The 72089-nt window shown below is 38.7% G+C and overlaps 2 protein-coding genes and 1 pseudogene across 3 annotated transcripts; 1 reads left to right on the plus strand and 2 right to left on the minus strand.

Annotated features, from left to right (window-relative positions):
- The first annotated feature begins 7378 nt into the window (after positions 1–7378).
- LOC113292136 lies at positions 7379–7478 on the plus strand (annotated as a pseudogene).
- An 11791-nt stretch (positions 7479–19269) lies between these two features.
- LOC113289221 (potassium transporter 6-like) lies at positions 19270–23310 on the minus strand. Of its 2 annotated transcripts, none has more exons than XM_026538421.1 (8): positions 23083–23310; positions 22007–22493; positions 21877–21930; positions 21389–21649; positions 21250–21302; positions 20962–21073; positions 20593–20847; positions 19270–20459 (listed from the first exon to the last, which is right to left on the minus strand). In XM_026538421.1, the coding sequence occupies exons 1-8, from the start codon at positions 23119–23121 to the stop codon at positions 19378–19380; spliced, it is 2343 nt and encodes a 780-aa protein (XP_026394206.1). In that variant the 5' UTR covers positions 23122–23310; the 3' UTR covers positions 19270–19377. The 2 variants fall into 2 exon arrangements, with proteins under 2 accessions (XP_026394206.1, XP_026394205.1); XM_026538420.1 differs by having other exon boundaries at positions 19270–20468; positions 23083–23121.
- A 996-nt stretch (positions 23311–24306) lies between these two features.
- LOC113289222 (protein arginine N-methyltransferase 2-like) lies at positions 24307–26360 on the minus strand. Its single transcript, XM_026538422.1, has 3 exons — positions 26057–26360; positions 25401–25796; positions 24307–25013 (listed from the first exon to the last, which is right to left on the minus strand). The coding sequence occupies exons 1-3, from the start codon at positions 26328–26330 to the stop codon at positions 24700–24702; spliced, it is 984 nt and encodes a 327-aa protein (XP_026394207.1). The 5' UTR covers positions 26331–26360; the 3' UTR covers positions 24307–24699.
- Between the last annotated feature and the right edge of the window lie 45729 nt (positions 26361–72089).

A 72089-nucleotide genomic window follows, 5' to 3' on the forward strand; every position in this document is an offset into this window, starting at 1 on the left:
CATATGTTGTGAGATTGGTAATCACATGGTTGATAAAGCTTTACTTGACTTAGGAGCTAGTGTTAACTTACTCCCTTATCATGTATACACCCAGCTAGGTCTTGGTAAGTTGAAACCGACTAAAATGACACTACAATTAGCTGATAGGTCTGTCAAAGTCCCTCGTGGTGTCATAGAGGATGTTCTGATTGAGGTTGATAAGTTTATTTATCATGTGGATTTCGTTGTTCTAGACACCCAGCCTGTTCAGGACCCAAGTCGTCAAATCACAGTGATTTTACGTCGCCCATTTTTAGCCACAGCTAACGCTGTCATCAACTGTAGGACTGGGCTTATGAACATATCCTTTGGTAATATGACCACTGAACTAAATGTCTTTAATGTTACTAGACAACCTTCTGAGAACGATGATTTAAAAGAAGTGAATATGATTAGCATTTTAGTTCAGGATTTGGTTCAGGATAATTGGCTTGACACTTTACTGGTAGATTCTTTAGATGATTTTGAGGAAACCATTCTCTTAGATTAGATATGTGATCAATCTTTAGAAGAAGCTCTTGAGTATTTTAAAGATTTTATGGACCAAGAAATTCAGGCAATAGTTTTAGGTTTTTCTGAGAATAATGATGACCCGAAGTTTGGGGGTAGAGAACTAGATGAATCCCTTGAGTATTTTAGGGACTCTGAAGATCCGGAAATTCAAGAAATAGTTAGAGGTTTGTCTGTGAACCCTAAGTTCGGGGGTAGTGATGGTTCTTGTGATTGTATCGTATCCCTAATTAGAGTCCCTAACTTGGGACTCGAGCCTTGTACATCTGAGATATTACTTGAGTCTTTTCAGACTCCGCAACCCTATCCTCCTGATACTGTCCAGGAGGTAACCCAGGTATTAGAGACCCTTTTTTCGGATGAATCTATTTATCGAGATACACATATGAAGTTCAATTACGCGCCGCAGATAAACCCAGTTGTCTTGACAGAAACCTTAGATGAGGACGTGCTCCTTCTTTTCATTTTTCTCAATCAGTGCAGTTGTCTCATACTGGTGTCAGCTCTATTTGGTCTTATGGACCCACAATTGTTTCGACTATTGATATATGACTTTGGAAGGTGACAATACTTTTTGAGGTATTTGATGTCTAGCTAAAGACTTTAAATTTAGCATTTCCTGGGAGGTACTCATGCTTACGGTAATATCCTTCCTTATTTCTTTTTCCATCCATCAAGTGGTAACAATTTCTTATTGTTCATGCTTTTAATTTCATCTTTAGAACATTGAGGATAATGTTAATTTCTTTTTCCATCCATCAAGTGGTACTCATGCTTTTAACATTATATAGAATCGAGACTAATTGGACACAAAAATGTGTCTATCAAATACCCCCAAACCTATTATTTGCTAGTCCTCGAGCAAAAATAAAATAAAAATAAAATCCTAACTCACTGACTGTAAGACCGTGAGAGTGGATAGCCTTTAAACCCCTAGGTGTCCCTAGTGGCAGAGTGTTGTCTCCGGAGGGCTTACCAGAGGTATACCCACAAAACCTTTATACTCTAGACCCTAGCTATCTACACAGAACCTCGGAAGGCACTAAAGAATCTCCTTGGTTGGCATACTTATGGACTACAGGAGGAAGTACCCTGATGCGAAATTCCAATTGTTGTACACGAGTTTGCACTCAAGCATACTAAAATTCATATGAAGTGACAGACTCTACTCAGATAGTCGCACTATGGACATCAATATACGGAGTCAAAACTAATCACATGGATAGATCAAGAAGATGGATATAGAAAAACATAGATGGTTTTTATGTTTACTAGGTGAACGGTGTTTCTCATATCTGTCTGAAGGCCTCCGCGAAAATGAACCTATCCTAATGGACTGATATACCGGTCTGACTAATATCAGCACACTGGCATATACAAGGATACCAGTGGTCGATAATCCTAACTCTAGGTGAACACAACTGGCATATACAAGGGTTCCAGTGGTCGACTTTATTGAATTTATTCCAGTTGGTCTGATGGTCTGGTCTCTTTTTCTTCATCTTTTTTTTTTTTGTATCTCAATTACTCTAATTCACCCTATCATTGGTAACAACTTGAATCGTGAGCCCCACCTAATCACTTAGAGAAACATAGTTTAAAAACAAAACAAAATAAAAACAGAAGTGAAAAGGACTCAATGAGATATGGTGAAACTATCATGTTATTTCTAACACCTGAGCTCCGTGCTTTTATGAATAGACTCTTTAGATGTTGCCATATAGTCAGATTGGTTCCTCAACTCCTACAACCAAAATGCTTCCATCCACTTAGATTGGTTAGTGCCATCCTTAATAGGGATAAATTTCTAGGCTCTGGAGTTTATTTATTGCAACGAAAAGGTAACAAAAAGTTCTACCCCACCCCCAAACTTAAATCTAACATTGTCCTCAATGTTTCTAATCAAAGAACAGTACCAAAAATATAAGTAACATGAGGAAATAGTAAAGAGAGAAGTCGGAAAGATAGTACCTGGGTGAAGTGTAACCAAAAACCTACAAAAATATTATACAACATACAAAATCTCCTCGATGGTCAATCAAGGTAAACAGGGTTCTCCAGAGGGACCTCCTCAACATCACCTGTAGGAAAAGGCTCTAAAAAGGGCTTCAATCGCTGACCGTTAACCTTCGAAGAACTACTACCATCTGGTGTCTCAATCTCAACAGCGCCATGAGGGAAAACAATACGGACCACAAAAGGACCGGTCCACCGATAGCGTAACTTCCCGGGGAATAGATGCAAATGAGTGTCATACAGAAGAACTTTTTGACCTGGAGCAAATAACTTTCGTAAAATATTCCTATCATGCACAAGTTTCATTTTGTTCTTATACTCCTTAGCACTATCGTATGCATCTCTACGAATCTCGTCCAACTCATTGAGCTGGAGCTTTCTTTGAGCTCCTGCCTTGTCAAGTGAAAAGTTTAAGATCTTAATAGCCCAATAGGCTTGATGCTCTAACTCAACAGGAAGGTGACATGCCTTTCCAAACACTAAACGATAAGGTGACATTCCAATGGGTGTCTTAAACGCAGTACGGTAATCCCATAAGGCATCAGTAAGCCTCGAAGACCAGTCTTTCCTATTTGGATTAATTGTTTTCTCTAGAATACGTTTAATTTCCCTATTGGAAACCTCTACCTAACCACTAGTCTGAGGGTGATATGGGGTTGCTACTTTATGGGTAATACCGTATTGTTTCATTAAAAGAGCAAACGGTCTATTACAAAAGTGTGAACCTCCATCACTAATTATAGCTCGCGGCGTACCAAAACGTGTAAGTATATTCTCTTTCAAAAACTGGACTACGACCCTGTGGTCATTCGTTTTACACGGAACCGCCTCAATCCACTTAGACACATAGTCTACAATGATAAGTATGTAAAGATAACCAAACTAAATAGGAAATGGACCCATAAAATCAATGCCCCACACATCAAAGACCTCAATCACTAAAATAGAGTTCAAAGGCATCATATTTCTACGGGAAATGGTTCCTAACTTCTGGCAACGCTCACAAGAAACACAATGACTATGGGAATCTTTAAACAACGAAGGCCAGTAAAATCCACACTGCAAAATCTAAGCAACAATATTCTTAGCAAATGACCCCCACATGCATGTTCATGACAAAAGGAGATAATACTAGACTGGTCACTCTCAGATACACATCTCCTAATAATCTGGTCCGGACAATACTTAAATAGATAAGGATCGTCCCAAAAGAAATGCTTAACCTCGGCTAAAAACCTAGAAAGATCTTGCTTACCCCAATGTTGAGGGGTTCGACCAGTAACAAGATAATTCACTATATTTGCATACCAAGGTGATTGGGAAACAGAAAACAATTGTTCATCAGGAAAGCTATCCCTTATATGAAGGGAATCACTAGGGGAACTAACAACTAGCCTAGACAAGTGATCTGCTACTATATTTTCTGCACTCTTTTTGTCTCTAATGTCTGGGGAAAATTCCTGTAACAATAGGATCCATCTAATCAATCTAGGTTTGGTATCCTTCTTAGATAAAAGGTATTTCAAGGCAGCATGATCTGTATAGATTATGATCTTAGAACCTAATAGGTAGGACCTAAACTTATCCAAGGCAGACACGACGGCTGAAAGTTCCTTCTAGGTAGTTGTATAGTTCATTTGGGCATCATTCAGAGTTTTGCTAGCATAATAAATAACATGAAGTAATTTGTTTTCTCGTTGTCCTAAAACGACGCCTATAGCATAATCTGAAGAATCACACATAATCTCAAAAGGTAGTTTCCAGTTAGGTTCCTGGACTATCAGGGCAGTGGTGATTAAAGTTTTAAGCTTCTCAAAAGCCTCTAAACAAGCATCATCAAAGACAAACTTAACATCTTTTGCAAGCAAATTGCAAAGAGGTCTAGAAATCAAGCTAAAATCCTTAATGAATCGACGGTAAAAACCTGCATGCCCTAGGAATGACCTAATATCTTTTACGGTTTTTGGGACCTGTAAAGTTTTAATAAGGTCAAATTTGGCTTTGTCTACCTATATACCCTTTGAAGAGACGATGTGCCCTAATACAATTCCTGATTTAACCATGAAATGGCATTTTTCCCAATTAAGCACTAAATTTTTTTCCTTACACCTAGTCAACACTAATGTCAAATGATGCAAGCACTCATCGAAAGATGAACCAAACACTGAAAAATCATCCATAAATACCTATAAGAACCGTTCTACCATATCAGAAAATATGCTCATCATACAACGCTGAAAAGTTGCAGGGGCATTACATAGCCCGAAAGGCATGCGTCTATACGCAAAGGTACCAAAGGGACAGGTAAAAGTGGTTTTCTCTTGGTCTTCTGGGGCAATAACGATCTGATTATAACCGGAGTAGCCATCTAAGAAGCAATAGTGACTATGTCCAGCTAATCGCTCTAGCATTTGGTCGATAAAAGGAAGGGGAAAGTGATCCTTCCTTGTGACCTTGTTCAATTTCCTATAGTCAATACACACACGCCATCCCGTGGTCACTCGGGTTGGGATTAATTCATTATTATCATTCTGGACTACAGTGATACCTGATTTCTTGGGGACAACCTGAACAGGGCTGACCCACTTACTGTCTGAAATTGGGTAAATAATACCCGCATCTAACAACTTAAGCACCTCTTTTCGAACTACCTCTTTCATGTTAGGGTTCAGTCGACGTTGCATCTCCCTAGAAGGTTTGGAGTCTTCCTCTAAATGAATCTGATGCATACACACAGTAGGACTTATACCCTTAATGTCTGCTATAGTCCACCCTAAAGCTTCCTTATTGTCTTGAAGTACATTTACTAGCCTACTTTCCTGATCACTATCCAAATTGGAAGCTACAATCACAGGTAAAGTCTCAGATGGGCCTAAAAACACATACTTTAGAGTATCGGGTAGTGGTTTAAGGTCCAACTTTGGGGGCTCTTCTAAGAAGGAATTAGGGTAGTCTCAGAAACTGGTAACGGTTCGAACCTAGCTTTCCATCTATCAGTGTCTAACACAGGGGTAGAATCTAATAGAGCATTCACCTGTTCAATAGTGCTATCGTCGTCAAAATCTAAACCAAAATGGGATAGACAACTTTCTAATGGGTCTTCAGACAAGATGTTTGGTAATGACTCCTGAACTAAGGCTTCTATCATGTTCACCTCCTCAACACATGTGTCATCTAGCTCATGAGGTTGCTTACTGACATTAAAAATGTTCATCTCCATAGTCATATTACCAAAAGATAAACTCATCACACCATTTCGACAGTTAATGATCGCATTAGACGTAGCTAAAAATGGGCGACCTAAAATCACAGGTATCTGGTTCTCTGGGTCAGGGACAGGTTGGGTATCTAGGACCACGAAATCCACTGGATAAATAAACTTGTCGACCTCAATAAGAACATCCTCGATAACACCTCGAGGGATTTTAACAGACCTATCAGCTAACTGCAGTGTCATCTGAGTAGGTTTCATTTCACCAAGTCCTAGTGTAAGTATACATGGAATGGCAGTAAGTTCACACTGGCTCCTAAGTCAAGTAAAGTTTTTCTACCCGGAAAGTTACCTATTGTGCAAGCAATGGTAGGAGAACCTGGGTCTTTGTACTTTGGAGTTGTGGTGTTCTGAATGATTGAACTTACGTGACTAGCTAAAAAGGCTTTCTTATGGACGCTAAGTTTTCGCTTTCGCGTACACATATCCTTAAGGAACTTGGCATAAGCAGGAATTTGCCTAATTGCATCTAATAAGGGAAGGTTTATGGTAACTTGCTTAAAAACCTCCACTATGTCATTAAAGTTCGATTCCTTCTTTGTTGGTACTAATAGCTGAGGAAATGGGGCTCTAGGCCTAAAATCAGACCTTTCAGGAACCGAATTCACATCATCAGAAACTTTATCAGTCTCTTCAGCTACTGGTCCTGAGAGGTGAGATCCTGAGGGGTGAACTAAGTATGTTCTATCGGGCATGGTTACCTTATTGTCTACAACTCTACCACTTCTAAGGGTTCTAACAGCATTCAATTGATTCGATGGTTTTGCACCTAATTCATGAACTCCTCTAGGGTTGGGTTGTGTTTGACTAGGAAACTTACCTTTTTCTCTCAAAGAATCACTTATCAGACCAACCTGGGTTTTTAACTCGGAAATAGCCTGACTATTTTCTTGTCCTATCCTGTTACTAGCTTGTAGACTCTGTTCTACGGATAACTGGAATTTTGCAGTTTGCTGAGTTAACAAGGCGAGAGATTCCTCTAAACTTAGGATTTTCTTATCTGACTGATTCTGAAACTGAGCTAGTCCTGAAGGATTCTTAGTATAGCCAAAACCTGGGGGAGCATTAGAATTACTAAACTGACCTTGACTTTGGCCCTTAGACCACGAAAGGTTCGGATGGTTTCTCCAACCAGGATTATAGGTTTCTGAATATGGGTCAATTTTGACGGTTATCAAATCTAGTGTTATTATAAAGAGCATTGGCCTGCTCTTCAATATTTGGCCTTCCCAAAAAGGCTCCACTCTACCACTAGTCTGGCCCACTTCTAAGGCTTCTAACCTTTTTGCTATAGCAGCAATTTTGGCATCTGATTCATAGCCTCCTTCTACCCTATTAACGTTTCCTCTACTTAAAAGAATTGTTTTCTGGGGTGCCCTACTATTTTCCCATTGCTGGGTTTTTTCGGCGATTTCATTAAAAAATTCCATCGCCGCATCAACAGTTTGGTTTTCAAATCCACCAGTGCATAGAGACTCAACCATGGTCGTTGTGGAATAATCTAAACCCTCATAAAGGATCTGAACTAGCCTAACCTTTTCTAAACCATGATGAGGACACTGGGATAATAAATCATTGAACCTTTCCAAATACCTATATAAAGATTCTCCCTCTTGTTGTGAAAATGTGCATATTTGCGTCCTAATAGACGATGTTTTGTGCCTAGGGAAAAACTTATTGAAAAAGGCAGATGTAAGTTGTTCATATGTCTCAATTGACTCGGAGTCCAAACTATACACCACGACTTGGCCTTATCTTTCAGGGAAAATGGGAATAACCTAAGTTTCAAAGCATCATCATCTAAGCCTCTAATTCTTAGAGTACTACAAATTTCCTCAAAATCCCTAACATGGTAATAAGGGTTTTCATTTTCTTTCCCTAAAAAGATTGGGAGCATCTGTAAGGTCCCAGGTTTCAGTTCATAGGGTGCCTCCGTTTCAGCTAACTTAATACACGAAGGACGGGTAGTCCTAGTTGGATTCAACAAAGCTTTCAAAGTTGCCATTTCTGGCGCTATCGGAGCAACAGGGATTCTCTCCTCAGTCAAAGACGTTCAAAAACAGACTCTTCAAAAGCCGGACTTTCTAGATTAAGGTAATCGAGACGCTTCGAACTACTAGGTTTCTCTTTAACAAATCTACCTAGTGCGTCTCTTTTACGTTCAGGCATACAATAGAATTTTCTAAATTGGAAGGGTAAGCAAACACAGATCAAGGCCGACTCAACCAAATCAAACCTATTGATTTCTAGCAAACAAAAAGCATGATGGCTCCACTTAGATTGTTTCTAGACCAGCTTCTAATCCTTCGAACGGGAATTCGTTACAATTTAAGCAAACCCCTCTGGAATCAATCCGAGTTAACGTAAGTTGAATAGAGGCGAGGGAAGCTCGGTGGAGCTTTGATACCCAAGGCCTCACCGGTATTACAAGGCGGCGCAGTCACGCATTCAACTTACAGAAACCGTCAAGAACTTCGAAGTATGCTTAAAAGAGTAACCAATATTTTTCGAATGACTTTCCTGTTAAGCTCGTTACCCTATCGGTCTCGTTCTAGTCAAAATTTTAGGCTTAGGTTCGCGTAGGTTACGTGTTCCTAAAGCGGGCAAGAAGAGAACGGTGATGAAATCCGAACCCTTATCTTGTATGGCCAGGCCTTGCCCTTTACTAGAAAAATAAATGTCCGTATTCAGTCCTCAACATATATGCATACGAAGGAGTCCAGTAACTCGCTGACAGGGGATTCGCGAGTGTTTAGAATCTTACCTCCCGTTCCAGACGGGGGATGAATCGGTTGTAGTCGACTCGGGCCACTGACTCCGATGTCTAGTGTACGAACCCAAGGTGCAGAGACAATATCGTAATTGTCCTCCTTCTCTGCAAACAGTTTATATTTAAAGTACCCTTCCGTAGGGTAATAAAAAAATAATGTCCCAAAGTCCAAAAGTCCAAAAAAAAAATAAAGAAAATTACAAATAATAAACCCTAATACAGTTTTTTTTTTAAATAAAATAAACAAACCCTAAACTAAAATTGTCTAAAATAAAATTGTCTTCTTTTCTGTTCTTTTTGCTTTAATCTTTAGCTCCAAGTCTTTATGAAATCACCAAACTCCTTGGCTCAATTTTCTTTATGATCCAGAACCTGTAGACACAAGATAAATACCCAAAAACATAAAAAAGGACAAAAATAATAAAAAAAAATAAATAAAAATAAATCTAAAACCCTAAAAACAAGTCCGCGTCGGCGGCGCCAAAAATTGATGTGATTTGTAGATAGTGGTAAAAGTGGTTCGATTCTCAGACTTGTGAAGGATATTAATTAGACTTAAATTCTAATATTAAAATAGAAAACTCACTAAAAATTATAGCAAACTCAATCAAAGATGATATCAATACTAAAAGAAACACTGAGGCTAAGATTCCACTATTTTCCAAGTTCAAAGTGATTAAACCAATACTTATATTTATGCAATTTTCTTGTTTAATTTGATTCTAAAATATTGCAACAAGTAGATTTTCAAAAGTAATAATTGTAAATACCAAGTATGAAGCATCAAAAGTCTTAAAACTAAGCATACTCCATCAAAATAGATCACAATCACTCAAATAAAAATCATATTCAATAATAGTTCAAGGCAAATAATCATATAATTATTGCAAATAAAAAGATAAAATAGAATATACCACTTTTTGTTGGAAAAATAGCTTCCTCTATCGCCTCAGCAATGGGGTTTAGCTCCTCATATTAATCATGATCTCAAAATATGTGTTTGTTGCTCAAAAGATGATTAAAAGAGTGAAAAGTAATAACACAGACTGTTTGCAACAGTGTATTGGTGTTGCAAAACAGCTGTTACAATGGAACTGTTACAGAAAAACTGTTGCTTTGTCGCTGATTTTAAGACCCTAGAATAACTGCCCTGACAGCTTAATGTTCTTCAGCTGTTAAACAACGACACTGTTCTGCGACTGTTTCCGAGCGTCAATGTTCTTCGCGTTCTTCTTCTTCAGCAGCAGCAGCAGCAGAAACAGAGTTTGGTAAAACTCTGATTTCTTCTTCTCTGGCTCTCCTTAGGTTCCCAAACTCTCGACACCTCTTCTATATGACCCAAGACATCTATTTATATCAAAAATACCGATTAAATCTCTCCCAAATCTTCCAAAATCTCTTTCCTTCTCTTCACGGCCAAGTTGCGGCAATTTCTTTTTTTAGAATTTCTACGCGTTTCTGAGCTTTTCTTTTTATTCTAAACTCTTCCTTAGATAGATACAAATATTTGGGAAGGTTTACAACGCTTTAATCTCTCTACAATTCCCTAAAACAGGTCACACACGTGACTTTCCATATTTTCTGTTGTGACAAAAATCCGTCGATTGAGCCCAGTCTAATCGATTTAAACACCCATATCAGATTCCTAGACCCATAAGGAGTCTATCCTATGAAAATCAAAGGTTTAATCGACCTCAAACTCCTCCAAATCACGATTGCCAAAACTGTTCTTCACTGCACTATTTTCCCGCCAAAAACCTGGTTTTTGAAATGTTGAAGATGGTTGCCCCTTATCCAGAGTAGGGGTGCGATTAGCAACTGCGTGGAAATGGTATGCCCCTTAGTAATTAGGTTACCCCTTATCCAAAATGAGAGTCCGAATAGCAAATGTCCTCCGGGTGCTTTCCGACAACTTTTCGAGCCAATTTTTTCCAAAAATGTTTACTGGCCAAACATACCTACAAATAAATAAAACACCATAATAAGTACAAAAAATGAGCCCTAACAATATATAGAATCGAGACTAATCGGACACAAAAATGTGTCTATCATCCATCGACGACCATCAAAGACTCATGAGATAACTCCAGAGACGCGGCTGAAACATTTTCTTGAAGAAACAGAGGGAGCCATGATAACCAACATAACTCTCTCATTCCTACATCTTCGCTATCCAGAATATTTCGTCCACGCGATATCCTGAGTATCCCAGCGTCACATCCAGAAGAGTACGATAAGCTTGTATCAAATCACGTGGACGTGGATTCAAGGCGATGCAATGAAAATAGGATACACATGGGGACTACCAGCATGAGACGCTTTCACTCCCCTCAACCAGGTTATTTCTGATTTCAACATCATCACTGTCGAAGTTTCACGAGCCGCAAGAATTTCTCAACACAAAGCCGTACATGTACACCGAAGACTTCAAGAGCACGCCACAAAGATACATTTACATATTCATCTATGCCATCGGATCAAACCGAAGTATAACTGGAGACTTCTTACCACATCTCATTTCATACGATAGTCCAAGATTCAGAAGATGGTTCGAAGGATGTCGCTTGGAACAAAGTCCTGGAAGACTTGATAGCAGCACATCGGAAACGGAACGTCTCCCTATTTCATCAGGGGGCACCAGAAGTTTTCGACCATACAAGCATTCACAACATATCATCATCACGATCAGAAGGTCCAGGCACTGAACAACCTAAAGCCGAGGATGGACCGACACCGCAACCACAATCTCCAAGATTAACCCTGACATGATCGTTGACGAGCATATATTCCATCCATCCGTCCCAAGAATTCAATGGAGTTTGGTAAATTTTGGAATCCACTGGAGAGACACTGCAGACGAAAGCGCGGATACAAACGAGCAACAGAAAACAGAAGAAGGTCAATACCTCTTTTCATATAGACGGAGTTTCTAGAGTTTTGCACAGAATAAAGTTCCCTTATTGCTCCATGAACGGGAACATATGACTCGGCGCGACTATGCTACCCCGGGCCCGCAACATCCCTCCTGAATTCTTCCTGAGTTTCACTGTCGGGCCGTTTTCACCTCCTAAACGAGCTCAAAACCTAAATATTCGCGCGAAAGGAGATAGGAAATTCTTTTCCGTTCAGATGGAGGGACCGACCGTCAAAATCCGAGTTCGTATGAGAATTCTACAACGATTTTAGTAAGAAGCGTTAATTAGGGTTTCGGCATCCCAAACCCTGATTTCGATAAAGCTCCCAGGCGCCATCACTACTATTTGATAACCGAAGTTCCAGCGCCATCACCATCGTTTGGTAACCGAAGTTCTGAAACCAATTTACACCATTCTGCGGATTGAAGACAGTTTTCACCATTCCGCTGACTGAAACCAGTTTCCTCCATTCCAAGCCGACCAACGCCTGCGACTCCCATTCCAAGCCGACCAACTCCCGCGGCTCCCATTCCAAGCCGACTAACGCCTGCGGCTCCCATTCCAAGCCGACCAACTCCTGTGGCTCCCATTCCAAGCCGACCAACGCCTGCGGCTCCCATTCCAAACCGACAATCTACATCTCACCACTTCACGGTCTAGCCAGCAAAACCACAAGTAGAATCTATGCAAGGCCTCCAACACGAGAATCACGAACTCTCCTTACCTCTCGAAAAAGGTTAGTCGGGTCTTCTTGACCATCTTTTCACGACTTGTCATTTCGATTTTTTCCTCGCTTGTCACCATCTTATGCTTACCTCGCAACAATGCTCCTGTTCCGAGCTAAGCATGGGACTTAATGTTGATGGTGGTTTTTAGCTTAGGGTTAAAATCGTAAAACCTTACATCTGACATGACGTCACTAGGACCACTAGCGCATTTATTGAATCATTCAACACGCCTACGTAAGAATTACCAGGGTACCTTTTTTTTTACATATATATGTGTCATGTTCCACGGTAGAACCCTTAGTATTGACCGACATCACCTTCGTACACCAAACCCTAAATTCTTACACCACCGTGCCAATGGAAAACCATGCCAGCCACGTCTCCGCACCAAGGCATGCCAACCATGCCAACCGCACCACCGTGCCAATGGCAAACCATGCCAGCCACGTCTCCGCGCCAAGGCATGGCAACCATGCCATCCGCATGTGCCAATGGCATGCCGTGCCAGCCAAATCTTCGCGCCAAGGCATGTCAACCATGCCAGCCACACCACCGTTCCAATGGAAAACCATGCCAGCCACGTCTCCGCGCCAAGGCATGCTAACCATGCCAGCCACACCACCGTGCCAATATCAAACCATGCCAGCCACGTCTCCACGCCAAAGCATGCCAACCATGCCAGACGCGCCACCGTGCCAATGGAAAACCATGCCAGCCACGTCTCCGCACCAAGGCATGCCAACCATGCCAGCCGCACCACATGTGCTAATGGCATGTCGTGCCATCCACACCTCCGCGCCAAGGCATGCATACCATGACAGCCACGCCACCGTGCCAATGGCAAACCATGCCAGCCACAATTCCATGCCAAAGCCATGCCGGCCCCACTACATGTTGCTGGCTGCCAAAACGAAGGGTTGCAACAATCAACGGCCACCCTTCCATCTGAGATGCAGATCTTAGTCGTCCAAGGTCGCCAGCCAACGCATGGTAACCTTTGGCCCAATGCCAAAATCCTAGTTTTGGACACGCCTAAACCGTGTCATGGCATGCCGACCATTCCCCATGTGCCAATGGCATGCCGTTCCAGCCACCTTGCCGCGCCTAAACCATACCATGCTGGCCTTCCCTTTACGGCTGCCAAAACGAAGGCGTGCGACAATCAACGACCACCCTTCCATCTTAGATGAAAATCTTAGCCGTCCAAGGTCTCCAACCAACGCATGGTAACATTTGGCCCAACGCCTAAACCGCGCCAAGGCATGCCGACCATGCCACATGTGCCAATGGCATGCCGTGCCAGCCACCTTGCCGCACTTAAACCATACCATGCCGTCCTTCCCTTTACGGCTTCCAAAACGAAGGCGTGCGACAATCAACGACCACCCTTCCATCTTAGATGCAAATCTTGGCCGTCCAAGGTCGCCAGCCAACGCATGGTAACCTTTGGCCGAACGCCAAAACCCTAGTTTTGGCCACGCCTAAACCGCGCCAAGGCATGACGACCATGCCACATGTGCCAATGGCATGCCGTGCCAGCCACCGCGCCTAAACCATACCATGCCGGCCTTCCCTTTACGGCTGCCAGAACGAAGGCGTGCGAGAATCAACGGCCACCCTTCCATCTTAAATGCAAATCTTAGCCGTCCAAGGTCGCCAGCCAAAGCATGGTAACCTTTGGCCCAACGCCAAAACCCTAGTTTTGGCCACGCCTAAACCGCGCCAGGGCATGCCGACCATGCCCCATGTGCCAATGGCATGCCGTGCCAGCCACCTTGCCGCGCCTAAACCATACCATGATGGCCTTCCTTTTACGGCTGCCAAAACGAAGGCAAGCGACAATCAACGACCACCCTTCCATCTTAGATGCAAATCTTAGCCGTCCAAGGTCACCAACTAACGCATGGTAACCTTTGGCCCAACGCCAAAACCCTAGTTTTGGCCACGCCTAAACCGCACCAAGGCATGCCGATCATGCCACATGTGCCAATGGCATGCCGTGCCAGCCACCTTGCCGCTCCTAAACCATACCATGCAGGCCTTCCCCTCACGGCTGCCAAAACGAAGGCGTGCGACAATCAACGGCCACCCTTACATCTTAGATGCAAATCTTAGCCGTCCAAGGTCGCCAGCCAAAGCATGGTAACCTTTGGCCCAACGCCAAAACCCTAGTTTTGGCCACGCCTAAACCGCGCCATGGCATGCCGACCATGCCAGCCGCACCACATGTGCTAATGGCATGTCGTTCCAGCCACATCTCCGCGCCAAGGCATGCCAACCATGACAGCCGCGCCACCGTGCCAATGGAAAACCATGCCAAAGCCATGCCGGCCCCACTACATGTTGATGGCTGCCAAAACGAAGGGTTGCAACAATCAACGACCACCCTTCCATCTGAGATGCAGATCTTAGTCGTCCAAGGTCGCCAGCCAACGCATGGTAACCTTTGGCCCAACGCCAAAACCCTAGTTTTGTCCACGCCTAAACCGCGCCAAGGAATACCGACCATGCCACATGTGCCAATGGCATGCCGTGCCAGCCACCTTGCCGCACTTAAACCATACCATGCCGACCTTCCCTTTACGGCTGCCAAAACGAAGGCGTACGACAATCAACAACCACCCTTTCATCTTAGATGCAAATCTTAGCCGTCCAAGGTCGCCAACCAACGCATGATAACCTTTGTCCCAACGCCAAAACCCTAGTTTTGGCCACGCCTAAACCGCGCCAAGGCATGCCGACCATGCCACATGTGCCAATGGCATGTCTTTCCAGTCACCTTGCCGCGCCTAAACCATACCATGCCGGCCTTTCCTTTACGGCTGCCAAAACGAAGGCGTGCGACAATCAACGACCACCCTTCCATCTTAGATGCAAATCTTAGCCGTCCAAGGTCACCAGCCAAAGCATGGTAACCTTTGGCCCAACGCCAAAACCTTAGTTTTGGCCACGCCTAAACCGCGCCATGGCATGCCGACCATTCCCCATGTGCCAATGGCATGCCGTGCCAGCCACCTTGCCGCGCCTAAACCATACCATGTTGGCCTTCCCTTTACGGCTGCCAAAACGAAGGCGTGCGACAATCAACGACCACCCTTCCATCTTAGATGCAAATCTTAGCCGTCCAAGCTCACCAACCAACGCATTGTAACCTTTGGCCCAACGCCAAAACCCTAGTTTTGGCCACGCCTAAACCGCGCCAAGGCATGCCGACCATGCCACATGTGCCAATGGCATGTCGTGCCAGCCACCTTGCCGCGCCTAAATTATACCATGCAGGCCTTCCCCTCATGGCTGCCAAAACGAAGGCGTGCGACAATCAACGGCCACCCTTACATCTTAGATGCAAATCTTAGCCGTCCAAGGTCACTAACCAACACATGGTAACCTTTGGCCTAACGTCAAAACCCTAGTTTTGGCCGCGCTTAAACCGCGCCAAGGCTAGTTGACCATGCCACATGTGCCAATGGCATGCCGTGCCAGCCACCTTACTGCGCCTAAACCATACCATGCCGGCCTTCCCTTCACGGTTTCTAAAACGAAGGCTTGCAATAATCGACTGCCACATTTCCATATAAGACGCAGATATTAGCCGTCCAAGGTTACCATCTAACGCAGGGCAACCTTTTGGATCGACGCCAATCCCTAGTTTTGGTCGCGCCCAAACAATGGCAAAACCCTAGCTTTTGGCCACGCCTAAACTAGGCCATATTAAATCCATAACGACCATGCTTTCATGCCACTGGCTACCAAACGAAGGGTTGCAATAATCAACGGATACCCTTCCTCTCAAGATGCAAAATCTCGACCGTCGAAGGTCACTAACCGAGCCGGAAAATCTCCCAAGCTCAACTTGCCAAACAACAGCAACATGCTACATGTTTTCCACGAAAACACTCGAGACATCAACACATGTCACAAACTGGGGGATGCTCATTGGGTATTGGTTTGGTTTTTTACAGTGTGCAAAGTACACTACGCCCGTTACAAGACAGTGTCATAAAGATGAGGCGGTTAGTAAATACAGGGAGTAATGGTAAAACGCTTTCTTTTATGGAACATCAATTCCAGGCGTTACCGGTTACCACCTCCTCCTATTTACTCATCCGTTTTCCATTTATTACGAGGCCAGAGTACGTTTCACTTCGACTTGTATAAATAGGTCTTACCTATTTCCACCGAACAACAAGTTCTGGTCAGGAGCATACAACACTCAGAAAACGTTTGCTATCTTTCCCATCTGTTAGCTTCCCACTTTCTGATGCAAGTCACAAAAAAACTACTCTTCCAGGATCAACTATTCTGGTCTCAACACTCTCTTCGCTTCCCTCCCCAAAACCAACCCTTCTCCTCCTCTTTGTGGCCGAAGCAAGTCTGGAACGACCATTTCTTGGTTTAGGCCGGATTTGTACAGATTGATCTCTTGAATCTAAAGTACTCCCTTGCAGTACATTGTTTAGGTTTTAGACTCGTTTCTCACCCACACACTGGAAATTACCGCAATCAGCAGAAACCGTTTTCACCCTCAAACAGCAAGTAATCATGGTTTTTTGTGGCTGGGTGTTATAAAGCACTTGAAGATGAGGGTTTGATTATGTTCCAATTAATGTATATAAATCTGTGTGGAATCCAAAAATACCACAGAAGGTTATCATTTTCATATGGACATTGTGTTACAACGCAGCTACAACCTTAGACTCTTACAAGAATTCATTTGTGGTTAATGGGTGTTTGCTTTTTAAAAAGGCAGACGAATCAAATCAACATATTTACCGGCACTGTGAAACTACAAGGTCAGTGCGGCATTATTTTTGAATTATTACAACATGCAATGGGTGTTTCAAGATTTTGTTGGAAATATTATTCAGGTATGGAGGAGGAAGAAATGTGTTGTGAAGACTATTAGGAAAAGAATCTGGGACATTTATCCCTTTGCAATTTGGTGGGCAGTTTGGATTGAAAGGAATGATGGACTATTCAATGGAAGATACAAGCTTTTGGACTCAATCATCAACAATGTCAAGGTTTTCATTTATAACCTTGACATTGTTGTTACTGACATTTTTACTGACATTTTTCAGGTTACTCTTTAAATACAGTTTTGCATCACTGGGATGTTGTTGCAATGAGATAGTTTTTCTTTCTTCTCTTAGAGCTCTACTGAGCTTTGTTTGTTTCTTTTTTTATTTCGTCTTTCCACTCTCTTGGTGGTAGACTGATTTTTCAATATATTTTCCCTTTCTGAGTCAAAAATAAATAAAGTGGATGATCAAACGAGGAACCATCTAGAAAGGATTTTCAACTACTTTAACATTCCTCAACCGATAAGTTTGTCCAAATGAAGCCGCACCATCAGGAACATCGTTCATTACTTCTTCATGGACTTTTGGGTAATATATCCTAGTGCGTGGGTGAGGAATCCAAGATGGCAGATAAAGTTTCTTCTCTTCAACATCTTCATGGTCAATTGGGTCTCTAATAACTTCATTCATTTGATCTGTCAGAATCATGTTCCGAACAAGCACCTTGCTTAGTTTCTCTGCAAAAAACACCCCAGGCCATTATACAAAACTTAGTCCGAAATTTGACACTTAAAGTAAATTTAATTTACAACCCGTTTGGTTGGGAGAATTGAAAGCTAGTTAATTGAATTACAGGGTAATCCAATTTCTAGAATTGAATTCCACGGAAAAAGATTCCTTACACTGAAAACTAATGTTTGGTTGAGCTAATCTAATTACCGGGTAATCTGATCATTGTAAATGACTAAACTACCAATTCGATATAACTAATCCCGAAGGAATCTGATCTTAGGGTTTTGATGAAAACTGCAATCCAATAAAGAGAGCGATTTTTAGATAAATATAACGACCTAGAAGAAGAAAAAATTTTCACGGTAGATGTCCCAATTCGAGTTACGTTTTTTTCTCCACAAAATTCGTAGAATTTTTATTTTTGATGCAAGAATTCGTAGAATATGAAAGTAGAAATTTGTACGCTCATGGTTTTGATGTTAGGGACAATATCGTAATTTCCGGAAGGCATAATCTTTAATTCCCTGGAATTGGATTCTATTCCGCTCCTCCAACAGTGCAATCGGGGAATCGGATTCCTAAACAATCCAATTCTGAGGCCGTTAAACCTGTTTGGTTCGGGGAATTGGATGGATTCCCTTGGAATCAAATTCCGGAGTTCTGGATTACCCCAAACCAAACGGGCTGTTAGTGAATAAAATTTAGATTAAGTTTTAAAATCTGAAGTAACTGCTGAAATACGATGCGATGTTACATGTAATTACCGGAAGAGTGATATATGTAATGTATTAAGAGTAAGTAGCGTCCAATTAGAGCCTTTTATAACCTAGAAAATTTAGCAAGTTCCAATCAGTTTTTTCCGTTTGAAGTGACTCTACATTAAGGAACGTGATTCTCCAGTACTGAACTTGCATGCTGCGGAAAAACTAGGCTTTCCGTTTTCATGTACATTTGGTGTTCTGATCCTGCCACTTTTGCTGCACGGAACCGATAGTTTGATTCTACATATCTAGCAATTGGATAAGATATATACCAAAAAGATTGGGTATTCTGGAAGAATACATGAAGTTTATGAGTCTATTTTGACTGAAGGTACATTATGGCTTTCTTTCAAGGCTATAACTTTTCAAAGTGATGGAAAGAATTCATTTTCTGTCGGAAACCTTAACAAAGCATAACCATTCTTACACGGTTTGGCAGGAAGTACAAAATTGATTCTGCCTAGAGATATGCTTGTCCAGTAATCATTTGTTCTCAAGTTGCAGTCTTTTAATATGGTTTGGAAAAGGCCCCGTATTCTACTTAAGAATGGGGAGTATTGTGCATTTCAGTACAATTTTCATACAGTACTTCGTTCTTATTCTCATGAACTACTGTGACTTATCATTTGTTTAGGAAGTGAAAATAAAGAGGCATAAGTGACAGATAGCAGTTGAGCTCCATGCGTAGTAGAATCGCACAAAATTGTAGGATTGTTCAGAAGAAAAGATCAGTGCACATTCCATTCGGATTCGTAGTTCATCTATGATATACATATATACATATTACATTAAATATACACATGATAGTTATAATACTAGGCTGAATCAAGATTTCAAACATGGCAGACCATTCTTACCTCAAGAGTAGTTGCACTTGGGATGGAAAGTCCATTAGTAGCCCTTCTACTATTCCTACTCAAGAAATCATACCCATGATTAATAAGTAGCTTCTTGATCCAGTTTGAGCCTCGCTTGGCTCTTACATTTGAGTCCCCAAGAATGAACGACATCCCAGCTTCCCTTGCTTCCATCAGCTCAGACAGTTCTTCTTGTGTATCTCTATCCATAATTCTTGGACTTTCAGGCAACAAAAATGTCACTCTTTTTTTACGCTGGACCACTGAAGGTTGCAACTCTCTTTTTTTGATCGAAGATTGTAACTCTCTTATTTCCACTGGACTTGGAACTCTGAGAGGCTCCTCCTCTTCATCCTCCCATATCCGAATCCCTTCAGTATGTGCTGAAGATATCCCGACCAATGTCATTCTGTTGTCATCATGATGCAGTACCCCTACTCCTACAGCCTGTTCTTCTCTCCCCGAATGAATAAACTCCGCTATACTACAAACAAGTTGCTTCTCAAATTCTATATTGTCCTTGTGGATGTCACGGTACCCATACCGCACAATGCATCTATAAATCCTGAATTCTTTTGCGCCAATTCGGCCAACGAGGAATCTTTCCTCGGGCAAAACATAGGGGACATGGACAGATTTGATGCACAGGAAGACTAATGTCTGGTGGAAAGCTGGAACATTGGTCACAAAGTGAGAGAAAACTGCAGGTATTCCAGAGACCAGCTCAGTATGCACAAGGCCAATTCCCTTCACACGGACAAAATCTAGACTGGGCCCATGGCCGAGGAGCCAGTCTAGGGGAACCTTGTTGTGAAAATCAGATTCATATTTCATAAGACTGCCATAATGCCATGTGTACATGATAACAAAGAAGACAGATGCGAGTGCTAATGAGACCCATGCACCATTCAAGAACCTGACGAGGGAGGCCACAAAATAGAGCGCTTCAATGGTGCCGAAGAATAATATGAAGCAAATGGCGAAGAACACACTCTGGTACCAGCAGAGGACCATAACTAGAGACATCAGGATGGTAGTAATGAGCATGACTGTTATAACTGCCAATCCTAACATTGCCAAATGAAAAGAAATGTGTCATCTCATTGGTGATATCAGTGAATGAAAAGTTCATAGCATGGATAAATTTGCTAAAAATGTGAAAGTGATTGCAGAGTTAATCCAAGGCCCTACCTGAAGCATTAACCATGGCTGCGGTGTCCCTAAAACCAATTGTAACTGCCAAGCACAACACCATCAAAGTCCAGTTGACCTCTGGGATGTAAACTTGACCACCTATCTTAGACGATGTATGGACTATTTTCACCCTTGGGAAACAATTTAAGGCATGGCACTGTTTAATAATTGAAAAAGTTCCTGTGATGATGGCTTGGCTTCCAACAATTGCAGCAAGTACAGCTATGACAATAACTGGCCATCTTATGCTATCTGTAACATGTTACAAATAGTCCCTCTTGACTTAGCACAAGTGCACTTGGTATAATAATATATGTCTTCTAGGCAAAGAAGAAGAAGAAGAGAGGCGAACTGAATCCAATATACCTGGTACTGATACATAAAAACCAATTGGCTTGCCATGATGCTTAGATAAATAAGCAGCTTGCCCCATATATGCAAGAACCAAGGATGGATAAAGAAAAGAGGTAAAAGCAATCTGCAAAACAGTAGTATAGTATAGTCTATCAAAAAGAATAAAATTACAGACCAATAGTAATTGTTTTGATTGGAACAAATTTAGGATTAGCTATAACTAGGCTTTTCAGCAGGCTCAATTTTATTTTATTTTAAAAGGGAAAATAAAAAGGCTGGAAAGTATGTTCTGTAGTATACCTTAATGGATAGTCGTGAGAAGTGTCCAAGATCAGCAAACATGGCTTCAGAACCTATGACAACAGAGGATAAAGCAAACATATTTTTATAGGCAAAGGACATGAAGTAGTTCTTGTCATTTAACTAAAAAATCACTTACCTCTAATACATAATAGTATTCCACCTAATGACATCCATCGTCCCCTTTGCGACTTCTTTAAGAATATATACATATAGTGCGGAGATAAGGCCTTGTAAACTTGAGGATTCCAGTAGAAAATATTATAAAGACCAACACCACTGATGCATAAAAGCCATGTTATGACTACCGGTGTAAAAAGAAATCCTACTCGGTGGGTGCCATAATGTTGGAGAGCAAACAAACAGACCAGTATGAAACATGCTAGAGGGTGTTCTATATCTGCAAAGCACAATACATAAAGAGTAATTGAAGCTAAGATATTCATCATTTTACAGATCTTTCACTGCTAACGCCTAATGGTTCTTCATGTGCATGAATTTCTATATGCAGCTATGGTGTTATGGCACTTTAAAAGTATCGAGGCACCAATAAAATAAAATGAAACTTAGCTGCTAGAATAGCAAGCAACAGTGTAACAAGAAAATGGGCAATATTAGAGAACTTACATCTATGATGGTGTTTCGAAATAGCAAGCTCGAGACCTGATATTGCAGAATAAACTGCACAATAAAGCTCAAAATTATTAGTTTAAATTAAAAGTGGAAACAAGAGCATCGCACCCAAAATAAAATTTACCTGAGACCGCAGGTGATAAAACTCCATCACAAATTGCCATGGAAGTTCCTACCAAAGCGAGAATAAGCAGCACAATCTGTAACACCTTATGCTTCTCTAATGTTGCTTTCACCATTGCATTGAAAGAGGGCTGACAAGTAATGCTGTCTTTCTTGTATGTAGAAATTTTCTCATCAGCCACCTGAGAATTGGGTAAGAACCAACCAACTCTAGAATTCCTACACAGCTTAGAATACAAAGCAAAAATCCCGCCTTCGCCATTATCATCTGCTTTGAGTACTATGAACACATATTTGATAAGAGGAATAAGAGTGATTGTCCAGAAAACAAATGATAAAACCCCAAATATCTCCTCGTTTGTAGTTATCTTTTCATTGGCTTCCGCAAATACGCTCTTGTAAACATAAAGTGGTGAGGTACTTAAGTCTCCATAAACTACTCCTAAACTCTGATATGCCAAGGTCAGTACTGTCATCCATGAATCCTTCTGCACCACAACCAACAATAAAAACAACAAAATCTAACTGTTAAATAAGATGGCTTAATCTATTTTATACAATCAAAAAGAATCCAAAACACCATACTTATTGATAATTACATAAGACAAACTATCGACAACACTACCACAGCCAAAAGGAAGTGTTGATCACAAGCCAATCTACAGATCATAATCCTAATTTAGGAATAATACGGTTGTCACAGGTGAACATAATCCCAGCCATTTTATTTTCTAATTCCTGGTGATCACCTCCTAGAACCATATGATCTTCTATGAGGTCATTTATATAGAAAGCCAGTGGTATTGATGTAAAAGTCCACCTTTCTGTAGGCCTTTAAGGCCATGAGGTTCAGAAATAGTTATCAAGGCATTGTTTTCTCGATCTTGAGAAACCAGAATTGAAGTCACGGCCCGTATACGTGCATTCAACACTAGTAGTACTAACAATCCCTTGATGATCTAAAAGCTCAAAATAGCTAAACACATGTGAACAAGTAACATCACAAATTCATGTACCAAGAAAAACAGTCAGTACAGATGAAATATTGCTTGTAATAACAAATACCGATATTCTTACCTTGATAGTATTTCTATGAATCCCACCTTCCAAATCCATGCTTAGATTATCTCAAACTCGCAAGGAAACTGTTTATACTATAAGCAATGATTATAAATTCATTAGTTTCTTGCAGCAAACTCGACGGATACTACAATTCTTAAGCAGACCTAACCCAGTTCACGAAAGAAAGAGTTGAAATATGAAGGGTGGTGAAAATTTGCAGATACATCAAAAGAGCAAGTCATATCAAAAGATATCATATCAGTTCTTTGGCAAATATTGGTAGTGTTATTTCCTTGTCAACTAAGCTCCTGTCTTCCAAAAATGAATAAGTTCCAAAGGGTGACATAAAAAGAAATGCCTGTGCTGTGCAAAACAGCATCTAATAATTTGAGTGGAGCATTTACACCATAGAGTTTTAGTCAACAATCAGTTATATATGGTTAGTAGTCAGCACGTTTGTCTTAGTTCTAATTTGTGTTTCTTGGGAATGAGATTACATCTTCTAAGTCTTGATACTTGAAAGATACATTTCTCAGGTTAAGAGATATTGTACCCGGTCAATTAATCTGTAATGACCTACTAATATTTTTTTATGAGAAATGTAATTAACAATTGGGGGAATTAGAGAAAATGCCGTGTGTTGAAGTTGAAAGGAGAAGACGAGTCATTTTCTTATCTGTGTTGATTATGAAGACTTTTGAAGTCACTGGTCATGATTCAGGAGAGGCATTTCTTAACCACCACTTGACAGTTCCTGGTGCTACACCTAAACAAAGATTTTGATCCTTGTGAAATTTAGGAAAAAGGTAATCATCTTAATATAGTATGGAATCTATGGATTTCATTCTTCCCTTCAGATATTATATGTTGTATGTGGATTCAGGAGCTGATCAATAAAGGCTGCTAAGGAATATACGGTCATAACAAGAACGATCGATTGAAGTTCAACTGCTACTCTGAATAAACTGAGCCATGTTCAAACTTGCGTTGCATTTGAAGCTGATCAATGAAGGCTGCTAAAGAAATTTTAGTCAGAACAGAACAATTAATGCAAGTTCAACTGCTACCGCTGAATAAACTGAGCCATGTTCAAATAGCATAGTATTCGTATGTACCTTTTCAGACCTGCCACACTCTTCAAGGAAATTTAGACTGTACATAATGGAGTATCAAGGAATTCTAAACTCCATTACACATAGGTTGGAATATGAGTGCGACTAAGGTAAAGTGGAGCTTCAATGAAATATTTTAAAATGTAAAGAAAACAATACCTTGTGAACCTGCAACAAATGGATCAACATACCACCTAACATTTTCCAGTTTATCTCTGACACTCCACCACACACAATACACCAAGATTCACTCTCTACGGTAATAGAACTAACCGAAAGTCTGAGCAGTGATGTCAAAAAAGGATATTGACCTTAAACATTTATCACTTTATATGGTACCAACCCACAGCAGATCTCCCAATTGAAATGTTACAAAAATTGCAGATGCACTCCAAAATGCAGGATTCAATGACAATTAATACTGAAACAACATTTAGCTGAAAACAGTGCCTGGAGTAGTCAGTTAGGATTAACGGGCATGCCTTCATATTAATACCTGTTCTTGACCGAGGATCAAACATCATTCTGTATCTTCTGCAGATTGGCAAACAGGGAGGTAGTACGTATCTAGTTGCCAATACTTGTGTTTCACACCCTCCCAGATTTCTTCTGCTAAGCAGTCCTTAACAGGCAATGGAATGTACTGAGTAGAGTAGCCTAAACTCCCGAGTTCCAGAGCAACTAACTGACAGTAAACCACATGGAAGAATGCATTTCCTCCACAAAGACCGTTAAAGAATGAGTAGATCCCAGTGGGCTTCAGTAATGTAGGTAGATGTTGATGGAACTCCCTCAAGTCTTCATAGTACTCACCATAAGTGTCGAAGAATATCCCTGCCATAATTAACAAAACAGCACAGCAAACCCTTAAGGATAAGAAAGAGAGAGAGATAGACAAGCTGAATTGGGATTAATGGGGTATCAGGCATCACAAAACAGTAGAGAAACACAATTCAGCGCAAAGATGTATTAAGTTTCAGTACATCATTATAATTTTCCATATCCAGGAAAACAAAAAAGTTTGGACTATCATGACTTGGATTCCCATGCATGCCTAATACTGGGAAAGCCATGTAAACCAGTGGAGAGTGGCTCTATATAAAATTGTATCTTACACCTACAATCATGATATGTTGTAAATGATGAAGTAGGATTCAGATCAAAGAATCAGCAATAAATGAGTACCATTTACTTCTTGAAAGCACATAATTCAAATCTTACCATCATAAGTCTCCAACTGAGATAGAACATCTTGCCAACGCCCAAAAACTATCTTCACGTTTTCCTTCTCACCCCATCCTGTTTGAAGCATACGTTTATAAACCTCTGGATGAGCCTCAATAATAGTATGTTTAACAGGTCCATATTGTTGAATAGCCGTGTCAACAAGACCCATTCCAAACCCTACATTCAAAATGTGACCACCATTTGAGCAAACAGCTTTTGCGTGAGCCTCCATCAATGGTTTCTCCCAAGCCATCATAACAGCCTTGCTTTCAGAGTCCATCAGCTTATCCTCACTAAAACTAACCCTCTCTTCCAAATAATCTCCCTTAGAATCACCATCTTTCTTTTCTACCCTAGCAATTGTTCCCAAGACCAATTCAGCTTGAATCCCTGAGCAAGAAATAAAGTCAATGACACATGACTGCTGTTTCAGACGTTTTTTTTGTTTTGTTTTTCCTTTTAAGGGTTTACTGTTTAGGGTTTAAGAATTTCTGAAGGAATTATGCAAATTTATGCAGAATCAACACTAAACCAAAACTAAATGGATTTAAGTCGATAAATTTCTATTCAATGTGTTAATTTGATTACAACAGGTTACACGAAAATGCCCATTTTTTTTCAACCCTGTGGAATGTTTAGTAAGGAGATACCTGCATTGAGAAGGTGGTCAAATGCTTCTTGATGACCAGCATCCATAGCGAAATCACCAGCAGAGACATTAGAAGGAGATAAAGCATTCCATGGGGCACCAGCTTCTAGTAGAATCTTTACAGCTTCAGCGTGTCCATTTTTAGCTGCGTGCATGAGTGGATTTAAACCCGCTTCATCGAAGTAACAGACATCTGCACCACCAGTTATGAGTGATTTTAACTTTGCACAGTCGCCTGAACTCGCCGCCTCGCAAACTTGCTTCCCTTCCTCCATTGTTCTTTAGCTTCCCCCTTTCAGTCACAGTTTCTTTGTTTCTTGCAAAAATGAAGCGATAGTTTACCTAATTTATGGGTTTGGGGCCTTGGGCGTATTCTAAACAAATTTGGGCTGACTAACCCAGTCCCGATAAAAGAAGACTAATGGCTGCATGAAAACCTGGTTTGCCGGCCTTTAAACCTACTAACTGCAGCCAAAAATGATTATGCTAAATTGCTAATGGATGTTTCAGCTGAAAAGCCAAATGCTGATCTTATCTATAAATTTTTCATATTACATTTGTACTTTTTATCCTAAAATAGGTGTATTTGCTTTGAATAACATCTACAGAATCCTCAACTACGCGAACCTTTCCACTATCGAAAAATTTTTCTGAACTATTCTTTAAATTCGAAGAAGTTTGTCGGTCGAAGATAACCCGAACCATCCTTCTATTCATTATTAAAACTGTGGAAAAATGAACCATATTGATAATCGAAACAATACTTCATTATGGTTTTGTAGCTGATCCGAAAAAAGGTAAGGAGAAACACCCTTTTTGGCGAATAGATAAAGGTAAAAGGAATAAATGGCACCAACATGAAATCCCATGTGATTTTCCATCATCTTTTTAATTTTGTTTTGACTTGAGTGATTTTGTAAAATTTCTTTAGAATTTGGTTAATATCGGCCATGGATAGTTGCAGGTTGTTCGTCTATTTAGTGAACAACACTATCGAACATGAAACTCGTCTATTTAAAAAAAAATATTACAATGCTTAGTTCGGGAACTAAGGTTGACATTATAACCGACTCCTTTAATTTGATTGGTCAATAAAGGTAAGACAAATATCAGGAATATTGTGCATCCCAACTCCCAAGCCGTTGATTCATTCAAAATCTTTGACAGAAATTGTCTTCATTGATTCAGGGCATTGGCCGCAACTGTTTTTCAGTCATGGTTTATTCTACAACAAACCAATATATCTGTGTACCGAAAAAGGGATATGAGTTTTCTGTTATGTATTCTTTGTGCTTTCAGCTTGAAAGTACCAGAATCTGGAGAGACCAAATCGTTTTGATTCCCTAACTTCCCCACTCGCACAGTAGTAACCAATTAACTGTCATTCCCTCAATTTGAATTGTTGTCTATTTATGTCAGTTATGACGTTAGCCATTACCTTTTAATAGTAAATTAAAAAAAAACATTGGATTCCAGTTACAGAATGAAGGAGCATGTGATTACAACCAAAGTATTTGGTGCTAAACTACAGATCCGATGGAAAAATTGTTTCAAATGTGGAAGAAATTGTTGTCATGGAATCAATTGCATAACATTCCGATTCACCCAATGATGTAGAACCTTCACGGCCTAATGTTGGTGGAACAGAAATATTTATCGAGGAATAACAGTCGGATAACTTTGATGACCAAGTTGATGATGAAGACATTGAGGAACCACATTCACTAGAAGAGGACGAAAAATTATCCAAAAAGAAGAAAAATACGAAGAGAAACTTTGTTAACCAGTTGTTGCCACTTGAAGAGGTTGGTGATGGGATACCTAGGGATAATGACGAAGTCCTATTTGGATATGCAGACCGCATCGCTGCCTAAATTTGGCGTCACTGGGTGATGGTGAAGCTATAATTTTGTATTGAAATATTACACGTATTGACCAATGTATTTTTATTGTGGAGGATCCTGAAAGTGACGCTAGAATTTTGAAGCTCCACGATCTCTATGAAACAATGTAAAGTTGGTAGTTGGACAAGGAATGTAAGGAGGTTCAAAAAATTGTGCTCAACTCGGGATTATAAAATGCAGTTAAAGCTGCCCATCACAAGGTCGATAGAATTGCCATCTCCGCATTCGTGGAGAGGTTTTATTTCGAGACTGACACATTTCATCTCCCCATTGGCGAAATGGCAATAATTCCAAAAAACGTTGTCCATATTTTGGGTTTCCATGGTTGGAGATTTGGTAGATGCCAGGTATAACCCCATAATTGATTGGAAACTCTTGAAAAGAGTTGGTTTTAAATTTCGTTAGATGGAATGACGCCGAAATGGAGATTAAGTTCAAGGTTGTTGCTAAATTTCCTAAAGAAAAACCCTAATGGAGAAACAAATAAGAATAACGAAAAGAGATTAAAATTCTTCAGACTAACAGAATTGAGGGATCGTTTTAAGGGAAGCTCGAAAATACCAATTCCTCTATCCCCGAGCAAAATCAAGTGGACTTCTACGATATTATTAATGTTCGTACTAGGTACGACGATATTCCCGGATAGGAAGGGAACTTGTTGGACGCCAAATACCTTCAGTTGTTTAAAGATGTCAATGATGTTTCTCGGTATTCATGGGGAACTTCTTGCATTTGGGGAACTTCTTGCATTGCCTTTTTATTCAAGCTCGAGACTTGGTGCGCATAAGGTTTTCGTTTGGATAACTTAAAGTGGGAGGACAATACGGATGTGAAATTTGACCCATATGACGATCTGAGAGATGTTTATGAAAAAGAACCAATTTATTTGTACCATGACCCGTGTTTTATTGCGGTGGGTACACATTATACAACCCAACTAGAGTCATGCGCCAACTTGGTTACCACCATCAGAAAGCGTAAAGTATTTAAGTTTAAAGTTGACGTGAAAAAAAAGTAAAAAACAGAAATACATATGTAAGTGCCTGGTTCAATATAAACCGGAAGTAGGGTCTAAGGAATGGATCGAGCGGGACCATATCCCTGGAAGTTACATCGATATGAAAGGGTTGGCAGAAGGTATCAGAGCATGCTGGATACAAGAAATTATTTGAATCAATCGCATTTGCAAGTGTCTGGCCTAAATGAAACAATCATCCAAGGCAGTGAAATTCTGGACCCAGTCGAGTATAAGAGAACCGTGGTAACATTTTATGCACATTTGTATGGTTCATTTTTTTTCTATACATAAACCATCTCAACTATAACTCAAATTATTTTAGGATATAAATCGCTTGGTAATACTTATCTTGTGACCGGACCAATATATACACACACACACAATCTGATTTATTTAGTTATTTTTCATAATCATGTAGTCAGAACGGATCAGTAATTTCTTGGATTGGTACAATGCTAGCGGATATGCCGGGGTAATCACCAACTTTGGATGCGAAGGTTTCGACTTTCTTTACTGTCATTTTATCCCAGAGCATGTTCCAAGGACTAGTTGTAAGAGGAATAGGATGAGAACAATGCCAGCCAAAGTATCTAAGCCGAAGCAAAACAAAACCAAATGCACTATTTATCGTGGAAAGCAATATGATGGCGAAGGTCGTGTTGGGGTTGAAAACTGAATACAGTTTTTCTTCTACTATTGTTGGTGCTATGGATATATGATAGGTTGGGAAACCTACAATGAAATTTACTGCAAGTGCACAGTGTCTAACTAGTAGAACAATGGAAAGTACAGGTCGTTCCCACGAGGAGTGTGAAATACTACTACAAATTAATATCAGAAGTAACTAATCGACAAGATGATGTTTTAACAATTTTTCAGGAATTTGGAACAAAATGATATAATATAAAATTCTAACAATAAACAAAGTTGGAATGGGTTTTTAGGATTTTCGGTTTCCACCAATCAATCATGCAAACTCTACTAATCGTTAAAAATATATTCCATGCATTTTCAAATACTGTTTCTCCGCTATAGTTTTCTTCGCTTCATGGGTAGTGATTCCAAAGCATTACCTATCAATCCTAAAGCATACCACGTCAAGGGATTTAACCAAAGCACGGAATATCAATTGAAAAGGATAAATAATCAAGAAAATCACATGAGCAATTAAATGCCAAGCTATATGAAGAAAAACTATTAGTCAATCAAACCATTATTAAGCATATTAATGTAGAGTTTACATAATAAAATTGGTTTCTACCTAAACCTAACACGGCTCTATCTAGACATGGCTTTCTCAAAAGCCATAAACATAATGGAATCAAAACTAGCTAAGCAAAAGAGAAAATGAAAATCTCTCAAACTAGCACGGCTCTGTGCCGCGCCTCCTTCTTTTTCTTCTCTTTTCTCTGTTCGTATATGTAGGTAAACTAGCCATATTTACCAAGGCTCGGTCCAATAGCGTAACCAAAATTTAGGTCTTAAAGTCCGACCGCAGCTCCAATTCCTTATCTCTTTCGGCTAAGTTTCTTCTCCCTGACCATCTACGTTTTGTCATAAGCTGCAGTCTCCGTCCTTTGCCATGCAAACGTCAGTCCATATACTCCTTCCAAAACTCCGTCCAACTACCGAGCGCAACTCCACCTTCTCACTGCATGCAACTCAATCCCCAAAATCCGATCATCTAAACACCACCTTCACCATGGCAGTAAATGTTTCTTTTTGCTGTCATCTCGATGGTGTCTCCAGCCACAAACTGACCCAAAACACCACTTTCCATTTTGTCCATCTTCACTCGATTCATACCAACAAAACCCATTACACTTCTGCCTTCGAAGAACTTGTTCAACAGCTTTCATCGTCACTGCCTGCAAGCAGAAACCCACCAACTTCAATGACTTCAATTACACCTCATGTGAGTAGCAACAGCTTGGATTGAACATTGCTGCTTCGTTGCTGCTATTAAGCCCGTCAACTACCATCGTTTTTCTGTGCAATCGAGACATTATAAAATACAGTGATCACCAACAACCAACACCAATCAGTTGTGAGAGCGTTTCCAACTTCAGGCCATTATCTAGTCTCCACAATAAGCTGCTGCCGCTTTTCAAGTATTGCTGCTTAGTTTCCTGCCGGTTAGTGCTCAAACGAGGCCAACAGTTCATGATTCAAACCATCCATACCCAGGCTAATAAACTCGTCACGCAAATGCATCTCCACTGGCACTTCTTCACTGCCGACTGCAACCACTTCCATCTACCAGTTCGAGCAAACACGATCCCTTGATCTATTGCCGTAAACACCACTGCCTCTCTACTCGCTTGTTCACTGCTTCACTGAACCAAAAACTCCACCGAATATGAACCAGACAGACTACACCTTCTTCATCCATGCCTAAGCTGTTTCTGCAGCCATGCAAACACTCTCTTGTTTTGGTATAATAAATGAAATGTGGTAAATAGGTTGACACGTCTCACTTTCCTTTGATGGGCTTCATCATGTGTTTGAATAAGCAAAGCAATTCCTTTTGTTTCGTTTTATTCTCTAGCCTTCGGATGGCTCAAAAGTGGCTCATAAATAACAAGCCGTTCCAGCATTAGTTGAGCTCCCTATCTTTGGTGCCGCCAGCAGCAACACTGATTGCATTGTGTCAGAAATGCCATTAAGCTGTAGCTTAGGCATTCATTTGCAGAATGATGGAATTAACTTGTATTTTCTACAAAAGCACTAAAATAATATTGTTAGCCAAAATATCGAGTCATAGCTAATATAAATATGGGTACAAAATGTAGCATTTACGTGCTTATCAACGCTCCCACACTTATATTTTGCTAGTCCTCGAGCAAAATAAAGAATTGACCCGCTCCACAGCTGGTCATCAAAATTTTTTTTTTTTTAAAACCCGCTCAACAGCTGATCATATTTTGCAAAAAAATAAATTAATAGACCCGCTCAACAGCTGATCATCAATTTTTATTTATTTATTTTTTTAAAAAAACTCCAAATGAAAATGCCACTCCCCCACACTTAGACATTACATTGTCCTCAATGTAATTGAGTCATCCAACGTAAAAATCAAGATGGAAAATTCATAATATGCAATAGCAAACAAATGAAAGACAGAGTAAAGGGAACAAATCTGATGGGTTGACTCCCATGAAGCGAAAGGTATTTGTTTCCCTGCTTGCCAGCAACAAAGTTCTCAAACAAGGTGATGATACAGCAAAGCAAACTGGCAATCATATATATAGAGTCTAAAAATTTGGGGATCAACCCAACTAATCCGGCCAATTGAAAAGATGATCCTGCAGCAAGAATGATTAGTACCCAGAAAGCTAAAACTGGATTCAATCTTATTCAAAACATAATTCGAACCTTGAATATGAAGTAAATTAGGTTCGCAAATAATTCAGAAAGATTGTTTAAAGAATTGAACAGTTGTTGTACTCCCTAAATCTGGTTCTAAGTCCGACGAAATAACTTGCGCCCCAAATATTGGTTCCAATTCAACCGCTGAACAAGGGATCAATGGAACAATAATATCATGACTCATAGACCCACTATCATCTACAACAGTTTCATTATTAATATCATCAAGATGTGAAAAATCAGAACTTGATAGGTCAGAGAAGGGCTTAAGGGTCAAGGTCGGAGCTTTCTCGATTGATGAAACTAGTCGATACTCGGGCAGAACTAGAGGTTCTACTATGGGCTTCCATTTGTTAGTGTCTAGCAGTGGTGTGGAGTCTAATAAGGCATTGACTTCACAAATAGCACTATCATCATTAAAATCATACCCAAAATGAGCTAAGCAAACCTCTAGTGGATCTTCCAAGTGGCTCTTGCAAAAGCTTTGCGAGTGCATACTTACTTTCTTTTCGCCCGCTACTTGTTTCAATTGTACCTGGAAAAAACAATCAATACGCAACGTAAAAATGAACTAAAAGAAATCTAAAAGAAGAACAAAAATAAAATTATGTACAAAAAGATATCAATCAGAGAGTATTTTGCAACCACTCCCCGGCAGCGGCGCCAAAAACTTGATAGGTTGGGAAACCTACAATGAAATTACTACAAGTGCACAGTGTCTAACTAGTAGAACAATGGCAAGTACAGGTTGTTCCCACGAAGAGTGTGAAATACTACTACTAATTAATATCAGAAGTAACTAATCGACAAGATGATGTTTTAACAATTTTTCAGGAATTTGGAACAAAATGATATAATATAAAATTCTAACAATAAACAAAGTTGGAATGGGTTTTTAGGATTTTTGGTTTCCACCAATAAATCATGCAAACTCTACTAATCGTTAAAAATATATTCCATGCATTTTCAAATACTGTTTCTTCGTTATAGTTTTCTTCGCTTCATGAGTAGTGATTCCAAAGCATTACCTATCAATCCTAAAGCATACCAAGTCAAGGGATTTAACCAAAGCACGGAATATTAATTGAAAAGCATAAATAATCAAGAAAATCACATGAGCAATTAAATACCAAGCTATATGAAGAAAAACTATTAATCAATCAAATCATTATTAAGCACATTAATGTAGAGTTTACACAATAAAATTGGTTTCTACCTAAACTCTAACATGACTCTAGATAGACATGGCTTTCTCAAAAGCCATAAACATAATCGAATCAAAACTAGCTAAGCAAAAGAGAAAATGAAAAACTCTCAAACCCTAGCACGGCTCTGTGCCGCGCCTCCTTGTTTTTCTTCTCTTTTCTCTGTTCGTATATGTAGGTATTGCTGCGAGTTTAGACCTGGCCACATTTACCAAGGCCCGGTCCAATAGCGTAACCAAAATTCAGGTCTTAAAGTCCGGCCACAACTCCAGTTCCTTATCTCTGTCTAGGGCTGCACAGGAACCGTACCGGTACCGTCCCGAAACCGCAGTCAGATGGGACAGGTACACATACCAAAAACTGGTACCGTGTCTAGAATAGGTACAAGTAACGGTTCTAGGCTATTCCCATCCCGTAGTACCGATCTCTTGAATATGGAGAGAGAGAACCGCAATTTGAAGAGTATCACCGCGTAGGCGCATACTGCTGCAAGCCTGCAACTACTAAAAATCTGCATGCGTATGCACTTAATGGATGGAAGATAATTGATCACCCAGTGACGTCTTTATATACAGTAACTACAGTAGAAATATTAAGATTAATCTTTAACCATAGGGGCTTTCCCATGTACAGAATTGAATATAATTAAGTTAGAATACACTTTGTTGGCAGAACTTAGATGTTTCTGCTCAGCTAAAAATGATGTAGTACTTCCTAGTTCCTGTAGTGATGCTTAATTATGCTATCTAGGTGGATGATAGGAAAACATTTTAAGGACTTGGCCACATCTGAATCTCTGTATGCGACAAAGAGTAAAACAACTGCGAGATTAAGCAAATTTTGAGCTTCAAAATTATGTGACGCCGTTAGATATGTGGCACATGGTAACAACTGAATATAATGGGATGATCTACCCTGCATTATTTTTTTTACATTGCTACAGGTAAAGAATCGGTCCCGTCCCATCCCGTACCGAGTTAAACGGGTACAGGTCCCGTCCCGTCCCGTACTTCACATGTACAGGTACCGACCATAAGGAGTTATAGGTACTGAGCTAGGCAAAAACCCGTACCATCCCGTCCCATGTGCAACCCTATCTCTGTCGGCTAAGTTTCTTCTCCCTGACCATCTACGTTTTGTCATAAGCTGCAGTCTCCGTCCTTTTCCATGCAAACGTCAGTCCATATACTCCTTCCAAAACTCCGTCCAACTACCGAGCGCAACTTCACCTTCTCACTGCATGCAAATCAATCCCCAAAATCCGATCATCTAAACACCACCTCCACCATGGCAGTAAATGGTTCTTTTTGCTGTCATCTCGATGGTGTCTCCAGCCACAAACTGACCCAAAACACCACTTTCCATTTTGTCCATCTTCACTCGATTCATACCAACGAAACCCATTACACTCCTGCCTTCGAAGAACTTGTTCAACAGCTTTCATCGTTACTGCCTGCAAGCAGAAACCCACCAACTTCAATGACTTCAATTACACCTCATGTGAGTAGCAGCAGCTTGGATTGAACATTGCTGCTTCGTTGCTGCTATTAAGCCCGTCACTACCATCGTTTTTCTGTGCAATCGAGACATTATAAACTACAGTGATCACCAACAACCAACACCAATCAGTTGTGAGACCGTTTCCAACTTCAGGCCATTATCCAGTCTCCACAATAAGCTGCTGCCGCTTTTCAAGTATTGCTGCTTAGTTTCCTGCCAATTAGTGCTCAAACGAGGCCAATAGTTCATGATTCAAACCAGCCATACCCAGGCTAATAAACTCGTCACGCAAATGCATCTCCACTGGCACTTCTTCACTACCGACTGCAACCACTTCCAGCTACCAGTTCGAGCAAACATGATCCCTTGATCTGTTGCCATAAACACCACTGCCTCTCTACTCGCTTATTCACTGCTTCACTGAACCAAAAACTCCACCGAATATGAACCAGACAGACTACACCTTCTTCATCCATGCCTAAGCTGTTTCTGCAGCCATGCAAACACTCTCCTGTTTTGGTATAATAAATGAAATGTGGTAAATAGGTTGACACGTCTCACTTTCCTTTGATGGGCTTCATGTGTTTGAATAAGCAAAGCAATTCCGTTTGTTTCGTTTTATTCTCTAGCCTTCGGATGGCTCAAAAGTGGCTCATAAATAACAGAACTATAATTTTAGGCATACCAAAATCTTCCAAATCATACTGAATGAAGACAAAAAAGGTTGTGAAATAACAAAATCAGATAACTTCTTAACCCAAAAAAATTTTAATGACACATCTGCCCTTTACGTATTAGTGTTAATAATCTTGATTAGTGAGATTAAATATTTTGTTTAGTGATTAAAATAATTTTCAGAATTATAAGAGTTGTTTAGATGAAAAATTTGAGGAAAAAAAAATCAAAGTTTTGGTTTGGTTAAGAAGGAGAGAAAGAGAAGGAGAAAGTGAGAAAATTCTAATTCTTGATTCAATGGAGGATGAGGAGGGTCATCATTCATCTAAAAAACCTAGGAAAATACATATCAACGACAACAATGATCCAGAAATGGCTGATTTCTTAGATTATGAGAATGATTTTACACCCACTCAAACTCAAGCTCAAACTCAAACACAAACTCAAGATGATGATTTTTATGAGCCAAATCCTGATGATGAAGACATTGATGAGGAACCCAATGCTTCTAATACACAGGTACACTTATATCCTATGCTTAATCTCACTTCTATAGCTCTCAATTGTCAAAAGTTAGGTTTTTTGAATCATGGTTCGGCAAAACAGGTTGAGGTTCGGCTCACATCTATGAGCCGAATCTACCAATTGATGAACGGTTCGGCTTACTGAATCTGTTTACTGCATGTGCCGAACTGTTTGCTAGACACTAGTTCGGCTTATATGAAAGTTTCATAGTAAGCCGAACAACATCCTTAATAGCTCGGAAAAAAAATAATTACCGGTTCGGCTTATATTTCGAAAATCGTATGAGCCGAACATCAATTTGTTATTTTTTGGGTTAAAATATTGTTATTGGTTCGGCACATATTGAGAATATCGTAATAGCCGAACCTCGCAAATGTGCTAGGTTCGACACATATTATGATTATGGAATACGCCGAACCCCTATGCATCTCTATCTGTGACTAGGTTCGGCTTGAAATTTCATGCCGAACTGTTCATATACACTTACAGGAAGCTTTTGTGAAGAACAGTTCGGCTAAAAACGCAACTCAATTTTGAGCCGAACCCAACACTGTAACCGTCATTTAATCGATGAAAAACAGCAAATAGGAGATTGGGTTTGTAAAACTTGCTTTCTTATCCTCATTTCCGGAGTTGGAGATGCAGTTGGTTCAATTTCTGGTTCAATTGGTGGTTGATTTTCAGTTTCTACACCTTCATCTTCAATTGGTTCTTCTTCTTCAATTGATGGATTAGAAGACGATTTGGTTTGCCTAGTCCCTGCTTTTCTTTATACGAGTCATTATGTGGTTGAGTTTAATCGACGATCAAATTTTTACGAATCGACAATTAATCACGATGATGAATTTTTTTTCACAGGAGGGGGAAGAGTTCGGCTAGAGGAGGAGGAGGAAGAAGAGATGGTAAAGGAAACTGATTTTGATTTTTTAGAAAACTGATTTTAGTTTTTTGTATTAAGGGTATATAGGTAATTGAACTATCCATAGGATACCCCTTATAAGGTCACCCAAGATGGGACTATTGTTTCGTATGCATAGAAAGATTTTGGTATGCCCAAAATCAGGGTTCAAATAACAAGCCGGTCCAGCATTAGTTGAGCTCCCTATCTTTGGTGCCGCCAGCAGCAACACTGATTGCATTGTGTGAGAAATGCCATTAAGCTGTAGCTTAGGCATTCATTTGCAGAATGATCGAATTAACTTGTAATTTCTACAAAAACACTAAAATAATATTGTTAGTCAAAATATCGAGTCCTAACTAATATAAATATGGGTACAAAATGTAGCATTTACGTGCATCAATATATTGCTCAATTGTAAGAAACTTTAAAAATTCCAACCTTAGTAATTTTGTGATTTGATCATTTGAAATTAAATAATAAAAGTTAGCTCAATATTTTTCATCTTGTATGTTTGTCCGATATGTGCATATATATATATATATAACTAGGAGTGAATGATTAACAAAGTTTGAATAATATTGAATTGAAACGGACCAACTTTAAGTACTAATTCATTCGGTTATATCAATTAACTATGACACACGAATTGTACGCTTATTATAATTCTCGGTGACTAAAGTTGTGCAGTCACCGAACCAGAATCTTCGAAACTGATCAGGTTATTTATAACAGTCATCACTTCTGGAAGCATTCCTATACAATCTAACCGTAGGAAAACATATACTATGTTTATTTTCCTTGCATCACGTCTTTAATGGTATACCACCACATGAACCATAATTTATCCTCTCTTGGTAATATTGTTTTTCATCTTCTTAATTTTTTAACATGTCATATTCATTGCCACCAAGGAACCTGAAGATAAGAAGGAGATGTCTTCAAATTCATGAAACACGTATATTCTCTATGTCCACTTTAAAGGACATTCATACAAAGGGGTTACAAGCTACAAATAAAAGTTAATGAAAGATCAAAATTATAAGTATACCAATTAATTAACGTATTATACAGAGAGGAAATCGGGATTACAAACCAAATATACTTCTGAAACCGAATCGACCTTATATGTTATCATATGGAATGCACCATACAATTTCCTATATATATGATGATGACGACATTCATTCTCAGATGTTAGTACAGCTTCCCGCATACCCTGATTATGTTCATATACCTTATAAGTTCTTTAAGCATATTTTGCATGAACTATAATTATACACGGTTCCATTATCCTGGACTATAATTTATGTTCTTCTGTATAATTACAAGACAAACTTCTCACACGCTTACATGAATTTCTAATAAGAATTTCATCTAATCTGAGAAAGTGTTTGCTTGAATTTCAAGTTATCTTAACTTGAATTCAAAGCTACCTATAATCTTGAAAGTCTATAGATAAAGAGACTTAAACAACTGGAAACTCAAATCCCTGAAAATTTTGTGTCTTAATTGCTTGCTAGAGTCATACTCTATTAACTTAGCTTTTCTATGAGAAACATAATTAGGTTTACTACTTAAAGTCTTCATTTAGGGATTCGTGAATCCATGTCCGACTATTTTTACTGGCTACTTCGTGTATCCTGATCTTGTTCTTATTAATCGTCGAGGTTTTCGCTAATATTCGATCAGGAATCAGATAGAGTCGCAAATTTATCTTCGTCTCAGATTTTGTGATTCCTCAAGATAAATACCTAAATTTTTTATTTATTTATCGGTTTAGATTGTTTTTGAGAGGTGGTTAGTAATCCATTCTTCTCGTCTAACTGGGTGTAAGTGTTCCAGATTCGTGAGGTTATCTAGCTTAGTATATTGTAAATAGATTTTCAAGGCTTAATCTAAACGATCTAATGGAAAAATAAATAGGCTCATATGTTATAGGAATATTGGTATCAAACATATTCACCTAGGTTGAAGAAACTCTTAGGATGTAAAGGACGACAACTAAGGGAGTCAATTGGGTAGAGCCTTGCAAGGCTCAAGAAACGTAAGGAGCACGGCTGCAGCTGAATTGCTTGGAGGGTTAATTCGGTTTCAACTAAATTCTAGTCCGAAGTCTGATAATAGGCTAGTGTCTATAGTGGTTTAATATATTTTGGTGTTCAAAGCTGGACGATATCCCGAGGTTTTTCTGCAGGTGCAGTTATCCTCGTTAACAAAACTAAAAAAGCGGGGGTCTAACAACCACACCCAATATTTCGTTTAGGAAATATGTATGGACTAACTCCAATATAATTACAAGAGAATTAACTAGACAGTCAGACTCAATCAAGGAAAATATATCCAAGAGTTATATCTCAATTTCTCAAATCAATCTGCAATCGAACAGATAAAAATCTGTGAGACGGATCAATATCATAAATAACTTGGATGATACCAAAGACCAATATCCAAGCGTCAATCAATTTCAATCAACAGCCAAAGGTTGGATTCACCAATTGATGTTGAACTGCACTCAACCTGTGATATTTCAATTATATGGAAAATATAATGCGGAAAATAAATAACACAGACACCAGAAGTTTTGTTAACGAGAAACCACAAATGCAGAAAAACCCAGGGACCTAGTCCAGATTTGAACACCACACTGTTTTAGGCCGCTACAGACTCTAGCCTACTACAAGTTAACTTCGGGTTGGAATGTAGTTGATCCCTAACCAATCTCACACTGATTAAGGTACAGTCGCGTTCCTTACGCCTCTGAATCCCAGTAGGACCGTACGCACTTGATTCCCTTAGCTGATCTCACCCACAACTAAGAGCTGCTACGACCCAAAGTCGAAGACTTGATAAACAAATCTGTCTAACACAGAAAAGTCTATTGAATAGATAAATCTTTCTCCCAAAGAAATACCTACGAGTTTTTGTTCCGTCTTTTGATAAATCAAGGTGAACAGGAACCAATTAATACACCGGACTTATACTCCCGAAGAACGGCCTAGTAACATCAATCACCTCATAATAACTTAATTGTATGGTAGCGGAACAAGATATTGTGGAATCACAAAGAATGAGAAGAAGAGCTTTGTGATTACTTTTTATCTTACCTATCGGAGATAAAATCTCGAGCAAATCTTAGAGAAGATAGTACTCAATACGATTGAAAAAAGTAAGATCAAAACACGCAACTACAGAGAAAATAGTTGGGTCTGGATTCAGAATCCCAAGGAAGTCTTTAAGTCGTTAACCTATAACGGTTTTAGGAAAAACCTAGGTTAAAGGAGAATCGACTCTATTCGTAACTAGTATCACACAGGAGGTGTGGAGATTAGGTTTCCCAGTTGCTAGAGTTCTCCCTTATATAATCTTCAAATCAGGGTTTGCAATCAATGTACCTTGTTAACAAAGTGATAGATGCATTTATATGTCTATTTTGATCTCGATTGTATGCATTGTTAGTGCTCGATTTATATTTATTATGGCTTTTTATGTCTTTGTAGGTGTTTTTGGAGAAATACACTTGTGCGGATAAATTGGCTCGAAAAAGTGGTATTTGCACACCCAGAAGATTTGTTAAAGACACCTCGGAGAAATGATACTGGCACCCGGAAAATTTACTAAAAGCACCCCCAAGAACAAGCGCTAAAAGGACCTTCATTTTGGCTAAGGGGCACCCCCACCGATAAGGGGCATCCTAACTGTTATTTACACCCCAATGCTAAAGGCACTCCAGGAACAGATAGGGGCACTCATCCCTTACCTTTTGAATCATGAATTTTGGCGGGAAATAATTTTGCAGCGGACCAGATTTTAGGGTTCGATATTTTGGGATGGTTTTGGAGAGATTCAATCGCCAAATTAGGCTGAGATTAACGTGATTAAGTTAAACAGGCTTGGTAAATTGTTTTGATTCGGCTAATTTAGGATGGATAATCACGTTGAAGAAAACAGGAAAGAAGAATACTTTGAACTCTGCTGAGATGATTTTGCACGAGTTTTTCTCGGGTTTCTTCATGGATTAGGATAGATATGGGCCTGATATGATAACCCATGGACGGTAGGTGGTTTAGTTTCGAAGAAAAACCACGAGTTCAATGATTCCTCGACAAAACATGGAATATGATATATACAGGGGATAGTTTGTGTAGTTCTGGAAGTTACTCGAGTAAATATGTGAAAAATATATTCTTAGGATTTGATTAAATAGGGAGAAACATATGAAGATAAAAGAGGGAATGAAAGAAAATAATCGGTGACTTTGCTTGGAAGAAAAGAGAAGATTTTCTCGTGATTTTATTTGCATGTTGTTGTGTATATAAAGGTAGAAGGGAGTATCAGCGGAGGTTGTCGAGAGTTTGGGGTAGAGCAGAGGCAGAAAATCACACTGCAGGAGGAGTTGCAGCAGCAACAGGTGAAGAGGAAGACGAAGAGTTGCAGACGACAGAAAAGGGTGACGTTCTCAAGAACACGAAGAACAAAACATACCGACAGTCGTTTATCCTGCCACACGTACGATTTATCATTTACTGTAAAAGTGACTTTGCAACACTTATATCTCGTTGTAATTTCACTGCTTATTTATTTTTCACCTCTTGTAAACACTTTTTGAGCTATGAATACCAATTTTGAGCGTGTTTTCACCATGTGGAGCTAAACCCCAACACTGAGATGACGGAGGAAGCCAATTCTCATCACTATGGTAACTTTATTTAATTCTTTTTACGACTTTTGCATTAATATAAATTGAATTATGATTTTAAATTAATTAATTGTCATTTAGTTTAATGGGTTATGCTTAGCTTTAGTGTTTTGATAACCCATGCTTTCCATTTACAATTAATGTTTTATAAAATCTACCTTGGCAAAGATTAAGAGTCAATAATTGTTGAAACCATAGAATTAAAGTTTGGTGAAATCTTGATTCCCGATAATCTTTCGATATTGTCATTGTCCTTTGTTTTATTCACTAGATTAATTTTATAATATAAGTCTAAAATCAACTTCACAAGTCCGAGAATCAAACCCTTATTTACCACTATAAAAACCACATCACAAAGCATTCAATATTCATCGTTAGATGAAAACCTGATTAGAGCCAAGCTAATATCTTTCAACTGTTAGATTTTCTTAGTTTGTTACACGCAAATGAAATGTACCTTCATTTAGATGTAACCGTAGCTAAACGTGTACACTTAGTTGGCTCAACAATAGTTAACTTAAGTTAGATATATGACCACTTTCATATCAACCTTGTTCATCTTAATCACAACTAGTTCAAATGACTCAAACGAAACTAGTTATAGAGTTGATCAATTGTTTATATTCTCATAGAAGTATACAAGACACAATTGAAGCAAAATCGGTTTTGATGCACTCGAATCAATTCATGAACATTATAGACACGGTTTGCAGAGATTGCATTCCTTATTAAATAAATGTATTTGTAAATGAGTATGTAAACATACTTAACCGATTTTAGAACTTAACCCACTCAGGTATGCAAACGAGTACGCATACCTAAGTTCCCAGACTTGGTCTTGTTCGCCAGTATGCAAACGTGTGTCGTTCACGACCAAACTCGGTTGAAATCAATATGCATACGGGTATGCATACTATAGTTCCTGGATTTCAACTGTTGAATCAGTACGCATAATGGTATGCATACTAAATTCTCGGACTTGGAATACACTTGCAACAATTAACATACAAGTACGCATACTGTGCTATATCCAATCAATGGTTAATTATTCTAAACTCCCATTTTAATCATTGAAACATTCTTAGAAGACGAGAATAGCTGTCTCACACAAACTATTAGCTTCAAAGCAATTTTCAAGTGATCAAATGATCAATATGAAACATTCCGAGTCTACATCAAATGATTGTCTCACACAAATCATGTAAGTTGTTACAAGGCGATTTTCACATTATCATATTTTGACTTTCTTCAAGAATAAAAGATGAACTTGGTTAAAGCGAAAGCTTACCAACATATATTTCGATAAATATGTAAGCGAGTTAAACTCAGCTCGAAATATCAAATGTGTATAATGTAAAGTCTATATAGATATACGACTTTTGTCTCAATAGGAGATAAAATAGAAATAGACTTATGAGTGATAGATGAGTTCAAGTCTCTACATACCTTTTGTTGATAAAGTTCCACAAGCTCCCCTTAGTAGTTCTTCTTCTTCAATCGATAAACGTTATAAATTCTAAAGATCAACTAGACATTCTATCCTAATCCGAGACATAGCTATAAGTAGACTAGAAATCAAGACTTATAGTTTTGACAACTAAACTTGACAAACAAGCTTGAGATAGCAACGCTTGCGAGTTCGACCGAGCAGTGCTCTAACAATCTCCTCATTTGTCAATTTTAGTGACAAAACTATCAATACATATGGATTACAAAATAAATAAACTTTGTATCTTCTCATCCAAATGCTTGATTTCCTTGGTTCTTCAATATTACGCGAAATCCTAATCACTTCCAAGTACTCCAGTGATTCTGAACGTGTTCAACTCAGCATCATAGTTGTTGAAGATCCGTAGGCATAACAATTATTCTCAATTACTGTTATACAATGTCATAGTCTTATTACACAACATCAAAGTTCAATTGTATCACAACTTTGACGATAATACTACGGTGATATGTATCATCCCCCCTAGTTAATACTTCATCTCATAATGGAAACCACTCCCCCTTACATAATTATCCGTAAACCAAATGTATATGTAGTGTGAACTACAAGATAATTCTCCCCCTTTTTGTTAATATAAATTGGCAAAGGTACGAAAACTAGCAGGATCATAATGAAATTCTCATAGAGATACTTCATGACTAAAAGAGAACATATCAACTTTGTTTCGATGAATTCACATAGTCGAAACTTAGTGTATACATCAAGGAGTTTATAAGGATACAAGAAAACTCCTACAGTATTCCACAGCCGCACTCCCCACAAAGATTTGGAAATTAAGCACAAGTTCAATTAAGAACTCTCCCCCATAAAATGTCATTCTCGAAAGAACAACAAGAGAGACCTTGATTTTACAAAAAAAGAAGGATTTATTTGGAAATTTTGATACTAAACAGAAGCAAACTACTATTACTAGAAACAAATGAGGAATTGAAAAAATACTTCACTGAAACTCCAAGCTTTTATTGCCGAAAAGATATTGATAGATCCAGAGGTAATAAATCAGCTAGAAATCTAATGAACCAAAACAACACCAATAGAATGCCATAAGTGTTGAAACGTAGCAGTATCTAGAGGTTTGGTGAGAATATCAGCCAATTTTTTCGGAAAGCACAAATTCCATATTAATGATATCATTTTCATAGAGATCTCTAATAAAATGATACCTAATGTCGATGTACTTAGTTCTTGAGTGTTCAACAGGATTCTCAGTGATGCAAATCGCGCTAGAGTTATCATAAAAGATTTTCATTATTCCAGTGTCAATCCCATAATCAGCAAGCATCTGTTTCATCCATAGAAGTTGAGTACAACATGATCCTGCGGCAATATATTCTGCTTCACACGTTGAGAGAGATTGTGAATTTTGTTTCTTGCTATGCCAATCCACAAGATTCAATCCTACATAGTAGAACCCTCCAGATGTACTCTTTCTATCTTCCATACATCCTGTCCAATCAGCATCTGAATAGGCAGTAAGATCAGTGTTGGTATCAAAAGTATAAGATAGACCATACCCGATAGTGTGTTGAATGTATCGCATGATCCTTTTTGCAACTGCAAGATGAGACTCCTTTGGATTAGCCTGAAATGTAGCACAACAACCAACACTAAAAGCAATATCAGGTCTAGTAACTGTGAGATATAAAAGGCTTCCAATGATAGATCGATAAAGTTTTTGATCCACGTTTACTCCTTTCTCATATCGATGTAGTTTACCAGTGGTGGGCATACGAGTCAGTTTTGGAGTTGACTTATCAAGACCGAATCTTGTAACAAGATTCTTAGAATATTTTTCTTGAGATAAGTAAATTTCATCCTTGTGTTGTTGAATCTATAATCCTAAAAGAATTTTAATTCACCAACATTGCTCATTTCAAATTCTTTACCAAGGGAAACTTGAAAATATTTAGCAACTTTATCGGATGTTGATCCATAGATGATATCATCTACATAAACTTGAGCAACGACAACATCTTTCCCACTCAATTTGGTAAAAAATGTTTTATCACCTCCACCTCTCGAAAAAACTTTCCTAAGAAGGGAAGTAGTTAGTTTTTCGAACCAGGCATGAGGTGCTTGTTTTAACCCATATAATTCATTTTTGAGTTTAAGGACATGATCTGGGAAATCGGGATTTTCAAATCCTTTAGTTTGAGCAACATAGACCTCTTCCTTTAAATTTCCTTTTAGGAACGCGGATTTTATGTCTATTTGAAATAGCTTAACCTTAAGAAAACAAGCATGAGCTAATAGTAAATGAATGGACTAAAGGCGTGCCAAAGGAGCAAAGGTTTTGTCAAAATCGATACCTTCAATCTGTGATATCCCTGAGCGACAAGGCTGGCTTTGTTTCTGACAATTGTGTCAAATTCATCAGAATTGTTCTTGAATATCCATTTGGTACCAAAAATATTGATATTGAAAGGACAATGTACAAGTTACCATACATCTTGTTTTTGAAATTGATTTAACTCTTCATGCATTTCATTCACCCAAAAGGGATCACTAAGAGCTTCATCAATATTTTTCGGTTCTACTTGTGATTGATAACAACCAAAATCACAAATATTTTGAAGTTGTCCTCTCGTCTTAGCTGTAGAATCCTTTCCTCCAATAATATTGTTAGTATCATGATTCCTTTGAAACCAGAGCCGAGGAGGGGCACGTTCTTGTTCAACGGGAATAGACTGGTTAGGGATTTTCTCCTCATCACTAGAAAGGGATCAGAAATTTTTGGAAAAACTTCTATCAATTATGGAATTTTCTTGACTTTCTCAATTGTCTCAGTTGGAGGCAATTCAGCAGGAGAGCTATCATGACGAAAATTGCTCAGATTATCGGTGATGACATTTGCAGATTCCATCATAACTTGGGTTCTGAGATTAAATACTCGAAAACCATGACTATCAGATGCATATCCAAGAAAGATACCTTCATCGATTTTAGAATCAAATTTCCCTTTTTGTTCTCGACCTTTCAGAATGTAGCACTTACTTCCAAACACTCTGAGATAGTGTAGGTTGGGTTTCTTACCGTACCACAACTCATAAGGAGTATTTAGGGTTCTGCACTGTAGATAGACACGGTTGATCAAATAGCATGCTGTGAAAACAGCTTCTCCCCAAAACTTCAACGGTAAGTTTTTGTTATGGAGCATTACCCTTTCCATTTCTTGAGTGTTCCTATTCTTACTTTCTGCAACTTCATTTGCTTGTGGAGTAATGGGTGGTGAGTATTGTTGAATAATCCCCAGTTCATCACAAAATTCAAACAACTTAGTGTCTTTGAATTCATTTCCACAGTCACTTTTTTAGCGTGCGACCTTGTATATTCTGTATTCTATTAACAATTATGATGAATTCATCAAGGGTTTCATTCTTATGAGCTAAAAAATCCACCCAAGTGAATCTGGTGTAATCATCTACCACAACTAAAACATACTTCTTCCCAGAAACAGTAGGTTGTTAAATAAGGCCGAAGAGATCCATATGAATTAAAATCAAGTGGAGCTTTAGTGAGAATAACTCGAGATGATTTATATGGAACTTTCGTTTGTTTACCCTTTTGATAGGCACCACAGACACCCTCAATCTTAGCATTGATTTTGGGAACACCTCTAACAAGTTCTTTGTTGATGATCTTAGTTAGAAGGAGATAATTGATGTGACCAAAACGTTCATGCCAAATATGAGTATATTCCACCTTAGTCAAATTGAAACAATTGATAAACTGAGTATCTAAGAGATAACAATTATTTTTACCACGAGTTCCCTGAAAAATTACTTTTCCAGTTTTGTCTACAATGTCACATCCATTCGCATTGAAGAAAACTTTATGGCCTTTGTCACAAATTTGACTAACAGAGAGAAGATTAGCAGTCATACCTTTAACGTATACTATATCATGGATTTCAGGAACGCCATGCAGTTTGATCGTCCCCTTCTTGGTTATGTAGCAACAACTCCTATCTCTGAATGTTACTGGACCTCCTTCAAAATTGCTTGAATTCACAAACCATGAAAGATCTCCAGTCATGTGTCGGCTACATCCACTATCAAGGAACCATTGAAAGGGTAATTTAGATTTTAAAGCAAAAGCTCTCATACTAACACTACTAACCCGATTGAGTTTTCTTGTCAGATTTGTGCACCTTTTGAGAGAAGAAAACAGTTGTTCAGCTTTATTGTGAAGATCACTAGCAACCTTTAAACTTTTCTTTAAAGATATACGCGTATCTTGAAAATGATTATGAGAACCACAAAACATATATAAACCAACATCTTTAAACTCATCTGAGAGGTTCTGAGTCGCATCAGTTTTCACAAAGACTAAACCTCGCTTATCTCCTAACCTTCGACAATTCTTCATGAAAGAATTAAAGGAGTTATTCATATCCATAGTTGTAACTCTGACAGACTTCAAATCCTTATGATTTGCAATATCTGCAACAAGATCAGAATTAATCCAGATTTGTTCATCCAACTTCTTCTGGAGATTAACTAGCGCTTCAAGACATTCTCAAAGATCAGCGTTTTTAATATATATTTCGCAATGAAGACCATCAATTTTCCTTATCAATCGTTGTTTTTCTCGACAAAGATTTTTGATGATTTTTTCTAGATCAAAGCACTCAACCTCATCGATGGTTTCTAGAACACACTCGGAGTTGGGTACATATAATTCTGGTGAAGCGTTTATAAAGACTTTACTATCCATAGAGTAAAATTGCTACAAAAATAGACTTATGAGGTCTTAAACGTGTTTGCCTGCTCTGATACCAATTAAAAAAGCGGGGGTATAAGAACCACACCCAATATTTTGTTTAGTAAATCTTTATGGACTAACTCCAATATAATTCCAAGAGAATCAACTAGACATTCAGACTCAATCAAGGAAAATATATCCAAGAGTTATATATCAATTTCTCAATTCAATCTGCAATCGAACAGATAGAAATCTGTGAGCCGGATCAATATGAGAAATAACTTGGATGGTACCAAATACCAATATCCAAGCGTCAATCAATTTCAATCAACAACCAAATATTGGATTTACCAATTGATTGAATTACGCACAACCTGTGATATTTCAATTATATAGAAAACATAACGTGGAAAAGAAATAACACATACACCAGAAGTTTTGTTAAATGGAAACCGCAAATGCAGAAAAACCACAGGACCTAGTCCATATTTGAACACCACACTGTATTAAGCCGCTACAGACTCTATCCTATTACAAGTTAACTTCGGGCTAGAATGTAGTTGAGCCCTAACCAATTTCACACTGATTAAGGTACATTCGCGTTCCTTACGCCTCTGAATCCTACCAGGACTCTAAGCACTTGATTCCCTTAGTTGATCCCACCCATAAATAAGAGTTTCTACGACCCAAAGTAGAAGACTTGATAAACAAATCTGTCTCACGTAGAAAAGTCTATTGAATAGATAAATTTGTCTCCCACGTAAATACCTACGAGTTTTTTTTCCGTCTTTTGATAAATCAAGGTGAACAAGAACCAATTGATATACCGGATTTATACTTCTGAAGAACAACCTAGTAACATCAATCACCTCACAATAACTTAACCGTATGGTAGCGGAACAAGATATTGTGGAATCACAAAGAATGAGATGAAGAGCTTTGTGATTACTTTTTATCTTACCTATCGGAGATTAAATCTCGAGCAAATCTTAGAGAAGATAGTACTCAGTACGATAGAACAAAGTAATATTAGAACACGCAACTACAGAGAAAATAGTTGGGTATGGCTTCAGAACCCAATGAAGTCTTTAAGTCGTTAACCTACAATGGTTTTAGGAAAAACCTAAGTTAAAGGAGAATCGACTCTAGTCGTAACTAATATCACACAGGAGGTGTGGGCATTAGGTTTCCCATTTGCTAGAGTTCTCCCTTATATAGTCTTCAAATCGGGGTTTGCAATCAATGCTACCTTGTTAACAAAGCATTCAATATTCACCCTTAGATGTAAACCTGATTAGAGACAAGCTAATATCTTTCAACCATTAGATTGTCTTAGCTTGTTACACGCAAATGAAATGTACCTTCATTTAGATATGGGTAACCGTACCTAAACGTGTACACTTAGTTGGCTCAACAATAGTTAACCGAAGTTAGCTATATGAACGCTTTCATATCAACCTTGTTCATCTTAATCACAACTAGTTCAAATGACTCAGAAGAAATAGTTATAGAGTTGTTCAATTGTTTTTTTTTCTCATAGAAACATACAAGAAACAATTGAAGCAAAATCGGTTTTGATTTACTCGAATCAATTCATGAACATTATAGCCACGGTTTGCAAAGATTGCATTCCTTATTAAATAAATGTATTTGTAAATGAGTATGCAAACATATTTAGCCGATTTTAGAACTTAACCCACTCAGGTATGCAAACGGGTACGCATACCTAAGTTCCCAAACTTGGTCTTGTTCGCTAGTATGCAAACGGGTACGCATACTGTCGTTCACGACCGAACTCAGTTGAAATCAATACGCATACGGATATGCATACTATAGTTCCCGGACTTCAACTGTTGAATCAGTACGCATACAGGTATGAATCAATATTTTAAGAACCGGAACGAACAACAAACCAAAAAACTGACTGGGACAAGTTCAACTGGTTTAACCAGTGGTTGAATCAGGGTCACTAGGTCTATCAATGCAGTGAAGCTAAGGCCACGAATAAGGTAAACATACGTTAGTATTAAAATGAATGAATAGGGGGCGTGACTCATGGGACTTGTACACTATGTGAAGTACAATTGAATTAACGGTTCATGTTTTTTTCTCATGTTAACTCCAAATTGTCCCTTTAGTGCTAATTTTTTACATTTTATGCCACTAAAACCCTAGCCTTAAATACATTGTCTCTTTTCATTCCTTGCCCACCTCCCTCTCTCTGCCTCTACAATACCCACGCCGCAATCTCCTCCACTCTTTGAAGAATTCAAATGTCAATTGTTAGAACAAATCAAAGGCTTTGTTGTTAAAACTTTACATCAACTAAAACAGAAGAAAGTTTATTTTTAATCGGTGGAAGATCAACTCCTTTCCTTCTCTTTACGGAGCTCTGTCCCTGTTTGTATCATGCTTTAATGGAATAAAAAATCCATGTTTGTGTGATACTTTAACTTAACCAAAACTATTATGGTGGGTTTGTTTGCAGAATTCACCGTTTCCAAGTAGGGATGGCCATTTGCCTCACCCAAACCCATTCCTGTGGAACCCGCCTCGTTCGGGTAGGGTTTTACCCGCACAAATGGAGATGAGATCGGGTATGGGTAATACCCGAAAACTAAGCTACGGGGATGGGATGGGGATGGGATTCAAGGTCCCCGCCCCATACCCGCCCCGTATCTTTTACAAGTTAGGGGTTTAGACTTTTATGCAACAATGTGTATAATTTTTATACTTCCACCACTTAGTCGAGCTTTCTTTCATTTATCATATTCTCGATCGTTCTTGTACATTCATCACTTTCGTTCTTTTTTTTTTGTGATCAAACACATTCTCTAAAGGTTAAAATAGAGAAAATGAAGCAGATAATGAAACGGTTAACGTGGACGAAGATAGAACGGGACAGGAAAAAACAGAAAAACTTATAAGTCATTAACAGAGTCTTTTGTTCACTTTAAGATAAATTACTGAATTTAAGATTCTAGAATGTGTCATTCTTACGTTATTATTTTTTTTTGAATCATATTTAAGTTTTGATTATAATCAAATTTATGTATTAAGTCAGTGTTACGGGTAACCCATGGGAAACCCGCCCCATATGGGTATTCCCCATACCTGCCCCGCCCCAATTCATATGGGTAACGGGGCGGGGATGGGTATTTTTTTTACGAACGGGGCAGTGACTGGGATTGACACTACCCGCCCCATACCCTCCCCATGACCATCCCTATTTCCAGGAATTTACAATCTCATGGGATTACAAATTCTGGGATTCATGTAAATTTTGTGTGTTTCGTAACTCTTTAAAATTCCTAGGATTTATAGAGTTTTCTTGTATTAAAATATTTGTACCGTTTGGCATTACCCTCAGATCTTAAAATTGTACATATATGGGATTTAGATTTAAAAAAAATGGTTCCATAAATCCCCTGATAAGTTTCCCAACAAATCTTAGAGGGGAGGGGTCGGACTCTATATGAAGGATTCGCTGGAAAACTGAATCCCGCAGGAAACGTGATCCAAGGATTCGGGCAACCAAACATACAAAGGGAAGCGTAATTATACCAAATCCCCTGGACCCATAAATTCTACCTTTAAAATTCTACATCCAAACCCACTATTAGTTGATTTTCGAATGAAATTTTTCTAATGAAACTTAACATACGGAACAATGCAGAGAAAAAATATCGAGGAAAAAAATATTAGAAAAAAAATTTACGGAAAAACAACCGGATGAACCAGCTGAAAACCCAGCCGGGTTAATTGGTTCACTGGTTGGATCGTCCGGTTCTCCCAGTATAACGGTTTTTTTAACATATTAGTGGGTTGATAAGACCCATCCCATTTTTTCTACTTGTTCACCGGTCTAACTGGCAGGTCCGGTCCGGTTCTTAAAACATTGGTATGCATACTAAATTCCCAGACTTGGAATACACTTGCAACAGTTAGCATACAAGTATGCATGCTGTGCTATATCCAATCAATGGTTAATTGTTCTAAACTCCCATTTTAATCATTGAAACATTCTTAGAAGAAGAGAATAGCTGTCTCACACAAACTATTAGCTTCAAAGCAATTTTCAAGTGATCAAATGATCAATACGAAACATTCCGAGTCTACATCAAATGACTGTCTCACACAAATCATGTAACATGTTACCACACGATTTTTACATGATCATCTTTTTACTTTCGTTAAGAATAAAAGATGAACTTGGTTAAAGCGCAAGCTTCCAACACATATTTCGAGTTAAACTTAACTCGAAATATCAAATGTGTATAATATAAAGTCTACATAGCTATACAACTTTTGTCTCAATAGGAGATAGAATAGAAATAAAATTCTGAGTGATAGATGAGTTCATGTCTCCACATACCTTTTGTTGATGAATTTCCACAATCTTCCCTTAGTTGTTCTTCGTTTTCAATCGATGAACGCCGTGAAGTCTAAAACTCAACTGCACATTCTATCCTAATCCGAGACATAGCTATAAGTAGACTAGAAATCAAGACTTATAGTTTTGGAAAATAAACTAACAAACAAGCTTGAGATAGCAACGCTTGCGAGTTCGACCGAGCAGTGCTCTAACAAAAACTTCGACGTGTTGTGTTTTCCTTTTCCGCATTATATCGTTTTATCTTTATAATATGAATAATACAAGCAATACGTATTCAATCTAGGTATTTTAAGTCCTTATTAATTGTGATCAATAACGAGACTTTTTTCTAGTTGAATTCGTATATTGAAATATAGATAACAAGTTTCATACTTGGCAGAATTCGGATCCTCTTGATTTGGATACAACTTGAACTTGGATATCGATTTGTGAGATCATGAACCTAATCACAAAGAGATTACTTGAAAGGTACCAGAGACCAATGGTCCAAGTGTTTGAGGGTAATAACTGGTTTTTGCTGTTTTTGGTAAATTTGGGTGTGTTGATGAGAAACGAATTCAAACCCTAAACAATTGTACTGCACAGGAGTACTTTTGAGTTCGAGAGATCAATATGTAAGACTCTGGCCTAAACCAAGAAATGGTCGTTCCAGATTCAGTTCGGTCACAATGTGAAGGAAAAGGGTTGATCTTAAGGAGGGAAGCGAATAAGGTGTTTGAGATCAGAATGTCGAATTATGAAGGTGTGGCTGTTTATTCTGATAAGTTTGTGACATGTTTGATGTCTCGAGTAAGTTAGTCGAGTCGCGGGACTCGTCACTGAAAGCAGCACATAGTGCTTTTAGGTCAAATAATAAATTATTTGCAAAGCCGATATTTATAAAACATTTCTTATAATCGATGTACGTAAAGCATCGCTTTCGAATAAGCAGCTGAAAATAATCAATGTGTTAGAAGCATCGCTGTTTTTGAGCTTGTCTAAATTAGTCGCGAGTCAATCATCTTAAAAGAAGAGCACGACCGGACACCTTTTGGCAATCGTTTATGGTCGCCAATTTTTTGAGGGTAAAATATGGTTTTGTTGTTTTTGTTAAATTTGGGTGTGTTGATGAGAAACGAATACAAACCCTAAAAAAATGTACTGCACATGAGTACTTTTGAGTTCGAGAGATCAATCTGTAAGACTCTGGCCTAAACCAAGAGATGGTTGTTCCAGATTCAATTCAGTCACAAGGTGAAGGAGAAGGGCTGATCTTAGGGAGGTAAGCAAAGAAGGTGTTTCGGATCAGAATATTGAATTATGAAGGTGTGGATGTTTATGACTTGTATCAGAATGTGGATATGGCTTGCAGAATGTAAGCTATCAGTTCTTGATGTTTTCTGGATACTTGTGTTGGTAACATTTGTCCTCTTCGTTTGAATAGGTTGAAAACCTATTTATACAAGTCATGTTCGAGCACACCCTGATCTCTTAGGAAATGGAGGTGATTAGGAAAATGGAAGAGTGGAATTGTGTAAAGAGTGGTGATCACCACATTTCCACTATGAGGGGAAACTGGTCACGCTTTTACCCACTATCTCATTGTTGTTAACCGTACGTTCTTTCCTAACACGTTCTCGTAATGGGCACGTTGCACTGATGCACGCTATAAACCGCCAGACCAATATCCCGGTTTGTGGCATGTTTGATGTCTCGAGTAAGTGGGTCGAGTCGTGGGACTCGTCACTGAAAGCAGCACACGGTGCTTTTAGGTCAAATAATAAATTATTTGTAAAACCGATATTTATAAAGCATTGCTTATAATCGATGTATGTAAAGCATCACTTTCGAATAAGCAGCTGAAAATAATCGATGTGTTAGAAACGTCATTGTTTTTGAGCTTGTCTAAATTAGTCGCGAGTCGATCATCTTAAAAGAAGAGCACGATCGGACACCTTTTGGCAATCGTTTGGTATCTCTAGGGATGAACTACTGCTTGGTCGATCACTCCCTCTAGGCGAGTGGCGGATGGTATCCATTCTAAAATCCTACTGGTTGATCTAAATTAGATCCGGATCGTTCAAATCAGATGGCCAAGTTTAGTGGTCGAGACGATTTACGAGAGTTAGTGACTGCTGTTGAAGCAGCGCAAAGGGCCATCTTTGGATGATCGTCCGAGATCGCACGGGAGAACCGTAGCTCAGTCGATCGCTCCTTGCAGGAGGGGGGTGGCCGGTGATCATTGAGGTACCTCATTGATCGCCTAATATTTGATCCAAGCCGTCCGACCAAGCTAGTGAAGTTGGACGAACGAGATAGTTTTTGCGGCAGATGTTTGCTGCCGTTGATTTAGGATTTGGAAACCGTGCGGCCAACCCTAGTTTGGTTAAACGAACCAAAGCGCTGAGCGCTAATTTGAACAGGCCCATCGGCCATGTGTGAAGATGAGCCGCCAGCGACTATGATGACATTTCCTTGGCCATCTTAAATTAGATCTAAGCCATTCGATTCGGCTGGCGAAGATGGGCGGTCGTGATCAATTTGCGACAGTAACATGGCGCTGCAAACACTAATTAGGGTTTAGATACGACCACATTGACCCTAGTTCGATCAAGCGGTTTGACGCGTCATTGACTTCCCTTGGGCAAGTCGATCGAGTGGGAATAAAATTGGGCCGGTGGTGAACTCATGTGCACCTCATTGATCGTCTGAAACGCGATCTAAGCCGTCCAACTAGGATGACTAAGTTGGACGGATGTGATGATTTGCGAAAATAATATACTGCCGCAACCCAAAATTCAGGGTTTTGAAATAGCGTGTTTGCTCGAGTTTGGGAAAACGATTTGATGCTCTCTGGTGTTGTCGTGGACAGGTCGATCGACCAAGGGAGAAGTTGGGCCAACGGCAAACATGTTGACACCTCTTTGATCGTTTGAGATGCGATCTCAGACTTCTAACTAGGCTGGCTAATTTGGACGGATGTGATGGTTTTTGAGACCGTTTTTGTCGGTCTTAGCTCGTTTGAGCTTGTTTTATACAGCGCGAGCACCCATGTTTGGGTCAGCATTTGAAGAACTTGTGAATGAGAAAAATAGGACTCGATCTACTAGGGCACTAGTGGGCCCGCCGGTGGTCACTATGGTGATTTCCTAGTTCTGCTAGGAGTAGTCTAAGCTTGTTAAATCGCGCAGCCAAATCGTGTGTCCGTGATCATTTTTGAGACTGATATTAACAGTCTAGATTTTCCCTAAGGAATTTAAGCGTGTTCGATCGAGCTAACTTAAAAGCGCGTTGATATAAAATTCTCTTTGTCAAAGAGTGATGCAGCCTGTGTGAGTACTTCCATGCAGATCTCAATACCGACACTTCAGGAGATTCATGCTACTCTGCTGAGAGTGAACATTTAATCGTCATGTCATGTCAATATTGAGAGTTCGGCTAGGGCCTGGGAACATAGCATAGGAAAATACTAGGCAAGTCATGCATTAGTGAATAATGCTGGTGGAAGATAAAATTCACAGAATATTTTGGGATTGTTGTTGCACGCACAATTCAGAGTAAATTTCATATATACAGATATATTGAATTGCTCAATACATATGTGAGCGAAGAGGCTTAAGCACTCATTGCTTTTAAATGGCTTATGTTCCTTTGCAGGATGACAGCGCATTAAATACAGGGTTTACGAATTTATCCCTTGAACTAAAAACCACCATCAACACCAAGAATCAATCTAGTTGTATCCACCAAACTAGGTCGGATGTATCTACTAAGATTGATCAACGTACAACCTCCGATATTTCAATTATAAAGGTAAACAATATAATGCGGAAAAATAAATTACACAGACACCAGAAGTTTTGTTAATGAGGAAACCGCAAATGCAAAAAAACCACGGGACCTAGTCTAGATTGAACACCTAACTGTATTAAGCCGCTACAGACACTATACTACTACTAATTAACTTCGGAATGGAATGTAGTTGAGCCCTAAAAGGTATCCCGGCGATTAAGGTACAGTTGCGCTCCTTACGCCTCTTGAATCCCAGCAGGACTCTGTGTAATTGATTCCATTAGATGAAGTCACACCAACTAAGATTTGCTTCAACTCAATTGAAGACTTTAAACCAAATCTTCCTCCCACATATTAAGCATATATAATTGATTTCCTGATTATGATCGAAATAGATAATCAAAATCAAAGGTATGATCAAGGTGATGGAAACCGATAGAATTTGACAAAAGTCTAGCTTTCCTCAAAATCCGGACTTATGCAACCCCAAGTGCATCCTAGATTATTATTCACCTCACAAGTATAAAACTTGTGGAATCAACAAAGTTTGAGACGAAGAGAACTTTGATGATTTCTATATATCTTGATCGATTAAGCTAGCTCTACAAACAATCAAGATCAGGATAATCAAGTTATCAAGGAAAGATAACTGGACCTGGCTTCACGAATATTCCCTACGAAGTCTTTATAGTCGTTAAACCCTAAAAGGGTTAGGAAGAGGATGACTCTAGATATAGCTAGGACACACCAAAAAGTAATGACGGAATTCAAAGATCCCAGTTGCCTGAATTTCCCCTTTTATAGACACTGAAAGCATCAACTGCTTTTGGTTTAAGCTAAGATAGATTTGGAACCAAGCAAACAATATCCACCATTAGATGAATCTTTGAATCTGATTAAAATAAGCAAGATATACATTATGGTTAGGTGAAACCGTAACCGAACCGCATACAAAAACTATGTTCAACATGGTTAGCCGAAACTAGCCGGTTTGAACTTAAAAGCTTAACCTTCATTTTCATGAACACAAAGACATTAAGTCTGAGTCACAAACATGTGATCAATTAAGTTTAGTGTTTATAGAGAATTAATAAAATGTTAATTATCTCGTAGAAATAATTTAAACACACTTGAAAATATAATCGACATGGTTAGTAGGTGTACAATGTACAAATACCATTGTCGTTCGTGAGTCGGTTCCGTCATAGTACGCATACCGGTTTGGAAACTTTAAACCAAAACCAAGTTCCGGAGTTCACAAAACTGTTTAGGTTTGCGTACCAGTTTATAAGCTTTCCACCAAACCAAAGTTCCGGAGTTCACATAACATTTTAAGTTCGCGTACCGGTTTGGAAACTTTAAGACTATCGTCGGTTCCGGAGTTCATATAACTAAATCGGTTTGCGTAACGGTTGGGAAACGCTACCGAGTTCAGGAACACAAAACTGTTTTAGTTCACGTAACGATTTGGATACTCACCCCGGTTCCGTAACCATAGTTCAAGAAGGGTTTGCTTACTGATCTGGTTCACGATTTAAACATATTTTCATATGATGTGCATAAGAGTATGTGTATCACAAATCTGTAAGTCGTTATGTATAAATATTCTTCTACGTGTACGATTACATGTAATACAGGTTCAGACGTATAACATTTTTCCCAGTTTGTAAGACTGATACCACTGTCTTGTATCTGAATCTATGGTAGTTCTATATTCTTTTCTAAATTAATTCGAAACCTTCGATAATAACATCAATGATACATATCACTGTTCCAGGCTATTTTTGAACGATAAACTTGAATCATCATTTTGATTCCGAACAATAAATTGTCCTTAACCGAAATTTATCAAGCATGAATAAATATTCATTAAGCTTAGTCATTATATTTCGAGAAATTATCAAGATAATATTGACTCGAAATTCTTGTCTATGCATACTAGTCTAATTAGTTATGCGATATCGTCTCAAATATAGAAAAGTGAGTATAACTTGAGATATAGGTGGTTCAGTCTTCACTTAACTTTTGTTGATGAAGTTCTCCAAAAGATTTTGTTGATCTTCGCTTTCAAATGGTAAAACGCAATGATGACTGATGTAATCATAAGTTTCTCAACTACATTTGTATCCTAGTCCGAGACTTAACTAATTGTATACTAGAAGTCAAGATATAGTTTTAACAACTAAATTTGACAACAAGCTTGAGTTTGCAACACTTGTGAGTTCGACCGAACAATGTTCTAACAAGAACTAATACCTTTGAGAGTAGTGTTATTACCCTTGTGACTTAATGAGCATAATTTGACCAGGTTGAACATGACATCACCTAATGTACGCCACAAATTATCCCCTAGGACCATGTCACACCCACCTAATTGAAGTATGCAAGTCAGCTCCATACTAGTGCCCTTACATTTGCCATTGTAGTTTTTTACAATCTCCAGTGCTCGTAGTACGAGCCCCATTTGCCTTTATGACGAACATGTGAGCTGTAGGTTCCACTTCAACATCCAAAAAACTATGAGTGCTTCATGTATCTACTAACACTGCAATAGCTTCTTTTTTTTATAACACCTGGTATTCGGATAGTGTCACCACTCATATTTCCAGTGTGAATGGAGAGAAATTTCCACATCCGTTTCTACCAACGACTCTTTTGGCGAGTGTGCCACTGCAGAATCAGTTACTTCTTTGATTTCCTCCTCCTCCTCAATTACCATAAAAATTTGTTGAAATTCACAACGATGACCTTCCACATATGTTTCATCACAATTGTAACAAAGATCTTTAACACGTTTTTGATTTTGTTGCTCCAGAGTAAAGCGTCTAATCGAAGGGATGTATACTTATTTGGTTTGTTGAACAAGAGGGTTAGTAGTGGAACTTGACCTAAAAGTAGCAGATGTAATTAGTGGTGTTGGATAAGTCCTTGCAGATAATGGAGAGAATTTGGTGAAGTTAGAAAAATAGTGGGTTGTTTAGTAGTGATTTGATTGGAAGGTGGGTGTTGAGATGAGAGGGCATTTTTTTGCAATCTGGCGAAGAAGTAGGCTTGAGAAACAGTAGTGGGTTTGTGCATTTGAACATAACTATAGATCTCTTCTTTTAACCCACTTAATGAAACTTAAGATGAAGTTGAAAGTACGGGGGCACCAAAATACACCACCGACTTTTTCATAGGGAAACCTATATATACTAAACCCAAATACAATTCCGAGAGTTAAAACTTAATGAATCTCAATCAGGAATTATATTAAGAGTTTATATCTCTTTCTCTACAATCAATATGCAAATGGAGACAAGTCCGTGAACCTGATTATACTGCGAGAGTACTTGGACGATTCCAAAGATCAATATCCAAGATCAATCAAGTTGTATCCAACAATTAAGATGGAGTATAAACTTTGATTGATTTTACGTACAACTTGTGATATTTCAATTATATAAATAAACAATATAATGCAGAAAATAAATAACACAGACACTAGAAATTTTGTTAACGAGGAAACCGCAAATGCAGAAAAACCCTGGGACCTTGTCCAGACTTGAACACCAAACTGTATTAAGCTGCTACAGACACCATCCTACTATCAAAACTTCATACTGGAATATAATTGAGACCTAATCCACCGTCAAAACTTCATATTGGAATTAAGCTGCTACAGACTCTATCGCTAGACCTACGTAATTCATTTATAGTTGCGCTCCTTACACCTTTTGAATCTTGCATGATTCTGCGCAATTGATTCCTTTAGATGAGTTCCTTTACAGCGTAAGAGTTGCTTCAACCTAACTGAAGACTTTAAGCCAATCTGCCTCCCATAGAAAAGCCATATGTGATTTCTGTTCTGGTCGTTAGATCAAAGTGAGATAGGAAATCGTTTGCAGTAGACTAGGTCTAGCTTACCTCAAAATCTGGTACCTATGACTCCCGAAGAACAACCTAGATTATTATATGTTCATCTTACAAGTAAAACCTACTCTGATTTCAACAAAGAATCGTTATAGAGGAATTAACTTGTGGAATTACAAAGTCTGAGACAAAGAAATTTGCGATTTCTATCTATATTACCTGATCAGAGTGAGACTCCATGTTGGTTTTCTTAAATTTTTCGAGAAGAGTTGCAAACCTTTGATGATTTGAGCGCTCAGCTTTAGGTTTCTTCATATTCTTCATTTTAAGAGATGGATCATAAGGATAGGATATCTCTTGTTCCTTCTTAGTTGTGAGAACATCAACATCCATAGGAACATGGATTTCACCAGAAGGTATTATGCTTGGAGTCTCCATAGTTCGTAAGAATTAAATGGATTTTTGAAACACAAATATATACTGCTCAACAAGCAAACTTCTTGTGAAAAAGATATGAGTCTCGAAGAAGAAGATATTTACCATGAAGGTTACAAAACAAAAAGAAATAGTTCACGTACTAGAGTAATACATAAAACTTATAAGAGTAAAAGGTCACTTTTATCCTTCCTTAAGTTTCTACATAGTTCAAACTTTTAAATAACAATACTTGATATATAGATTAAGATGAACATGTTGGTTGAGTAAACAAAACTTTTGTTCATTCATGTCATTCTTAAACATATTGAATCATTGATACCCACAGAAAGTATACAGTGGCAGTACTTTTGCAAAGAGTTTCATTCACATAAAGGAACATTGAATGATGGAAATCTAAGTAATAATATTCAACTTTGACCCAAAAGCCCTAATGTGCATGGTTCTTGTCTCTTTTAAGGGCACATGAGACAAGATGCATTTCTCAACACGATTAAGTTGTGTTGAGGTGAGCAGTAGTGTGCTCACCACTAGATTCTACATAGAATTTGTAATACCCTTCTTTATGGAACATATTTTCCATTGCAGTTTGTTGACATACCTTAATTTGTGTTTGTACTTGAAACATTGTGACCCTCAATGGTACAATAAGGACATGTCGGGTTGGGGATCGATTCAGGAACGACGTTAGCAGCTAAACGAAGGGTGTCTGAAACATGAGTAAGATAATTTTCATTAATATATGAAAAATCCATTATATCCTCCAATGATTTTGATGAAGAATCATCGACAAAATTGTCAAGATTGATATGAGTATTACTACATTCATCAAAATTGATAACTTCACCCAAGAGTGCTACACTTGATCCATTATCCTCTTCAGGACAGAATGATCAGAGGTTTCATCAAGCGCTGCAGCAAACCCTTGTTTCCAGTGTATTTCTTTCGATTTGGACACTTGTTAGCAAAGTGACTAAACCCTTTACACTGAAGCATTGTGGCATATCCTCACTGTCAGTATCATTAGAATCCCTATTTTTAGGAGGAATACGAGTATGTGGCTTAGCTGACATATGAGGTTTTTCTCCAGTGAACTGTTTATTTTACTTCCTAAGAAGTTCTCTAAACTGTCTTGTGATTAATGAAACTGAGTTGTCAAGATCTTCATCTGAAAATTCAGTATCAAGATTGTTCACAGAGTTATCAACACTTCCACTTTTATCAAGTATCTCACTGTTTTTCAGTGCTTTGAATGCAATATCCTTTCCGACTTTGGATTGCAGTTCATGATCAAAGATTTTTAACTTTCCAACTAATGTATTTCTGAAAAGTATCGCAAGGTTATTTCCTACCATGATGGCATGTTTCTTAGACACATATCTTTCCGGTAAAGATCGAAGAACTTTCATCACAGTGCTCTTTTCAGGAATAGTCTTACCTAACACATAACATGCATTATCAACTTCAGAGACTTTGTGATTAAACTCATCAAACGAATATTCATCAGACATACGAACATTTTTCCAGTAAGAATTTAGGTTTTGAATCATAGTTTTTTTCTGAGGTATCTCTTTCGAATACAGTTTCTAAGATATCCCAAACATCTTTTGACTTAGTTCACGAAGTCACATGGCGCCGAAGATCTTGTATTATGGCGTGAATAGTAGTGTTTAACCCGCCTGAATTATGCCTTGCATCATCTGTCTCGGTTTCACTATATTCTGTTAAATATTTCTCAATAGTAGTTTCGTGTCTTACAACTGTTGGAACATTATATCATTTTACAAAAAGTTTCATGTCTGAAAGTCACGAGCTTGTAGAAAAGAACGCATATCAGTTTTCCAATATAAGTAATTTGTGTCATCAAGGGATGGCGATACGTTTATCGAGATTGCACTTCTGTTCATATAGTCAGATTGCTTAAAACACAGACTTATTAGGTTTTTCGCGTGTTTTCCTGCTCTGATACCAATTGAAAATGCGGAGGTACCAAAATACACCACCGATTTTTTCGTAGGCAACATGTATGGACTAAACCCAAATATAATTCCGAGAGTTACAACTTAATGAACCTCAATCAGGAATTATATCAAGAGTTTATGTCTCTTTCTTTCACAATCAATATGCAAACGAAGAAAACTCTGTGAACCTAATTATACTGTGAGAGTACTTGGATGATTCCAAAGATCAATATCCAAGATCAATCAAGTCGTATCCAACAATTAAGATGGACATATCTACTTTGATTGACTTTATGTACAACATGTGAATTGCAATTATATAAATAAACAATTGATAAACGCATTTTTGTGTCTAATTTGTCCTCAATGTTACGTATTGTTAGTACTCGATTTCGTACTTATTATGGTGTTTTGTGTGTTTGTAGGTATTTTTTGGAAATAAATATTGTTGGAAAATTCGGCTCGAAAAGTTGCTCGGAGTACCCTGGAGGACATTTGCTATACGGACCCCCACTTTTGCTAAGGAGCACCCACGGCTATGTGTAGCCCATTTGTCTATAGCACCCACTGGTTATTTGGCACCCAAGACGTTGGATAAGGGCTACCCATCTTCATCATTTCAAAACTCTGGTTTTGGCGGGAAACAATGGCAGCAAGAAAACATTTCTGGTTCGAGTTTTTGGTGATGATTTAGCCAGACTTAATAGCTGGAATTGCATGGGAAGAATTGACTGAGCCTAACAGGATTGGTATGGGTCATCAGTTTGATTAAATTTGGGTAGAACCCGTGTTGAAGTGAAGCAGCGAAGATACATGCGAACACGACCTGGATGGAGATATTCACGGGATTTGGAGAGTTTTGTGAGACTACACCATGTTCTGAGTCATGTAGAGACGTGTTGGAACGTGTTTGCAGAGATTTAACGCGTGCAAGAGAAGAAAAAGGGAAGAAAATATTCCCGAGAATATTTTCTTTTACAGCCGGTATTGGAAGGATTTTCCGGAGTAATGAGCGAATATTCTTGTCCATGTTGAGTATAAATAGCCTATTAGGGTATCACTGAAGAGTGACAGAGAATTTGGGAGAGGCGGAAAGCAACAACAGAAGAGAAAAATCGAGTTGCAGGAAAGTCCATTTCTGATGCTGCTGAAGAACAAGAAGAACAAAATACCACCAGAGGCAGTCGTTCATGCTACAGTGACAACGATAGTTTTCTGTGGGTCGTAGTGTTTCAAATACTACTGCACTTCATATTTATCGTTCTTTGTAATAGTGTTTTGCAACAATTATAAACATTGCAAACACCCGATTTTTATCATTTTCTCCATTTCATCATTTGTAAACACTTTGAGCAATGAAATCAACTTTTGAGCGTGTTTCCAACATGATGAGAGGCTAATTCTCCCATAACCAAGGCAATGAGGAAGCTATTTACGCATGAATAATTGGTAACTATTTTATTTTCTCTAATTTATAATTTATAATTCACTCAATCACTGCTTTTGCAGAGCTTTAAATTGTTTGCGTAATTTTCTTAATTAGTTGTGATTCAATCTGATAGGTTATAATTTGTTTAGTCAATTGATAATCTATGCTTAGGGAATACAATTGATATTTGAGAATATGCCTGATTATTTATGAGTTAAGAAATAAGGGACTTAAAAGATAATTAGAGTTTTGGGTTATTTACCATATTCATTCATGTGTAATAGTGGAATCAAAGTCTTGGTTATTTTTAATATCTTGAAAACAATTTTGAATTAAGTTTTCTTTGTTTTTAAGTTTTATAAGTCTAAAATCTATTGCTTTCACAAGTCTTGAACGAATCATCTTACTACAACATCATTGAAAATCACATCAATTTTTAGCGCCGCCGACGTGGACTTGTCTTTAGGCTAGAGTTGACATCATTGAAAATCACATCAATTATTTGTTCTTCTTTACGTTTTTGGGTTTTTGTCTTTTTCTTACAGAATTCGGAATTTGGAGCGAAAGAAAATTTTGCCAAAGCTTTTGGTGAATACTTAAAGACTTCGAGTAAAAGGCAAAGCGAAAGGACCGAAAGAAGAAGATTTTTTTATCTTATAAAAAAAAAGAGACATTTTTATTTTTGTAGATTTTTATTTTTTTAGACTTTCTTTTTCTTTTGCACTTTATAGTTTTGGACTTTGGACTTTAAATTTTGGGACATTATTTTTTTAAACCCCACGAAAGGGTAGTTTAAATATAAACTGTTTGCAGAGAAGGACGGTGATTACGATATCACCTCGGCCCCTCGGGTTCGTACATGACATAAGAGTCGTGGCCCGAGTCGACTACAAAGGTTCATCCCCCGTCTGGTACGAGAGGTAAGTTTGTCGAAATACTCGCGAATCCCCTGAGCGAGTTACTGTCTTCCTTCGTATGCATATATGTTGAGGACTTGAAAACGGCTACTTTAATTTCCTAGTAAAGGGCAAGGACTGGCCATACAAGATAAGGGTTCGGATTTCATCACCGTTCTCTTCTTACCCGCCTTAGGAAAACGACACCAAACGCGAACCTAAGCTTAAAATTTTGACTAGAACGAGACCGATAGGGTAACGAGCTTAACAGGAAAGTCATTCGAAAAATATTAGTTACTCTTTTAAGCATACTTCGAAGTTCTTGACGGTTTGTGTAAGTTGAATGCGTGACTTCGCCGCCTTGTAATACCGGTGAGGCCTTGGGTATCAAAGCTCCATCGAGCTTCCCTCGCCTCTATTCAACTTACTTTAAATCAGATTGATTCCAGAGGGGTTTTCTTAAATTGTAACGAATTCCAGTTCGAAGGATTAGAAGCTGGTCTAGAAACAATCTAAGTGGAGCCATCATGATTTTTGTTTGCTAGAAATCAGTATGTTTGCTGTGGTGGAGTCAGCCTTGTTTGTGTTTGCATAGAACATCCCTTCCTTTTTAAGACTTTTCTTTTTAATTTTGTTTTTCTAGTGTATGCCCGAAGTTTTTAAACGGGCTTGGAAAAGAAACACTCTAGGTCGTTTGATTAGTGACAAACCTAGTAGTTCTTCTTGTGAAGGCGGGGAGCTCGAAGACTCTTCTTTTGAGAGCCCCGTTTTTGGAAACTTCGGTTTTGAGAATCTGTCTCTTCGTGAGGAAAGTACCCCTAGTACTCCTAGTCCTTTGGTAGTGCCAGAAATGGCAACTTTGAAAGATTTTCTGAACCCAACTAGGACCTCTCGTCCGTCTTGTATCAAGTTAGTTGAAACCGAGGCAAATTATGAACTGAAACCTGGGACTTTACAGATGCTCCCAATGTTTTTAGGAAAGGAGAATGAGAACCCCTATTTTCATGTTAAGGAATTTGAGGAAGTTTGTAGTACTCTGAAAATTAAAAACCTAAGTGATGATGCGTTGAAACTTAGGTTATTCCTCTTTTCCTTAAAAGATAAATCCAAATCTTGGCTGTATAGTTTGGACACTGAGTCAATTGAAACCTATGACCAACTTACTTCTGACTTTATACATAAGTTTTTCCCAAGGCTTCTATTAGGACACAAATATGTACTTTTGCCCAACAAGAGGGAGAATCTTTATATAGGTACTTAGAAAGGCTCAATGACTTGATATCTCAATGTCCTCATCATGGTTTGGAGAAGGTTAGGTTAGTTCAGATCCTCTACGAGGGTTTAGATTATTCAACAACAACCATGGTTGAGTTTTTATGCACAGATGGGTTTGAAAATAAAACTGTTGATGAAGCGACGACATTTTTGAATGAAATAGCCGATAAGACCCAACAATAGGAAAATAGTATGAACCCCAGAAAACAATTCTTCTAAGTAGAGGAAATGTTAATAGCGTAGAAGGATCTTATGAGTCAGATGCCAAAATAGCAGCTATAGCCAAAAGGTTAGAAGCCTTAGAATTAGGTCATTCTAGTGGTAGTAGTGGAAGAAATGAGCCTTTTTGGGAAGGCCATGCTGTTGAAGAGCAAGCCAATGCTATTTATAACAACACTAGGTTTGATAACCGACAGAACTTTGACCCATATTCAGAAACCTATAACCCTGGATGGAGAGACCGTCCAAACCTTTCTTGGTCCAAGGCCTAGAATCAAGGTCAGTCTAGTAATGCTCAGGTTCCCCCAGGTTTTGGCTATACTAAGAATCCTTCAGCTCCGGCACAGTTTCAGAACCCTTCAGATAAGAAGATTATGAGTTTAGAAGAGTCTCTTGCTGTGTTAACTCGTAACACTGTGCAGTTTCAGCAATCTGTTGCTCAAGGTTTAGAAGAAAATAAGAGAATAGGTCAGGATAACTCTCAGGTTATTTCCGAGTTGAAAACGCAGGTTGCTCAGATAAATGAGTCTTTAAGAGAAAGAGGTAAGTTTCCTAGTCAGACTCAACCCACCCTAGAGGAATTAACGAAATAGGTGAAAGACCATCTGATCATGTGAATGCTATTAAAACCCTTAGGAGTGGTAGAGTGATAGACAACAAGGTTTCCATGCCTGATAGTGAACATGATGTAATTCACCCTTCTGAACCAGAAACTGAGAAGACTGATAGAGTCTCTAAAGAGACCAATGAGGGTCATATTGAGCCCGGCTTTGTCCCTAGATCCCCATTCCCACAGCTGCTAGTTCCAAATAAGAGGGAGCCCAATTTTAATGATATATTGGAGGTTTTTAAGCAGGTAACTATCAACCTTCCACTACTAGATGCAATTAAGCAGAGTCCCTCTTATGCCAAGTTTCTCAAGGATATGTGTACGCGAAATCGAAAGCTTAATTTCCAGAAGAAAGCCTTTCTAGCTAGTCAGGTGAGTTCTATTATTCAGAATACCACTACTCCTAAGTATAAAGACCCAGGGTCCCCTACCATTTCTTGCACAATAGGTAAATACCGTGTTGAGAAAGCGTTGCTTGACTTAGGAGATAGTGTGAACTTACTACCATATCATGTGTACCTTAAGCTAGGACTTGGTGAGATGAAACCTACCCAGATGACACTCAGTTAGCTGATAGGTCCGTTAAAATTCCTCGTGGTGTGATCGAGGATGTTCTCATAGAGGTTGACAAGTTTATTTATCCAGTGAATTTTTTTATCCTAGATACCCAACCTGTCCCTGACCCAGAGAACCAGATACCGGTAATTTTAGGTCGCCCGTTTTTAGCTACATCCAATGCGATCATTAACTGTCGTAATGGTATTATGAAATTGTCTTTTGGTAATATGACTATTGAGCTGAACATTTTTAATATTAGTAAGATACCCTCTGAACTAGATGATTCGAACATAGAAGAGGTCAACATGATAGGAACATTAGTCGAGGAGTCATTACCAAACACTTTGTTAGAAGATCCATTAGAGAAATGCCTAGCTCACTTTGGGATTGATTTTGATGATGATAATGTGATTAATGAGGTGAATGCTTTGTTAGATTCAACCCCTTTGTTGGACACTAGTAATGTATGGAAACCTAAGTTTGAACCACTACCAGCTTCTAAGACTACCCTAGTTCCTTCATTAGAAGATCCTCCTAAATTGGACCTAAACCCATTGTCAGATTTCCTGAAATATATGTTTTTAGGACCGTCTGAGACTTTACCTGTGATTATTTCTTCCGTCTTGGATAGTGACCAGGAAAGTAGGCTAGTAACCGTCCTTCAAAACAACAAGGAAGCTTTAGGGTGGACCATAGCTGACATTAAGGGTATAAGTCCCACTGTTTGTATGCATCAGATCTATTTAGAGAGTGATACCAAACCTTCTAGGGAGATGCAATGTCGAATAAACCCTAATATGAAAGAGGTAGTTCGAAACGAGGTCCTTAAGTTGTTAGATGCAGGCATTATCTACCCCATTTCAGATAGTAAGTGGGCCATCCCCGTTCAGGTTATACCCAAGAAATCCGGTATTACTGTAGTCCAGAATGATAACAATGAGTTAATCCCGACCCGAGTGACCACGGGTTGGCGTGTTTGTATTGACTATAGGAAATTGAACAAGGTCACTAGGAAGGACCACTTTCCAATTCCCTTCGTCGACCAGATGCTAGAGAGATTAGCTGGACATAGTGGATACTCTGGATATTATCCGATCGTTATTGCCCTAGAAGACCAGGAGAAAACCACTTTTACCTGTCCCTTTGGTACCTTTGCGTATAAACGCATGCCTTTCGGGCTTTGTAATGCCCCTATGACTTGCATGATGAGCATATTTTGTGACATGGTAGAACGGTTCTTAGAGGTCTTTATGGATGATTTTTCAGTGTTTGGTTCGTCTCTCGATGAGTGCTTGCATCATTTGTCACTAGTGTTTACTAGGTGTAAGGAAAAAAATTTAGTGCTTAATTGGGAGAAATGTCACTTCATGGTTCGTTCAGGAATTGTTTTAGGGCATATCGTATCTTCTAAGGGTATAGAGGTAGATAAAGCCAAAGTTGACCTTATTAAGACTTTACAGGTCCCAAAAACCGTAAGAGATATTAGGTCATTCTTAGGGCATGCAGGTTTTTATCGTCGATTCATTAAGGATTTTAGCCTAATTTCTAGACCTCTTTGCAATTTGCTTGCAAAAGATGTTAAGTTTGTCTTTGATGATGCTTGTTTAGAGGCTTTTGAGAAGCTTAAGAATTTACTCACTACCGCCCCCATAGTCCAGGCACCCAACTGGAACCTACCCTTTGAGATCATGTGTGATGCTTCAGATTATGCTATTGGTGTTGTGCTAGGTCAGCGAGAAAACAAATTACTTCATGTGATTTACTATGCTAGCAAAACTCTGAATGATGCCCAGTTGAACTATACCACTACCGAGAAGGAACTGTTAGCCATTGTGTTTGCCTTAGACAAGTTTAGACCCTATCTCTTAGGTTCTAAGATCATCATATATACTGATCATGCTGCTTTGAAATATCTTTTGTCTAAGAAGGATACAAAACCTAGATTGATTAGGTGGATCCTTTTGTTGCAAGAGTTTTCTCCAGACATTAGAGACAAAAAGGGTGCCGAAAATGTTGTAGCAGACCACTTGTCTAGGCTAGTTGTTAGTTCCCCTGATGATTCCCTTCCTATAAGGGATAGCTTTCCTGATGAACAATTGTTCTTTGTTACCCAATTACCTTGGTATGCGAATATAGTGAACTATCTTGTTACTGGTCGAATGCCCCAACATTGGGGTAAACAAGATCGTTCTAGGTTTTTAGCTGAGGTTAAGCACTTCTTTTGGGATGATCCTTATTTGTTTAAGTATTGTCCAGACCAGATTATTAGGAGATGTATACCTGAGAGTGACCAGTCCAGTATTATTTCCTTTTGTCATGATCATGCTTGTGGGGGTCACTTTAGTGCTAAGAAAACTGCTGCTAAGATATTGCAGTATGGATTCTATTGGCCTTCGTTGTTTAAAGACTCCCACAGTTACTGTGTGACTTGTGAACGTTGCCAGAAATTAGGAACCATTTCCCGTAGGAACATGATTCCCTTGAACCCTATTTTAGTTGTGGAGGTCTTTGACGTGTGGGGTATTGACTTTATGGGTCCGTTTCCTAATTCTTTTGGTAACTTATACATCCTTGTCGCTGTAGACTATGTCTCTAAGTGGATTGAGGCGGATGCGTGTAAAACCAATGACCATATGGTTGTGATTGAGTTCTTGAAAAATAATATACTTACACGTTTTGGTACACCGCGAGCTATAATTAGTGATGGAGGGTCGCACTTTTGTAATGGACTTTTTAGGATTTTGATGAAAAAATATGGTATTACACATAAGGTAGCTACCCCGTATCATCCACAGACTAGTGGTCAGGTATAATTTTCCAATAGGGAGATAAAACGTATATTAGAGAAAACAGTTAATCCTAATCGGAAAGACTGGTCGTCTAGGCTTACTGATGCCTTATAGGCTTACCGTACTGCGTTTAAGACCCCCATTGGAATGTCGCGTTATCGGCTTGTTTATGGAAAGGCATGTCACGTACCTGTTGAGTTAGAACATAGAGCTTATTGGGCTGTTAAGCAGCTAAAGTTTTCACTCGACAAGGCAGGAGCCCATAGGAAACTCCATCTCAATGAGTTTGAAGAGATTCGTAGAGATGCATACGATAGTGCTAAGGAGTATAAGAACAAAATGAAACTTGTGCATGATAGAAATACCTTAAGAAAGTCATTTTCTCCAGGTCAAAAAGTTCTTCTGTATAATACCCGCTTGCATCTTTTCCCTGGGAAATTACGTTCTAGGTGGACGGGTCCTTTTATTGTTCGCACTTTCTTTCCTCATGGAGCTGTTGAGATCGAGACACCGGATGGTAGTAGTTCTTCGAAGGCTAATGGTCAGATATTGAAACCCTTTTTAGAGCCCTTTCCTACAAGTGATGTTGAGGAAGTCCCTCTGGAGGACCCTGTTTACCCTTGATTGACCATCGAGGCGATTGTTTGTTGTATATTAGTTTTTGATTTCTCTCTTCACCCAGGTACTATCTTTCCGACTTCTCTCTTTACTAATTCCTCATGTTACTTTACTGTTTGGTATTGATATTTCATTAGAAACATTGAGGACAGTGTTAGATTTAAGTTTGGGGGTGGGGAAGAAACTTTTTGTTAGCTTTTAGTTGCAATAAATAAACTCTAGAGCCTAGAAATTTATGCTTATTAAGGTTGGCACTAACCAATCTAAGTGGATGGGAACATCTTGGTTGTAGGAGTTGAGGAACCAATCTGAATTAGATGGAAACATCTAAAGAGTCTATTCATAAAAGCACAGGGCTCAGGTGTTATAATTAAAAAAAAACATGGTAGTTTCGCCATATCTCGTTGAATCCTAATCCTTCTGTTTTTATTTTTTAAGTGATTTGGTGGGGCACACGATTCAAGTTGTTACCATTGCTAGGGTGAAATATAGTGATTGAGATACACAATGAAAAAAAAAATTGAGACCAGACTATCAGACCAACCGGAATAAATTCAATAAAGTCGACCACTGGTGCCCTTGTATATGCCAGTTGTGTTGACCTAGAGTTAGGTTTATCGACCACTGGTCCCCTTGTATATGCCAGTTATGTTGATATTAGTCAGACCGGTATCTCAGTCCATTAGGATAGGTTCACCTTGGCAGAGGCCTTCAGACAGATATGGGAAACACCGTTCACTTTTAACCATCTTTTTATCCATCTTCTTAATCTTTCCATGTGATTGGTTGACTCCGGTTATGATGTACAGAAACTATCTGAGTACAGCTCTGTCACTTGTATATGAATTTTAGTATGCTGAGTGCAAACTCGTGTACAACAATTGGAATTTCGCATCAGGGTACTTCCTCCTGTAGTCAATGAGAGTATGCCAACCAAGGAGATTCTTTAGTGCCTTCCAAGATTCTGCGTAGATAGCTAGGGTCTGGAGTAAAGGTTTTGTGGATACACCTCTGGTAAACCCTCCGGAGACAACACTCCGCCACTAGGGCCACCTAGTGGTTTAACGGCTTGCTGCACGTGCTAAGTGTAGTCATTTTTATTTTCTAGATTAGATTTGCTCGAGGACTAGCAAATAATAAGTTTGGGGGTATTTGATAGACGCATTTTTGTGTCTAATTTTTCCTCAATGTTCCGTATTGTTAGTACTCGATTTCGTA

The sequence above is a fragment of the Papaver somniferum genome, chromosome 6 (genome assembly GCF_003573695.1).
Source record: "Papaver somniferum cultivar HN1 chromosome 6, ASM357369v1, whole genome shotgun sequence".
Classification (NCBI taxonomy): Eukaryota; Viridiplantae; Streptophyta; class Magnoliopsida; order Ranunculales; family Papaveraceae; genus Papaver; species Papaver somniferum.

What these genes read in the sequence shown, in the direction of transcription:
- LOC113289221 (XM_026538420.1), bottom strand. Translation starts at nt 23,121, where the DNA reads ATGGATTTGGAAGGTGGGATTCATAGAAATACTATCAAG. An exon ending in TTTATCACCTGCGGTCTCAG is followed by an intron (nt 21,931 to 22,006) that starts GTAAATTTTATT and finishes TTTATTGTGCAG; the next exon opens with TTTATTCTGCAATATCAGGT. An exon ending in TTTTTATGTATCAGTACCAG is followed by an intron (nt 20,848 to 20,961) that starts GTATATTGGATT and finishes AACATGTTACAG; the next exon opens with ATAGCATAAGATGGCCAGTT.
- LOC113289222 (XM_026538422.1), bottom strand. Translation starts at nt 26,330, where the DNA reads ATGGAGGAAGGGAAGCAAGTTTGCGAGGCGGCGAGTTCAGGCGACTGT. An exon ending in TGACCACCTTCTCAATGCAG is followed by an intron (nt 25,797 to 26,056) that starts GTATCTCCTTAC and finishes TTTCTTGCTCAG; the next exon opens with GGATTCAAGCTGAATTGGTC. An exon ending in TCAGTTGGAGACTTATGATG is followed by an intron (nt 25,014 to 25,400) that starts GTAAGATTTGAA and finishes TAATTATGGCAG; the next exon opens with GGATATTCTTCGACACTTAT.